At 42.9% G+C, this 72089-nt stretch overlaps 1 long non-coding RNA gene across 1 annotated transcript; it reads left to right on the top strand.

Annotated features, from left to right (window-relative positions):
- The first annotated feature begins 25006 nt into the window (after window positions 1–25006).
- LOC122938504 lies at window positions 25007–25504 on the top strand. The gene is made up of 3 exons (XR_006390028.1): window positions 25007–25138; window positions 25218–25293; window positions 25374–25504. It is a non-coding gene; the product is annotated as an uncharacterized LOC122938504 (long non-coding RNA).
- The last annotated feature ends 46585 nt before the right edge of the window (window positions 25505–72089 follow it).

Raw genomic sequence — 72089 nt, 5'->3', positions numbered from 1 at the left:
GCTCACATTAAGCCCTTTACTGTGCAGAAATGTATCCCTACAGTGCCCTAGATCTCCAGGGATGATGTCAATAACTTCTTTATTATCATAGACCACTAAGGATGTAAAAATATAGGACTGGAGACACTCTTAAGAGTGCATCTTTTGCAGCATCATTTATGGCAAAAACGCTCTATCAGCTGAAGGTCAGTGTGGGAATAAGAAACTCAGGACACATCGTTTGTTTGTTTTTTGCTTTTTTTTTTTGCTCCTGACATTTTTGTTCATTAGGAGCAGTGTTTTCTATTTTTTTGCTTCTTTTCATCAATAAAGTATGCTGTAGATTTTGGTGCTTTGTCAGGCAGCATCTTCTGTATAGGAGAATGCCAAGAAGAAAAACCTATTGACACACTGGCGAAGATTTACCATACTAATCCTAAATATGGCATAAGCTCAGACACGCTGTCTAAACCTGCACCAGATTTATCACTCTAGTCCAAGCTGGATGCAGGGATAGACACTTTTCTCTGACTCTATACCAACAATTGCTTGGCTTATTTTGAGACAATTGTGGCACAGTTCTGGTGTATCTTAAGTCCTATGCCCTATTCATTAAGCCCTGCCTCCTTGATGCACCAGATTTTTGGTGCAGACACATTAGTAAATCTGGCCACTGTGTGCAAACCATAACATAAAAAGGCCACAAAAACCACAGCAAAGCATGTACTGTATTGTAGGTTGCAGTAAACACTAAAAAAGTGGTTATTTTGAAAAAAAAAACAATAAAAAATGCCTGAGTCAAATTCATGTGTGAAAGGACCCTTAACTAATTTGTTGTCTAAAAGCCCTTCTACCAAAAAAAAAAGATTGTCCAAAGCAAATAATTATTGTAAGTAATTATTGAAATAAAGCAAATCTCCAAAAAGTATAAAGATATACATTGTAATTTAAATTAAATCAATTGTGTCAATGATATCTGCCTGTCTTAGCTCTTTTCATGAATCACTTTAAGCAGAGAAGTACTGTACTTTTTATATTCATAGATCCCAAATACAGGAGCAAATAGTGGGCAGGGGGATTATGTGCCATTGGTGCTGGGTGTCAAAGTTTGGCACCAAAAGGCTATCCTGTCTTGGTTGCAGAATTTAAATACAATTTGCTGGAGGAGCAAACTAAATCCAGCCTTGTTATGATCACTAGTATGACCTCTACAAAGATGATGGCCTGAATGGACACGAAAAACTAACATTTTATGCCCATTTCTCATCATTGAAGAACACATCCATAGTCATAAAAGAAAACGCACCATGAAGTTATAGCTGTGCACAATTGCAAATCTTCTCATGTGTCAATGATAGCTTTGCATCATTGTATACCTTTCTTAGTAGTAAGTAATAGTAAGATTTTAATTAATTTATTAAGTTATTGCACGAAGTCTCGCGAAACTTCGAGAAGCAATAACTTCGACTCATCAGAGCCAATACATTCTAATACTCCTGCTCCGTACAGTATTAGAACAACGTTTTTTGTGAATCGACTTCGGAAGTTTCATCCGAAGTGGATTCGCTCATCCCTAAAAAATACAAATTACCAGGTTTAAATGAGCTATACTGTATGTTTCCGATCCTTTTGTTATCTTGCAGGCTTAAGAGACTTATTGGTGCATATAGAGCACTTAGCAATAAGATCCAATTTTGCTACAGAATCAGTAACGTGTCATTAACATACAAGTGGCTACCTCTTGGGAAAACATCAGTTATCGTGTGAGCATAAGATTTTTTATAAACACTTGGATGGATTATGACTAAGGAGCGAGTTTACGTAAATTTAAAGTGTTTGAGAAATAACAAAAATCTGTATGTTTAGTTTGCTCATCCACACAGTATGAAAAGAATTGAACAGTGGCTACAGGATTCCCATAAAGTACAGCAGAACAATAGTGTGGTGCCAGCAGCGGGACAACCACTTGCAGAAGGACCCTATTAACACAATGGAATTTTAGAAAGTGTGAACCTCCTTTAAGAAATGTAGATTCAAACGTATTTGTCATACAATTTTTTTTAATCTATATTGGGCATTTGAAACTGTTTTTTTTCTGGTGGGCCCTATTTTTCTGTTATGAAGCAGTATATTGTGGAAACTATGGACTGTGCATATATTCTTCTATCTGTTACAGTATGTGTGCTGCAAAAACTATTGCGGGATATAAACAGAAGTTTTTAACTTTCTTATTAATTAGAAATCTTTACTGCAAAGATATTTGGAAACAGATTGCTCATACACATTTCCTTTGATTGATGCCCAGCTATTGTCACACATCCAAAATATTAGCACAAATATAATCTGTTTTGCATGCCAGTCATTTAAGTGGGGGTTAGCTGCATTAGCAGAGTCATAAGGTGAAAAAATGAATCATAATTAATCCTACAGTGTGGGAAGAAGTATCATATTTTAATTAAAAATGTTAGTTGGAAAACCATTCCACAATATAACTTTCATCTAACAAAAGTATTTTCTATAGAATAAATACTTAGAATGAATTTAACAGGTCTGTAAGGAGACATTATGAGAAATTGATAAAATATTTAGTACACTTATCATTTTCTTTTTCTCTGCAGGCTATTTTATATTATGAAAAACTGAAAATTATTTCTCACTGCAAGTCAATTACTTAATCGATATCCACACAAAGCATATCCATCATATCATGTTCTGCTGACAGTGTGCTCCTCAGAAGGCAGCTCCGCCAGGCTGGACTTCCTGGTTCAGGAAGAGCTAGCCAATCAGAGGTGTTCTGATGTCAGTCATGTGATGATAAATGGGTCACATGACCAGAAAGGGCTTCCTATTTAAACAGGCAGCCTGATGGCCATAGGTTGGCCGTGATTGGTTTCATCTGATGGATTGCCACACTAGCATTTGTTCCTGTGAAGTTGCTATTTGATTCCTGACCCTGGCTCGTACCCTGACTGTGACCCATTGGATCGGACATGATCTCCTGGTTTTGACCTCTGGCTATCCCTGGTTCGTGTTACTGGTTCTGATCTTAATTTGGTTTCGACTCTCTTTATCCGCTGTGCCATTCTGTCACTAATCTTCTGTTATTTTGTTCTCCTTCCTGATTCGGGCCCAGCACATATATAGGAAAGGACTGTCATCTAGTTGAGGGCTGCCAGCAAGCAATAAGGTGTAGACAGTGCTAGGCAGGAGTACAGGGCTCACTGTTCCCAACCGTGACACATCATGGTAGCTCCCTAAGCTTTACAATTATATACTATAAAAACAGACTAAATATTCCATTAGAATCTGTATTAAGGCATCTGTTTATAACACGCGCAACAATGATTTTGCTACTGAGAGAAAAACATGTTTTTTATACTAAAATGAGCGCGCTGATTCCAAATATGAACTCAGAATTTGCCTGACAAGTCTAGATTTTAACCCCTTAAGAACATTTTCGTTTTTCACTCCCCGCCTTCTCATTATCCAAATTTTTTTATTTTTCCATTCACATAGCCTTATGAGGACTTATTTTTTACGGGTACGGTACTTTCTAATGGCCCCATTTATGGTTGCATACCATGTCGTAGGAAGCGGTAAAAAAATGCCAAATGAGTAGAATTGGGAGAAAAACACAATTCTGATAAAGACTGTACACTATGCAGTAAAATTTACCTGTTATCTTCATTCTCCAGGTCAGTACTGTTACAACGATACCACACTTATAAAAAATTTCTTGCGTTTTAATACTAGAAAAAAATAAATTAAAACCTTTGACGCAAAGCCTCATTCAGTTATAATATTAATGCATTATATTGGAGATATTCCAATGGACATGTCCAGACCTGTTCGGACGCACTCAGGCTGATGTCACCAGTAAGTAAATAAGGCAAGCTGGACATATTTTGATAAAGTGATCTGTTATAGTGCTATCAGTTTTGAAACTTAAGATGGATAAACGCAAATGTGTTAACGATCCAGACAATTTCTGCTACATATGTGGCAAATACACTACTTAGGCCTCATTCACACGACCGTTGCTGTGGTCCGCATCCGAGACACATTTTTTGCGGCTCGGGTGCGGACCCATTTACTTCAATAGGGCTGCAAAAGATGCGGACAGCACTCCGTGTGATGTCCGCTTCCATTGCTCCGTTCCGTGGCCCCGCCAAAAAAATATAGGATGTCCTATTCTTGTCCGTTTGGTGGACAAGAATAGGCATTTCTACAATGGGCCGCCCGTTCCGTTCCGCAAATTGCAGAAGGCACACGGGTGGCTTCCGTTTTTTGCAGATCCGCGGTTTGCAGACCGCAAAAAAACGGAACGGTCGTATGCATGAGGCCTTATGATCAACGCAAGAATCTGACAAAGCAAGTGCGTCTTGCAGCTTGGGATGCATTTGTGCTAGTAGTGCAGAACTTTCTTGGGAACAGACGAGCTGCAAACTATGCTGAATTAGTAGACAACATGCTTACAGCTTATGAACAACTTGGCTGCCGAATGTCATTGAAAGTGCATTTCTTACATTCCCATCTTGAATTTTTCCCACCCAATTTGGGACTTGTAAGTGACAAACATGGAGAGCGGTTCCTTAAAGATATTTCTACAATGGAGTATCAAGGCCGCTGGAATCCCAACATGATGGGGGACTACTGCTGGTTTTTGCAACGGGAAAATATGACCGTTCACAAATGCAAAAGCAGATGACTGAAGCAATTTTAACAGTACTGGGCCTTGCTCAAGTAAGACTTTTAAACTGAAAAACAAGACTGTTTGAAATGTTGTTATTCCATTACATTTTCCTACACTGTTTACTACGCAAACTTTGATGAAGATCAGGTAATTGTTGGAGTAAAACTCGTTCTGTTCAAAATTATTCAATGCTTTCCAAGGCAGATACCTGAAATGAGTAGCCAGACTCCTTACATATAGGTCAAAATTGTCCTCATGGCGTGCTCGCGAAAGATACTCCAGGAGTATTTACTGCGGTCTTTATAACTGGAGCAGGTCTCTTCCACGTCGTCTGGAGAGGCAAAGCTGGGTCCAATTCCACTGAAGGAGGAACACTGTCATGGCACACACTGAAAGCTCTCCCTTCAACACTGTCTGGAGGAGGTTGGGATGTTGGACCTTCATCCTTGCATGCACTGGAGTGCTGCTCCAATGTCTCCTCAACTTCCTCCTCAAGGTTGTCCTCCATTCTTCACAAAAAACAAGACAACATGTTAAATATGATGTATCTAACTTTAAACATTACAAAACACAGTCATATCCTAATTTTTTATGGAATACTTTTACAAACAATATGCTCCCAGCATCAAGTTGTAACATAACGATATGTAGGGGCCATTCAATAGTACACATACTGATGTTTAAAGGGGTTGTCCAGGTTCAGCTATGAACCCGGACAACCACTTTAAATATACTTGTGTCATAGGTCCATGATTCCTATGCTATAGTACAGGGGGGGCCATTTATATGGATACACCTTAATAAAATGGGAGTGGTTGGTGATATTAATTTCCTGCTTGTGGCACATTAGTATATGTAAGGGGGGAAACTTTTCAAGATGGGTGGTGACAATGGCGGCCATTTTGAATTCTGCCATTTTGAATCCAACTTTTGTTTTTTCAATAGGAAGAGGGTCATGTGACACATGAAACTTATTGGGAATTTCACAAGAAAAACAATGGTGCTTGGTTTTAACGTTACTTTATTATTTCATGAGTTATTTACAAGTTTCTGACCACTTATAAAATGTGTTCAATGTGCTGCCCATTGTGTTGGATTGTCAATGCAACCCTCTTCTCCCACTTTTCACACACTGATAGCAACACCGCAGGAGAAATGCTAGCACAGGCTTCCAGTATCCGTAGTTTCAGGTGCTACACATCTCGTATCTTCACAGCATGTATTATAGCATTACATTAACACTGAGAAAATGTCCAAAATGGCTGCCTATACATGGGAATGCATGTCTGGCATCTAAAAGTTTGAACAACTTCCTGAGTGCTGATTAGAACTAGCTGGACAGCTCTGCATAACAATATATCTCTGAAACAAAGGTACATGTCTTACCAGATATACTTGCAAAAGGATGGTGGAGTTTAAGAAGAAGATATGCAGGAGACAGCACTGTCCTGTAACATGGAGAATGGGCTTCTCTTTCCCAGAATGCACTACACTCCCTCAATGCTTTGAACCTCCCAACAATACAATAACTTTGTTTGTAATAATCTAGATGGTGCTATAACCTAACTAATAACTACAGAAATACAACAGATGTGATATGTAATGATACTGAAATTGATCTCCCTGTGCTGGGACAGAACACTTCCCGTCTCTCTTAGCAACCCATTTAGGCCAATAGTGGGATCAAGCTTTTCCAAAGTGCTATCCTTGAAGACTGTTTGACTTTTGCTTAGGTAGTCTATTTCCTTAGTTTAACATTCACGTTATATAGTGCAAATTATTATGTTCTTGGACCTTTCCAGATTGGGAGTGGTAAAGGCATGTTTGCAGTGATGCCAACCTTTGCAGGGCTTCTGGCTCACAGGTAATGTCTGAGCTGTATGAACTACACAGGCTATAGCACAAAAGAGAAACATCCAGGTGGAGAATCTGTTGGAACAATGGTATTTGTGTTGGTTCGAAGTCACTGTGCGTAGAGCAGATACTTCAGGTCGGATTTCTTTATCGGCATGTGGGTCTACCAATTCGAATGTGTGGGATCCGATGTTGCAAGACGTCGGACGGTACAGGAATGCAGGACCCATAAACCATGTTTTGTCCTTAAGGTGTCTTTGTTGCGACGGATCTAGTCACGCGGTCTGCAGGATTATGCTGTGTGGGCGCGTAGTGCGACTGTTTAGGACAAATGGATCTCCTGATACTTAGCACTCGATTGCAGACCTAGATGTAAAAGCGTCTGGTTTTATTGCAAATATATCCTAGGTAGTATAGATAGAGCAGTAAAGTGCTCGGGTGTTCGGGTGCTTGGGTCGAACAACTCAGGATGCTCGGGTGATCTACCGAGCACCTGAGCACAATGGAAGTCAGCGGGAGAACCCGAGCATTAAACCAGGCACCCCCAGCTCTGAAGACGGGAGGGTTTCTGGTTCATAGGAAAATGTCAGAAATTGATGGAAACACCACCGAAATAGTTCGGGAACTGCATGGGAAGGATGTCTAGAGGCATCTTGGACTCCCAGGTCGCTGCTGGGAACGATGTTGTCCGAGTAGTACGCCACTTTTACAGACTGACACTAATACGGACAAAACCGAAGATAAAATCAATTTTAAAGAAAAGATTGTTAGGAAACATTCTTTCCTGTATATTTACTTGTATATAAAGTGCAAGTGCTGCCAAAAATTACAACGAACAGGCACTCCGATACAACCTGTAGATCACATAACGAAGAGCCTCATTCACATTGTGGTACAATTATTCAGGTAGTGGGACTCCTACACTCATAAAGCCTATGTACTAAGTGAAAGGGCTTCCAAAAATTACAAGGAACCAGCACTCCAAAACACCCTTTATTACACATAAGGGAGGGCATCATATACCCTCAAAAATATTAGGAGCAAGGACCTGCTGGTGACCCTCTAAAACATTATGGGCAAGTGTTTGCTGCTGAGCTAACCATCTAAAATATTAGGGGTGAGGGTCTGCTGCAGAGCTGACTCTCTAAAACATTAGGGGCGAGGTCCTGCTGCTGATCTGAGCATCGAAAACATTATAGGCAAGTGCATGCTGCTGAGCTGACCATTGAAAAAATTATGGGCGAGGGCCTGCTGGTGAGCTGACCCTCTAAAACATTACATGTGAGTACATACAGGTAAGCTGACCCTTTAAAACATTATATGCGAGGGCCTGTAAGTGACCTGGTCCTCTAAAAGACTGTAGGTGAGGGCCTGCTGGTGAGCTGACCCTCTAAAACATTATATGCGAGGGCCTGCTGGTGAGCTGACCCACAAAAACATTATATGCGAGGGCCTGCTGGTGAGCTGACCCACTAAAACATTATATGCGAGAGCCTGCTGGTGAGCTGGTCCTCTAAATGACTGTAGAAAATAACCTGCTGGTGAGCTCACCCTCTAAAACATTATATGCAAGGGCCTGCAGGCAAGCTGACCCGCTACAACATTAGGAGCGAGGCCAGACTAATAAGCATGTAGATATGATAGAAGAGGAGGAGGATGAGAAAAGGAAGATTGAACCATATACCCTTTTTTGTGGTGGAAGAAGTGCATGGGAATACAGTGTATTCAGTAAATTACACACATTTAAAGTGCCTTTATGTTTATCCGCTTTCCTCTGGTGGAATAAAGAAGTCAGGGGCAATCCAGGCCTTGTTTATTTTTATAAGAGTCAACCTGTCAGCATTTTCAGTTGACAGGCGTATGCGCTTATCAGTTATTATGCCCCCAGCAGCACTAAATACCCGCTCTTAGAAAATGCTGGTGGTAGATTGGACACTCAGTTGTTGTAAGGCACAGAGGGATTATTGAGGATGCTGACACAATTTGCTACATACTCCTTCACCATCTTCCAAAACGTTTCTCTCCTTGTGACACTAGGCCGTGCATCAGTGTGAGGGTGCTGGCGGGGTGTCATGAAACTGTCCCAGGCCTTGGAGAGTGTTGCCTTGCCTCTGTTGGAACTGCTGTGTGTTCCCCTCATCTCCCCTCCTCGGTTGCCCAAGGAACTACGTACTCTGCCACCAGTGTTGTCAGCTGGAAATTTTTGGAGACATTTTTCCACAAGGACATTCTGGTATTGCACCATTTTGATCGTCCGCTCCACCATAGGAATGTGAGATGAGAAGTTCTCTTTGTAGCGGGGGTCAAAAAGGGTGAACAACCAGTAATAGGTGTTGTCCAAAATGCATAAAACGCGTGGGTATGGGAAAGGCAGCCTACCATAAAGTCAGCCATGTGTGCCAGAGTCCCAACAGGCAAGAATTCGCTGTCGTCATCAAGAGGATGACTCTCAATCTCCTCATCCTCTTCCTCCTCTTCTGCCCATCCACACTGAGTATATGGAATTAAACTTTCATGTGTACTACCCTCTGTACCAGAGGCAACCGTCTCCTGCTCCTCCCCCTCATCATCCAATTTGCACTGAGAAGACGAACTTAGGGTGGTCTGGCTATCACCATGTGTAATGTCTTCCCCTATTTCCACCTCTTCCACATGCAAAGCGTCAGCCTTAATTGTGAGCAGCGAGCGTTTGAGTAGACACAGAAGTGAGATGGGGACACTAATAATAGGTTATCGCCGCTCACCATCATTATTGATTCCTCAAAGTTTCTAAAAACTTCACAGAGGTCAGACATCCATGCCCACTCCTCGCTTGTGAAGAGCGGAGGCTGACTGGAAAGGTGACGATCCTGTTGCAGCTGGTATTCCACTACTTCCCTCTGCTGCTCACAAAACCTGGCCAACATGTGGAATATCGAGTTCCAGCGTGTGCTCACGTCGCACAACAGTTGGTGAGCTGGCAATTGTAAGCGCTGCTGCAGCGTTGACAGACTGGCGGAAGCTGTCGATGACTTGCGGAAAAGTGCACACACGTGGCGCACCTTGCCCAGTAGCTCAGGCAAATTGGGGTAGGTTTTTAAGAAACCGCTGAACCACTAAGTTTAAGACGTGGGCTAGGCATGGGATGTGTGTGAGCTTCCTGAGCTCCAAAGCCGCCACCAATCTATGGCCATTATCAGACACAACCATGCCTGGTTCTAGGTTGAGTAGCGAGAGCCACAGCTCAGTCTTGTCCCTTATCCCCTGCCACAGCTCTGCGGCGGTGTGCTGTTTGTCACCTAAGCAGATCAGCTTAAGCACGGCCTGTTGACGCTTCCTCACTGCAGTGCTACACTGCTTCCAGCTACCAACTGATGGCTGACTGGTGTTGCAAGAGGATAATTCTGAGATAGAAGTGGAGGACGAGGCGGAGGAGGAGAAGTGAGGGTTGGAGCCACTAACGTAGGTGGTTGTGGAAACCCTGATGGAATTAGGGCCCTCTATCCTTTGCGTCGGTATCGCCTGTGCCATCCCAGGTACGACTTTTTCCCAGCCTCAACAACATTCACCCAGTGTGCCGTCATGGAAATGTAGCGTCCCAGGGCAGGAGGCATCTGGGCCTGCGTCTTCAACAGGAGATTGGCCAGCATGTTGACTTATTGGCAACTGTGTTTCATCATAATCATCATCCACCTCGTGAAACATTAATTGCCGCTCCCTACCACCATCTTCTTGTGACTGTAGATGCTCAAGCGTTTGGGAATCAGGGCACAAGATCTCATGTCTCTCTTCAAGCGGGATTGTCGAGAGGTCCAAATGAAGGAATGGTGCTGAAAAGTGCTCCTATGAATATCCGAGTGTGGGATCACTTGTTTGGCAAGACTCTCCATGGTGGGAGGAAGAAAGATCTGGGTGCGGATTGTGTTGACCAGACTCTTGGCTACTGAGACTGGACTTTGTGGAAGACAGGCTTGTGCTTAACCGACTGGAAGCATTATCTGCTGGTCGCACTGGTCCGACTTCGAGAGCATTGTCCTGCGCCACCCTGTAAATTGGGACAAAAAGCTAGGCATCATAGATGATTGTTTTTCTTATGCTCTGGCAGCAGGCACAGTTTCAACGCGCTCAGGGCCGAGGCCTCTGCGGGCACCATCAGCATTACAGCCACTTCCCTGTCCCTTACTGCTCACCTTCTTCATATTAAATGTTATATATGCTTGAAAGTATGTCACACGTATAGTAGCGTAGGATTTATAAGTGTATGCGCAAAAAAAAAAATAAAGGTTTTTGGGATGCACACACATTCCACAGGACAGGAGAAATACCTCAGATAATATCGCTGATGTCAGCAGTGGCTAATATAAAATTACAGGGAATGTCACAGGTATTTGGGATGTGGAAACGTTACACAGGAGATATACCCCTGGTAATGTCACTGTCCGCAGCAGACACTGTCTACCGAAAAAGTACACTGGATGTCATTGATATTTTTTAGATGTGCACACTTTACACAAGAGATGTAGAGCAGCTAATTTCACTGTCCGCAGCGGACACAGTCTATGGAAAAAGTACACTGCATGTCACTGATATTTTTGGGATGCGCACACATTACACAGGAGATGTAGCACAGATAATGTCGCTGTATGTAGTGGCCTAACTATTGCACGCTATTTAGCGCAGAATGCGCTAAACATAGATATTGCTGCTGCCACACACAATAGTCCTTAAAATAACTGTTGGGTCTGTAAAGTTTTAGCAATTTAGCGCAGGTTGTGCTAAAAATATATATTGCTGCTGCCACACACAACAATAGTCCTTAACAGGACATTTGGGTCCCTGACAAGTTTTTCTACTGAAAAAAAAAAATACAATTCACTCCCTACACTAACTATCCCTTCCTCAGCACAGCTCTCCCTGACTAACACTGAGCCGAACATGTGTCATCGAATGCTATATAGCATCCTATGACGCATTCCAGCCAGCCAATCACTGTAATGCCAGTAACCAACATGGCTACTGCATTACAGTGAAGGGCAGTAGTTACCTGCATGTTTATTGGCTGCTAGAGATGTCGCGAACATAACATTTTCCGTTCGTGAACAGCGAACGCGAATTTTCGCAAATGTTCGCGAACCGGGCGAACCCCCATTGACTTCAATGGGCACGCGAATTTTAAAACTCACAGGGACTATTTCTGGCCACAATAGTGATGGAAAAGTTGTTTCAAGGGGACTAACACCTGGACTGTGGCATGCCGGAGGGGGATCCATGGCAAAACTCCCATGGAAAATTACATAGTTGACGCAGAGTTGGATTTTAATCCATAAAGGGCATAAATCACCTAACAATCCAATTTTTTTTTTTTAACAACGTGGTTTAAAACATCCAGTGTGTGTATACGATCAGGTATGATGTTGTATCGATCAGGTAGTGTAAGGGTTACGCCTGCTTCACAGACATTGACAGACCAAACTCCCCTTTTAATGCACCGCAAACCACCGCAAACAGTCTATTTGCCCAACCGCAAACTTCCCATTTGCACAAGGTTGGATACCAAGCTAGCCATGTCCCGTTGATGTCATTGAAGGTTTCTTCCTCCACCCAGCCACGTACAACACCAAGGGTCCCGGAAAGGTGAATTGAATTGATTTTTCGAATGGGGAGATGGTTAAAAAAACGCTGGCTCCCTCCCCTTTGTTTGAATCCACGGTCACTGTGCACTGTGCCGTGCAATTTACTGTCCCACCCGATATGAGTGCAATTTTCTATAGTTCTCTCTTCTGATCAGTTTAATCCCTGTTACGTCCCCAATCTGGGGTCCATTTATTAAATAGATTTTTCGAACGGGGAGATGGCTAAAAAATTGCTGGCTCCCTCCCCTTTGAATCCACGCCACGGTCACTGCGTCTGCGCCGTGCAATTTACTGTCCCACCCGATATGAGTGGTATTTCCTGTAGTTCTCTCTTCTCATCAGTTTAATCCCTGTTACGTCCCATATCAGGGTGGGATTGCCTTTTGTGAAAAAAAATTTAGGCCGGGTATCTTTGACTTTAGGAACCGGGAGATGGAAAAAGAAGCTTGGTCGGTCCTCTTACTCTCAAGTTGGGGCACTGCGCGTGCACGGAGCAATGTGCTGTGACACCCTATATGAGTGGTGTCTTAACTAGTCCTATTCCTATCAGTTTAATCCCTGTTACGTCCCCTATCCGGGGACGTGTGTCGAATTGATTAACCATTGTCGAATTAACGAACCATTACGACATCCTGGAATAATTTTGTTCTGAGCTCTGTACTTGATTTGTATTGGAATTGTTGGGGATTTTTTAAATTGTCTGCATTATTTCTAATAAACTATTAAGAGACTTTATTATGATTTTTTATTTTATGTATTAAAAACCCACCCATACAACTCAAAAAAAGATAAATAAAAAAATTTAAGTTCTTTCTATGAAAAAACATCCAGCCATCCCAATCGCTTTGGTCTGATCATAATGAAGCAATGGCCTTATCATCTGGGGTGTGGCAACATTGCCAACGCACTTATAGAGGTGATGATCGCTTCATTGTGATACGCAAGCCCCTTCACCACAACAAGGTAACGATCACGAAAGGGGAATTGACACTTGTATGTGCCTTTTTTTTGTTTTGTTTTTGCAGCCACAGTGCAGCACCAGAGGCCAGCAAAATTAGGCATGTACACATGCCTGAAAAACAACGTTTTTGTTGCAGCCGCTGTTGTAGCAGTGGCCGGAAAAATTGATGTTTTCAAGGCAGAAAGGTGACTAAAACATTGCGGCTTGAACCGTAGTTGGTGGCGGAGAATTCACGAAAGTCATCCGGTATGCAGACATTAAATACAGCAGCGTGGGGACCATTTTGAGGCCAAGGCATGTCAGGCCTTTTGTTAGTTAAACGTATCCCCTACTGTCAGTCCCTTCGGGATCCATGCCTCATTCATCTTAATGAAGGTGAGGTAATCAACACTTTTTTGACCGAGGCGACTTCTTTTGTCAATGACAATGCCTCCTGCTGCACTGAAGGTCCTTTCTGACAGGACACTTGAAGCGGGGCAGGCCAGAAGTTGTATCGCAAACTGGGATAGCTCAGGCCACAGGTCAAGCCTGCACACCCAGTAGTCAAGGGGTTCATCGCTCCTCAGAGTGTCGATATCTGCAGTTAAGGCGAGGTAGTCTGCCACCTGTCGGTCGAGTCGTTCTCTAAGGCTGGATCCCGAAGGGCTGTGGCGATGTGTAGGACTGAAAAAGCTACGCATGTTCTCTATCAACAACACATCTGTAAAGCGTCCTGTCCTTGCCGCCGTGGTTGTGGTAGGAGGAGGATTACTTTGACCTCTTCCCCAGTTAGATTCCCGTTGTGCTGTGACATCCCCCTTATAAGCTGTGTAAAGAATATTTTTTAGTTTGGTTTTGAACTGCTGCATCTTTTCTGACTTCCGGTAATTTGGTAACATTTCCGCCACTTTCTGCTTATACCGGGGGTCTAGTAGCGTGGCCACCCAGTACAGGTCGTTCTCCTTCATCCTTTTTATACGAGGGTCCCTCAACAGACATGACCCCATTTGCACAAGGTTGGATGCCGAGCTATTCATTTCCCGTTCCTCCTCCTCACTGATGTCATTGACGGTCTGTTCTTCCCCCCAGCCACGTACAAGACCACGGGTCCCAGATAGGTGACAACAAGGAGCACCCTGGGATGCCTGCTGTGGTTGGTTTTCCTCCTCCTCAAAGCCACATTCCTCCTCTGACTCCTCTTCCTCATACTCCTCTTGCAGCGTTGCCGCAGGTCCGGCAAGCGATGATGACAAGGCTGTTTCTGGTGGTGATGGTGACCACAACTCTTCCTCTTCATGCTCATCTACAGCCTGATCCAGCACTCTTCGCAGGGCACGCTCCAGGAAGAAAACAAATGGGATGAGGTCGCTGATGGTGCCTTCGGTGCGACTGACTAGGTTTGTCACCTCCTCAAAAGGACGCATGAGCTGACAGGCATTGCGCATGAGCGTCCAGTAACATGGCAAAAAAATTCCCAGCTCCGCAGAGGCTGTCCTAGCACCCCGGTCATACAAATACTCGTTGATGGCTTTTTCTTGTTGGAGCAGGCGGTCGAACATTAGGAGTGTTGAATTCCAACGTGTTGGGCTGTCGCAAATCAAGCGCCTCATTGGCATGTTGTTTCGGCGCTGAATGTCTGCAAAGTGCGTCATGGCCGTGTAGGAACGCCTGAAATGGCCACACACCTTCCTGGCCTGCTTGAGGACATCCTGTAAGCCTGGGTACTTAGACACAAAGCATTGTACGATGAGATTCAACACATGTGCCATGCACGGCACATGTGACAGCTTGCCCAAATTCAATGCCGCCAACAAATTGCTTCCATTGTCACACACCACTTTGCCAATCTCCAGTTGGTGCGGGGTCAGCCACTGATCCACCTGTGCGTTCAGGGCGGACAGGAGTGCTGGTCCGGTGTGGCTCTCTGCTTTTAGGCAAGTCAACCCCAAGACAGCGTGACACTGTCGCATCCGGGATGTGGAATAGCCCCTGGGGAGCTGGGGTGGTTCAGTTGATGTGCAGCCAGACGCCGCAGAAGAAGAGGACTCAGCCAAGGAGGATATGGAAGAGGATGGAGTAGGAGGAGTAGAGGAGGTGGCAGTAGGCCGGCCTGCAAGTCGTGGCGGTGTCTCCAACTCCGCTGCAGAGCCACGCATTCCATGCTTGGCAGCCGTCAGCAGGTTGACCCAATGCGCAGTGTAGGTGATATTCCTGACCGTGCTTTGCAGACCAGGTATCAGTGGTCAGATGGACCCTTGCCCCAACACTGTATGCCAGATATGCCATGACTTCCTTTTCAATCACCGAGTAGAGGTTTGGGATTGCCTTATTAGAAAAAAAAATTCGTCCGGGTGCCTTCCACTGTGGTGTCCCAATAGCGACAAATTTTTTAAAGGCCTCAGACTCCACCAGCTGGTATGGTAAAAGCTGGCGGGCTAAGAGTTCCGTCAAGCCAGCTGTCAGACGCCGGGCAAGGGGGTGACTCTGTGACATTGGCTTCTTACGCTCAAACATTTCCTTAACAGACACCTGGCTGTCGGCAGATGAGATGGAACTGCTCAAGGTGAGAGGCGGAGTGGCGGGTGGTTGAGAGGGGGCAAGGAGGACAGCAGTGGTTGACGTGGCTGAAGATGCTGGACCAGGAGAAGGATGGTGGCTTTGAGCTTGTGTGCTGCTTCTACTCGTCATCATATGTTGATCCCATAGGCGTTTGTGATGTGCGATCATGTGCCTTTGCAAAGCAGTTGTACCTAGGTGGGTGTTGGATTTCCCACGACTCAGTTTCTTTTGGCACAGGTTGCAAATGGCATCGCTGTTGTCAGAGGCAGACACACAAAAAAAATGCCACACTGCTGAGCTTTGTAATGACGGCATTCTGGTGGTGGCAACAGCATGCGTTGATTGGCGTGCTGTCTGGCTGACCCCGGGTGCCGATACATGCTGTCTGACTGTGCCACTAGCTCCTTGCAACGACCTCCCCCTGCTTCCAACTCGTCTCCTCCTTCTCTCTGTCTCCCCTTCTGAACTTTCCCCCTCTTCTTCTTCTCTTCGAGCAGGCACCCACGTGGCATCCACGGACACATCGTCATCATCAACCGCTTCACTTGTATCTGACACCTCAGCAAAGGAAGCAGCAGCGGGTACAACATCATCATCATCATCATCACGCTGTACGTCCATGTGTGTAATGCTGACTGACTGAGACATATCCCTGTTATCTACATCCCCTGGCAATAATGGTTGCGCATCACTAATTTCATCCAACTGATGTGTAAATAACTCCTCTGAGGGATCAAGTGAAGTGGCTGTGGTGACTGTGGTGGTAGTGGTGGTGGCGACCAAAGCTGAGCTGGAGGAGGATGGTGCGTCAAGGTTCTTAGCAGAAGCTGTTGAAGATTGGGTGTCCTGTGTAAACCAGTCAACTATTTTCTCAGAATTTTTTGGGTTCAGGGTACGTGGCCTCTGAACACTGGGCATTATTCCAGGGCCAGTGGAAATCACAGCACCACGAACACGACGGCCCCTGCGGCGTGGCCTGCCTCTGCCTGTCATTTTTTATTAGATAAGTGTTACTATGCGTGCAAGGTACTGTGCCACTCTATACAAGTGGTGGGCAGTGGGCACAGTACAGTCTATGTGAAAGGTATTTGGGCGAATGACACCCTGTAACGGTATGAGTGCAGGCCTAATGTCACGGCCTATGTTTTATTTTTTTTAAATAAAAAAATTAAAAAAACATAGGCCGTGACACCTAACCAGCCACTAGCCAGTGGACACAATACAGTATGTGTGGGGGCCTGACACACACGGGCTTGCAAATGTGATTAGATCACAGTTAAATTTTAAATATAATTTTTTTTTCTGAAAGGTATTTGGGTGAATGACACCCTGTAACAGTATGAGTGCAGGCCTAACCAGCCACTAGCCAGTGGACACAATACAGTATGTGTGGGGACCTGACACACACGGGCTTGCAAATGTGATTAGATCACAGTTAAATTTTAAATATATTTTTTTTTTCTGAAAGGTATTTGGGTGAATGACACCCTGTAACAGTATGAGTGCAGGCCTAACCAGCCACTAGCCAGTGGACACAATACAGTATGTGTGGGCGCCTGACACACACGGGCTTGCAAATGTGATTAGATCACAGTTAAATTTAAAATAGATTATTTTTTTCCTGAAAGGTATTTGGGCGAATGACACCCTGTAACGGTATGAGTGCAGGCCTAGCCACTAGCCAGTGGACACAATACAGTATGTGTGGGGGCCTGACACACACGGGCTTGCAAATGTGATTAGATCACAGTTACATTTTTAATAGATTTTTTTTTTTCTGAAAGGTATTTGGGTGAATGACACCCTGTAACAGTATGAGTGCAGGCCTAACCAGCCACTAGCCAGTGGACACAATACAGTATGTGTGGGCGCCAGACACACACGGGCTTGCAAATGTGATTAGATCACAGTTAAATTTAAAATAGATTTTTTTTTTTATCTGCAAGGTATTTTCTGTCACACCCTGTATGAATGGTGTCCACTGTGCACACAGTGCTGTCTATGACTGAGCCTGCAGCCTCTCACACACGGGCAGCCAGGCAACTGCAATATATATATATATGAAAAAAAAAGCAGACTGATGTACCAGCCCTGAAAAGGGCTTTTTGGGGTGCTGTCTGGATGCTGTCCTTACAGCAGAGGAGTCTGTGGACACTGAACAATGCCCTAGCTAACGCTTTCCCTATTGAATCAGCAGCAGCTACACTCTCCCTCCTCTCTCTGTGAATGCAGATTCCAAATTAATCTAAAATGGATTCTGTCCTGGAGGTGGGAGGGTCTGGGAGGGAGGGTCTGCTGCCGATTGGCTGGAATGTGTCTGCTGACTGTGAGGTAGAGGGTCAAAGTTTACTCAATGATGATGTATAGGGGGCAGACCGAACATCGCATATGTTCGCCCGCAGTGGCAAACGTGAACAAGCTATGTTCGCCGGGAACTATTTGCCGGCGAATAGTTCGGGACATCACTATTGGCTGCATAGTGGCCAACAAACGTGCGGGGAGGAGACTCGAGCATTGCGCTCAAGCACATGAAGTATTTGGCCGAATACCGCTATGTGCAGAGCATCGAGATGCTCAAGCCGAACTAGTGTTTGGCCATGCATGCTCGATCAACACTAATCCTAGGACTTCCTTGCTGTCATCTAGTTGCACTGATTGCATCCCTTTATATCCTCTCCCATACTGCATCACTTTGCGGTTTATACAACTTCCTGGATTGTGCTCACTGCTAGATGCTGAAACTGCTGTTTTCTCAGTTAAGTCTTTTCCTTTATTTGTGTTTTCCTGTTGGCTTGATTTTAGGTGACCCTGACTCCCTCCGTATTAAGTGCAGGGAGCCGGTGGTTGTGTCCCCTCACTATTGTAGGGTTTTCAGGTGTCACTCAGTCTAGGTACGAGGGCATGCAATTTTCTATCATTAAGATCTTTGCATGGGCTGAGCAGTCAGGGAGAGCTATAGGGCTTTTATAGGGCTCACCCATATGTTCCTTAGTTTGGGATAAAGTCGTTTGGATCTTTATTTGTGACTTCTAGTTTCCTGCAACACCATTCGTGACAGACTGTTTCTGAAGTTGTGCACTCTACAATTTCTTCATTGGGGTAGTTGTTGCAGTACCAGAAGAACCTCAAGTAGTTTTGCAGCACGCCAGACCCGCAGGGTATTGCGATTTGTGAGGTCACGGTTTATGGGCAAGCGAGGGTTACTCACAGTTCCGTAGGAAAACCCTGGGCAGGCATGCGGCAGTGAAGGAGAGGCTGGCCCAGGAGTCCTCTGGGGCACACTCTGTATTTAGGGACCAGGCCTGATGGTGGATGAGGTGCCCTGGATGTTGCAGGTGTTTTATGTGCCTGGGGCAAGGTCCCTTTAAGAATCATGACGCCAGTGCCTGTAACGGTGGCACACAGATTTGTAGTTGCAATAATTGAGGAACATGGTTGTATGGTAAACCAAACTTTGCTTTACTGGAACAACAGTTCAACTTTGTACAGTTGGATGTTAATACAGTCCCTCAAATCAAATTCCCTTCACAAGCAGGCTTATATCAACAATGGCAGGTATATTCCTTGCAAGATACTCGGAGGTTAATAATCACACGCACTCAGATCAGGTGGTACCTTCTCCTCAGATATAGAGTACACTGTTCCTATAACTCCTGTCTGGTTTCTATCCCAAGGCCCAAATGCTGGCTTTTATCCTTGGCAAATAATCTTCCTCCCGTATTTATCCTTGCTCTATAATTATGACTTTTCTGCCCTTCAGCTTACTTGAGTTTAGCTGGAACTCTGGATCTGCTTGGCATGTGGGAACTGCAGGTTTCACCCAGGAGGCACATCTCTTCTACTGGGGTGAATCTTCTGAGCTGACATAAACTCAGGGAAACTTCAGGCAGGCTAGGATCCCTCCACTAGCCTCCTGGTAGCAACTAGTAGCCTGGGCTGTCTAGCTGCGTGTCAGCAGGAGGCCCTCAGCTTGTCTCTGGCTGGTGCCTTCTCGCTTCTGTCTCCACAGACTCCTGACTACAGACTAACTCCTCCCTGTCTGGGCCTGAACATTTATACTAGGGGCTCCCTATCTCCCTCTAGTGTCTAGGATGCTACACTACACCCCAATAGGCCAGCTGTACATGTCACAGGGGAACAATACATATAAAAACCTATAGAAAATACATTAAAATGCATAGTTAAATATAATGCCACTGTCCCTCAGGAGTAAGAGTACCACGTGGCCCAATTAACCCTTGTGTAGTGCCCACCCCTACCTAGTGGGACACTACAGTTTCTGTGTTCTTCCTTAACAAGGAAGCAGTGGAACATCTGTTGTATGTTGGCCATAACTGCTACGGAATCTCTGCGGAAGCGTAGAAGTACCTCTAAAAGTCTGTTGTTGAGGTCTGGACCAGACAGTAAGACATTATTTAGCGAAATCATTTAGACATTGCACCTGGCGCTCAAGTCAAATACTACTCGTATCTGCCCTGGCTTTTTAAGATAATACATGCTGAATATGGGCAAGTACCAACACTCCTCGGAGTCTTAGAGAGCAGGTGCCATTTCTGCATGGTTGTTCTGGAATATTCTTTCCATGAAAGTAAAGAAATGTTCTTTCGTCTCTGAAGTTTGTGTTTGAGGGAGATAAATCAACTGTAGTTCTTTGTTGTTAGGTAAGCATTGTCTTAGGGGTTTAAACGGAAAAGGTGCGACCCAGATTTTTGACTGGTCTTTTACTAGTCCTTGATCCATGATTTCCAAGAATAGCCTATCTTCTATGTACATTGCAACCCTGTTGTCTTCTCTTGTCCTGTGGAAAACTGTGTACCCTAGGTGATCTTGCTCACCATCGCAGGCGTGGTCTTCAAAGGAGGTATCACAGGAGGTGTTTGTGAGCATACTGTTGACTGAGGTCGGCTTGCATGCTCCTCCTAAACAGATGTCTTGGCTGTGTTTCTCAGATTCTGGGAACTCCAAGGCTTCTAGGAACTCTGCTTTGGCCACTGAGGCTGCTGCCTCTTTCTCTGTGGCGAGTTTTTCCAGTGACGCTTGCAGGCATGCTGTCTCTTCTTCCAGTGATGCTTGCAGGCATGCTGTCTCTTCTTCCATTGACGCTTGCAGGCATGCTGTCTCTTCTTCCAGTGATGCTTGCAAACATGCTCTCTCTTTTTCCCTTGATGCTCCCTCTTTCTTTAGTTGCATCTTATGTGCAGCAAAGGAAGACCTTATTTTTTCAGCTTCTGCACAGGCGAGAGCAGCCTTTTATTTTATTGAGGACTTGCTAGAGCAGCTTGCTTGTAACCTGGTCTTTTATGATGATGCCTGGCTAGCGGATATTGTGTGCCTTTTGCTGGCTGCTTAATGCCTCTGTGCAGACTCAGTCTATGTACAAAATGGACTTCAGTGTGGTCTGGATCGTGCTGCCCTTGCTGGGGGCTGCACAATTGCTTCTATGTATTGCAGCCGCTGCAATATTCTATGCAGGACCGCATGTGTGATGGGGCCTTAGTATAGTCAGATCCGCTATTGCTGATGACTAGCATCTGTTTTACTGTTCTGTCTTCATACACGTTCACACAGTGTGCAGTCTGACATTCAGCATAAACCATTCCTGTCTTCCAAATAAGAGGACTGTGTTCTGTAGTCTAACTTGTTTATTGGTCAACAGGATTGTGAATTGGTAAAACTACAAGATATAAGTATAAGGCATAACATATATCAGCAGAAAGCATAGAACAGCATGTATTATAACATTACATTAACACTGAGCCAATGTCCAAAATGGCTGCCTATACATGGGAATGTATGTCTAGCATCTAACAGTTAGAAAAAATTCCTGAGTGCTGGAGATATACTTTCAAAAGGATGGCTGGAGTTTAAGAAGAAGATATGCAGGAAACAGCACTGCTGATGTCCTGTAACATGGAGACTGGGCTTCTCTTTCCCAGAATGCACTACACTCCCACAATGCTTTGCACATCCTAACAATACAATAATCTTTATTAATGGACAAACAAAGTGTAGCACATTTTTAAGACCGCTAGATGGTGCTATAACCTAACTAATAACTACAGAAATACAGCAGATGTGATCTGTAATGATACTGAAATGAATCTCCCTGTGCTGGGACTGAACATCTTACTTACGGTTGCAAATCCATTATGTCACATAGGAACATTAGCTGCCCCTTAAACAAATAGGGGCGTTTTTTCGGGAGCCCAGAACTTCGGCTTTGCATCATTCTGGTCCCGGCAGCTCTGCCATCTGTTTTTAACCTCTTCAACTAAAATGTACAAAGAAATAAAATAAATAAAAAACAGGATAATGTTAAAATTAACTGTACTGTTTGACATGTGCTAGGCTACATACTACAGTGTATGACAATGACATGTGCTAGGCTACATACTACATTGTATGACGTGTTAGGCTGCATACTACAGTGTATGACATGTGCTAGGCTAGTTAATATATGCTAATGCTCAATAAAATTTTTCCAAATTGAACTTACCCAGACCGAGCCTATTTTTCTCAGCAGTCTTTGGCCAAACATTGGCAAAAAGCTCCTGGGTTATCTCCATCCAGGCTGCTTCCTTCTTGTACCAATCATGGTACCCCCCCCAGACCGTGTGTCCCAAAAGCAGGGCCTCTCCTGCACAAGAACTATCATTTTCTCCACGTCTAGTCGTCGAGGAATTTTTGGCATCTTTTCAGATGCACTGCGAGGGCTGGCTGAAAAGTAGGAAGCTGCTCCTCAGACTCCAAATGCTCTGCAGATGCTTGCAAACACCAAACTTCCTGTGTCATGTGACTTCACTGTTGCTAACTAACATCTATTAATATCGCAACGCAACGCATTACATTCGGATACATTGCCTTTTTCACGCAGCCCCATTCACTTTTATGGGGCTAGAACTTATGCGTGAAAAAAACGCTCATGTACACAGACCCATTGAAATGAATGGGTCAGGATTCAGTGCGGGTGCTATGCGTTCACGTCACGCGTTGCACCCGAGCGGAAAATTTGCTCATATGAAAGCGGCCTTATTGTCAGTTAATCAGCTTCTGCTATAAATCTTGGACTGTGCTCTCACTCATTGCCTGAGTTTAGGTTCCTAGTTTACTAGTTTAACCAGTAAAGGTGTGTTTTTTCGATTGTCCATTTATCAAACGTCTGCTTGTTTAAGGACTCTAATACTCTGCAGTCCCTTAGCCAGTCTACCATATTGCCACTTTTCTGTCCTCACGGAACTGCATGAACTCTGCCTGCTTCCTGTTTACCTTCAATAACTATTGCCTGACCTCTTGGTGCTTTGCACCAGTGTCTCTGACCCATGTGGGTCAGCTGCCAACTACATTAGGATTATTCCAAGAGGTAGCGGTCTGGTGAATCCCCTGCAGTGAAGCCAGATCCCTGTATACAAGTTGAAGGGTGAAAATCAGTGTATCCTCATGATAGCACCCTTTTTTTTAGCTTTTACCACCTGTGTCCAAAACAAGACTCCAAACCAAAGACCTGCAGGATTTCTTCTTCCTCTATTGGTGCCTGAGGTTCCATGGCAACACAGTGCCATGAACATCATTACTCATTACAGATTTGCCTTTATCCACTCATCTTTCTGATACCGCTCCTTCTTCCACGTTCACATCATGTTGGCCTAGGATGTCCTGCACAATGAGGAATGAAGCCCAGCAGCACCAGGAGCTAAAAAAAAAGAAAAAACTTGCAGGAGGAAGATGGAGGATGATTGCAGAAGTTAGGTCGGGAGCCTCTATGTGCTGCATCCACTTACATGCCCAGCCAGGCCACTCCCCCCCATTCTGTGGTACTCCTGCTTGCTTTGCCAAGAGTCAGTTCCAACACATTGCCTGGGCCAGAGCCCAAATATAAAAAATCTAGGTGAAGGTGCGGAAGTGCACTACATTCCCAGAAAGAAATTATTTAGGCCAAGGTGTGGAAGTACTCCACATTTGCGGATCAACATATCAAATTTTGCATACAGCAGAAAAACTTTTGCTTGCTTGTCCAAGAGTCATTCCCACCCACTGACCAGGGCAGAGCCCAGAAAAATTAAATTTAGGCAAAGGTGCGGAAGTGAGCCAAGTTTGCGGACCAATGAGTCAAATATTGCAATATTGCTGTATTGCTGTCCCAGCACACCACCCAGGACCCGGGAAGGATTCAATTTAGGGGAAGGCGCAGTAGTGCACCATATTTGTGGATTGGTTCATCAAATTTTGAATATATCATTGGTACTCTTGTTTGCCTGGCCAAGTATTAATCCCAGCACACCACCCGGACCACACCCAGAAAAAGTAAATTTAGGCGACAGCACAGAATTGTGCACATTTACCAACATGTCAACGATGTCAACAAGAACGAGCCAACACCGGTGGCCTCCCATGTCAATAGTTGTCACGGGGGAGACCCCTCAGTTCTCCGCTTTACTGTCCTTGAGCTGGTGTCCCCCTCTCCACGAGGGGGCAACTGGGATAGGCATATTTTACAAAAGGAGAGCGAATGGATACATAGGTTCCGTTCACAATCTCCCCGGGGACTCAACGAGCGTCTCACGTTTTCATGTTTTCTTTGAAAGCGGTTCTTTTTCGCCGCCCCATTCATCTTCGCTACTCCATTTATCCCTCATCACTGAATTACTCTGTCTTGATGCTGTCTTGGCTTAGTACAGGGGTTGCCCGGTTAAGGGGGGTTCTCTCTTTAGCAATTGTGGCCATCAGTGACAATATTATGTATTCCCTGTCACCTAGCCTGGGTACGTGAAGTACCCGAATGTATTATTGATTGTGGTGTGGCCCTTTATCCTTACACATCGACATTTTGGCACCTTGTTATCAGGAAGGCGACCAGTTTTCATATCTGAGAATATATATATACTTTCATTACTTTATACATATTTTGCACATTTCCCTCCTCCCCCCCCCCCCATATGATTGTCTCCCTCCTCAGCCTTTACCTTTTTCATCATCTTGCCCGTTGTCTCTAATTATGTTTTATTTATCATCATGTCCCATTTCCACACTGGGTCATTGTCAGTTTCACTACATATAGATATTCCCTCATAGTCAGTTTCCACCACCTAACTGCACCTAATCAGTTTGTCCGGCTGCTGAAGGGGTTAACACCAGGGACGCAGTGTGCGCTTGGTATTTGCGCTCCATTCGCCGGACATCCTGTTTTGCAGGTCCCTGGAAACGTCTATTCTGGCGTGCGTTCCACGTTGGAACGCACGCCTTACGCTAGCCTATGCAGCACTTGGTTGGCTGCGTGTCATATGCCGGATATCCGGCCGGCTGGCTGCCTGTGTGGATGCGGCTCGGCGTGCGTTCCACTGTGGAACGCACGCGAAACAGTGCTGGGGAGCTGGCAGCTCGGTGGATGCCTCTCCACCTGGGGCTTGCTGCCCCCCACTAATTGGCGGGCTGGGTATTTAAATAGGGGGGGAGATCTCATTATGTTGCCTCAGACCCTTTGCCCCACATCGACGGTGTTACCATGTGAGTACACATGATTGTTACTTTTATCCTCTTGACAGTTAATCCACAGGTTGTGATATACAGCCTCATTATATTCCAGGCACTAGATATTGGGTAACTCCTGACTGTAGGAGCCATACTCTGGGGGACCGCTCTGCATTTGCAGTTATTCTCAGGTATTTGAGCTCTTTCTATTTCTTTTATCTGAGCGGATATAACCAATATGAGTATGGTGACCATCCCCTTTTTCTTACAGCTGTATTTATGAACGGGCTATTCAGGGCTACTACCCCTGATGCCCTCCCATGAGCACTATAACAAATTATCACTTTTTGGCTTGGTGCCCTCTGTGACTTCAGGTATTTATTAAGTACTGGTTGTGCACTCACATGGCTAGTGTTCATCTTTACTTGTGTCCATATCTTTGTTTTTGTTTTTATTCCTCGCAGAGTTCTGCACTTTACGTGCACTGGTCATACTCCATCGTCAATTCCTTTGTCAAGCGACCGTACATACTCTGCCTGTAGGCATACAATTATCTATTCTCTGGCATACAATATAAGGGTCTGTTGTCTTTACGTAATTTCTAAACGCAAATTTAAATTACGCATCATTATTGGACAAGGCCTATCTCTTTTATCATGATTGGCTCCTTGTCTGTAGTATACCTACCTCGTATTACCCCCTGATGATCCCATTCGTTGGGTGAAACGCGTCGGGGTTGTAGTGTATCACATTTATATCATAATACTATCTTATCAGTGTTTTCTGTGTGCGTGTGTTTGTGTATTTTACCCACTAGGTTGATCCTGTACCTCCTGGCGATCCGTCACGAGGGCTGTATACAGTGGTCACCTTCTTTTTTTTCTTTTTATCTGTGCCGGTCATTTATTGGAGGACCACTCTGACACTAGTTTCTCTCCACCTGTCACCTCATCAGGGTTAGACAGGAGGTGAGGCTAGGCACGAGGACAGGGAGTCCCCACCACTAGGGGACGTCCCTGGGCAGAGGACCAGAGTAGGGCAGCAGTGGCAGGGATAATCTCCCCACCACTCACGTAGTATGTCTTACTGTGTCACGGCCCACCCTAATGACCATGTATAAGTTTGTGTATTCTGATTAAATTGAGTTATCTAATCATTGAACAGGGTATCACTGCTGGACTTTTTGATTTCTTCACCATTACCCTTATTCTGTATAAATTGGTATCCTTACTGCTGGACTTTCAAAGGTGCGGAAGTGAGCCAAGTTTGCGGACCAATGAGTCAAATATTGCAATATTGCTGTATTGCTGTCCCAGCACACCACCCAGGACCCGGGAAGGATTCAATTTAGGGGAAGGCGCAGTAGTGCACCATATTTGTGGATTGGTTCATCAAATTTTGAATATATCATTGGTACTCTTGTTTGCCTGGCCAAGTATTAATCCCAGCACACCACCCGGACCACACCCAGAAAAAGTAAATTTAGGTGACAGCACAGAATTGTGCGCATTTGCCACAACTAAGTGGTACAGCAGCAACTGAATAGCCAGCAACTTGGCTAGGTGGGAGTTCAGTTTGCAGTTTGTTGAGAACAGTGAGACATTCTGTTATGGATGTCTCACAATGGAGCGAGACACAAGGAGGAGGAGGATTCTAAGCAGAAAAAGCAGCTGATGATGACAAGGACACTGTACTCCTTGGGGATGTGGGCTGGCTCCCACAAAAGACCAGAAGGAGAACAGACTTGTTCTGATTGAGAATGCTGGGCAGTTCTATTTTCCCATAGGATCTGGAGATGCCACCTCATGTGCTGCAATAGAGCCTAGGTACCTACAGTATGTTTGTGTTTGAATCACAACAGGTTATTTATCACAAGGCTTTGGTTTTGTATGCAGACCTTGTGGAGAAAAAAATGCCATACTTGAAGGAAAAACAGCCAACGGGAGTTTATCGCACAGAGCTAGAGGCAGCCAAGCTTGGCTTAGGTCTGGCACATTTTGAGCCTGCCCATACAGTATCAGCAGCATCACCAGTTTGTGAGCTGACCACCATAGAAGTAGATATGGCACTGCCAGGCCTTTTGCAGTGTTTGGCCATACATTGTCGTAGCTCTTTATTGATGCTGCGACCACCACACTTAACATAGTAACATACATAGTATGATAGTTTATAAGGCTGAAAAAAATACATCTGTCTATCTAGTTCAGCCATGATGCTGCAAGTTGATCCAGAGAAAGGCAAAAAAAAAACTGTGAGGTACAAGCAAAATTTTCCCCACTTTAGGGAAAAACAGAAATACATTCAGGCTCCTCTTAAACTCTTTTAGTGAACTCACCATCACCACTAGTGATGAGCAGCAGGGGCAATATTCAAATTCCCAATATTTTGCGAATATTTGGAAGAATATTAGTTATATAATCGCGAATGGGAAATAAAAGCTATCCCTGGGTACAATGACGTGGTAATGACAAAATGACAGGGAAAAGGAGGACATGTACATCCAAATCAGGTGAACGGTGTAGGAATTACAACAGTTTGCATATGTGCCTCCCACTTGTTAAGGGACAAAAAGTAATGGGACAATTGGCTTCTCAGCTGTTTCATAGCCAGGTGTGTGTTATTCCCTTATTATCACAATTACAATGAGCAGATAAAAGGTCCAGAGTTCATTTCAAGTGCGCTATTTGCATTTGGAATCTGTTGCTGTCAACTCTCAAGATGAGATCCAAAGAGCTGTCACTATCAGCAAAGCAAGCCATCATTAGGCTGAAAAAACAAAGCAAACCCATCAGAGAGATAGCAAAAACATTAGGCATTGCCAAAACAACTGTTTGGGACATTCTTAAAAAGAAGGAACGCACTGGTGAGCTCAGCAACACCAAAAGACCCGGAAGACCACGGAAAACAACTGTGGTGGATGACCAAATATTTATTTCCCTGGTGAAGAAAACACCCTTCACAACAGTTGGCCAGATCAAGAACACTCTCCAGGAGGTAGGTGTATGTGTGTCAAAGTCAACACTCAAGAGAAGACTTCAACAGAGTGAATACAGAGGGTTCACCACAAGATGTAAACCATTGGTGAGCCTCAAAAACAGGAAGGCCAGAGTTTGACAAATGACATCTAAAAAAGCCTTCACAGTTCTGGAACAACATCTTATGGACAGATGAGACCAAGATCAACTTGTACCAGAGTGATGGGAAGAGAAGAGTATGGAGAAGGAAAGGAACTGATCATGATTCTAAGCATACCACCTCATCAGTGAAGCATGGTGGTGGTAGTGTCATGGCGTGGGCTTGTCTGTCTGCCAATGGAACTGGTTCTCTTGTATTTATTGATGATGTGACTGCTGACAAAAGCAGCAGGATGAATTCTGAAGTGTTTCGGGCAATATTATCTGCTCATACTCAGCCAAATGTTTCAGAACTCATTGGACGGCGCTTCACAGTGCAGATAGACAATGACCCAAAACATACTGCAAAAGCAACCAAAGAGTTTTTTAAGGGAAAGAAGTGGAATGTTATGCAATGGCCTAGTCAATCACCTGACCTGAATCCGATTGAGCATGCATTTCACTTGCTAAAAACAAAACTGAATGGAAAATGCCTCAAGAACAAGCAGGAACTGAAGGCAGTTGCAGTAGAGGCCTGGCAGAGCATCACTAGGGATGAAACCCAGAGTCTGGTGATGTCTATGCGTTCCAGACTTCAGGCTGTAATTGATTGCAAAGAATTTGCAACCAAGTATTAAAAAGTTTAAGTTTGATTTATGATTATTATTCCGTCCTATTACTTTTGGTCTCTTAACAAGTGGGAGGCACATATGCAAACTGTTGTAATTCCTACACTGTTCACCTGATTTAAATGTAAATACCCTCAAATTAAAGCTGACAGTCTGCAGTTAAAGCACATCTTGTTCGTTTCATTTCAAATCCATTGTGGTGGTGTATAGGGCCAAATATTTTAGAATTGTGTCAGTCCCAATATTTATGGACCTGACTGTATATACCGTGCTTGGTTTTTGTGCTGTGTTTTTGTAATGAGCTTGGTATGGCACTACTACTACTGTGCATGCATTGTGTCCTCTCCATTTACTGCTCTGTGACTTCAGAAAATAGCCAAGCCAGTGCTCAGCTATTTTCAGAGGTCACATAACCTTCTTGAGATAGGAGATGGAACCCTTACCTGTCGGACATTTATAGCATATCTTATTGATATCTTATTGATATGTCATACAGTAAGTATCATAGATGAGATTCCCCTTTAAGCATTAGCATTCTTTTCTCCATAAAATTAAGTACTAATTCTGTGTATTTTATAGTGGCTTTGTGGCTGTGGAGGTGTGTGTGTGTGTGTGTTTGTGTGGGTGCCAAAAGGACTTCCCACACAGGGTGCCACGTAACCTAGGGCTGGCCCTGTTGCCAATAGCCACATATTAGAGAAAAAAATTCCTTCCTGACTCCAATCTGACTTGGCGGCCTCCAGGGGTGTGAGCATCGAAATCCAGAGGGACATTCCTTTTTTCTTATATTTCCCACACTCAAGATACAGAGGGTAGATATATTCTTCTCAAGGGCAACATTGCAAACCAGATACTGTATATACTTTTGTAAACCTGTACGCTCCCAATGTTAATCAGATAACATGGATTTTGACAACTTTTTCGAACCAACATTGGAGGGTGTGGTGGTGCTTGGAGGTGATCTTAATCTGACATTAGAACCATTATTAGATTTCACATCAAAGAAATTCGCAATCTCCACCAAAGCCCTTAATTGCCTCAAGAAAAGGCTACATTCCCTTTCCCTACATGATGGATGGAGACTGACTAATTCCTCCACGCGCGACTTCACCTTTTACTCTAATGTTCATGGATCCTATCAGAGACTTGATTATTTTTTCCTCTCTAAGGAACATCTACAATTTTGTTCCAAGACCTCCATAGGCAACATTCACTTATCAGACCATTCTCCTGTGTTTATTACCAAACCTCAATACTACTACCTCCCCCCCCCCCCCCCCCCGTTCATATAGAGATTAAATGAACAACTTATCTCCCTGTAAGAAAATAAGAAAATCTCCAATGAGTGCAAAATCTCCTATAGGAATTTTTTGTGCACAACTCTCTCACAGAGACATCCATCCCCCTATGCTGTCTGGGATACACATAAGGCCTACATGCGAGGACAGTTTATCAGCATGGGAGCGAAAATTAAAAAAGAAAGAACAGCCCGCATTGATGCTCTGCTCAACCAGATCAAAAGACTAGAAACATTATATAAACAATCCTTGCTAGACGAACACCTTACAGAACTCACAGACCTAAGAACTCAAATGAAAAACATATTGAACTTGATTTCAGCTAAATACTATCTCCACTTCCAATTTAAATATTATGCTCATGGAGCGAAGGCATCCAAATTCATTATGCAATACATCAAACAGAGGAAATCACACAACTATATCCATAAGGTAAAGGTTGTTGGTGGGGGACTGGTCTTTACCACCTCGGCTATTGCTTCTCAATTCCAACATTTTTTATCATGAGTTATATAACCTACGTGACAACAAATTGAGAGATAAAGCCCCCCCCCCCCCACACCGCAGACAGTAAGTAACTTTTTACACTCCTTTTCATTACCCTCCATATCGTATTCACAAGCATGTACCCTACAAGCTCCCTTCACTTTAAATAAACTGGAACGGCCATTAAACAACTTCCTACTGGGAAATGCCCTGGCCTGGATGGCCTCCCTGCCTTATACTACCGTACCTTCCAAAAGATCCTAAACCCTCACCTCCTTGTGATTTATAACCGTGCCCATTTTCTGAAGATATGAAAAGAGCACATATCTCCTTGATCCTTAAAGAGGGGAAAGATAGATCTAATTGTGCGAATTACCGCCCGATTTCCCTACTAAATCTTGATCTTAAATTATTTGCAAACATACTAGCATCGTGCCTATCTCTGCTCCTGCCTGGCCTAATTCATGGGGACTAGGTGGGCTTTATCCAAGGCAGAGAGGGTAAGCATAATACCTCTGGAGTTATTAATGCTATACATGATTAAAAAAAATCAAAACAACTCACATATTGAACTACATTTATTAATTTGTTGAATTTTTTGAAAGGTGCACTATGAAAAATGTGATTTCTGCTCAGTTTAAAGTTACAATAACATTATTGAGAAGAATATCATATAACTCTTAGCATTTATTATAAATCTGCAGATAGGCATTACCAATGGATTATCAGAACATTTTTCTGAACTCTAGCTCTGAATGTGAATTATCTTTCTCAGCAAACTTTGTTCCCATGGACTTTCTTCTAGTATCTAAACTGGAATAATTTGTATTTTTAAGATACCTCTTCTCCCCAGAAGAGAAAATGAAATTTGCATTTACTCTAATTTACATCCCAATGTAGAATTTCTGAAACTAAAAGGAGACCAACAGTAGGTTTACCTGTCTATCAAGTCTCATTCTTCACATTCTAAACTTTTTTTTCCAGCTCACGGGACTTATTTTTTTAACATGTGAACATATTTTGATAATTAGCATAATACTTATTATATCTACGGATAGAAATTATGATAATTGCAAAATGATTGATTTAAAAAAAAAATTAAGCTAAGTACAGTAGCTAGTTTAGAGGGCATCTGTCACTCACAAGCAATACCACTCTTACACCATGCTCAACACCTGGTAGGGCTGGCTCAGCTTAATGTAATAATACCTTTTTTGGGTGATCCATTGCTGCTGTGCGAATAAATAAGTAATTTTATTCATATTCAAATGAGCAGTTAAATGCACAGAGAGTGAGACCAAGCCTCTTGGTGGATTCAAGCTCTCATGTCCTCTGGCAGCATCTCCATCTTGATTGACAGGACGAGGGAACGTGATGCAGTCAGCAACCCCACACCAATGAGTGCAAGGAAACTACTAATTGAACACCAGGAAGAACAGCATTATCTTAAGATGGCACAAAAATTAGATGAATGTCAGTTGAATCTGCCAGTCTTGGTGGCAAAAGGCAACTAATTAATGTGTATGGTGGTGTCCCGAATCTCGTCCAGCAGTAGATGTTGGGGGGCAAAGAAGGATCAGGCAGCTTGTATTTCAACATACCCAATTCTATCTTCTCAAGACAGATAATGCGTTTCTCATTCGGCTGACATCTGTCTAAAGTATATGGCCAGCTTTAGACACAGTGGAAGATATTTATTAAACCTGGAGTTTAATTTGTCAATCTTAGTCCACCAAAGATATAAGTTTTCCAAGCTCCAGACATAGAGGACCTATCCTCATCAATATCTGATAAGATAGGTCAGGATTGGTCATCAATATCATATCAGTGGGCCAACACCTGCCACTCGAAACAATCAGTTGTTCCCTGCAGCCACTTATGCTAGAACTAGCACTTTGAGCAGATCCTGAATCACATCTCTATTCAAAGTGTGGTGGCCATGTCGGGTTACTGCAGCTCAGATTCCATTCATTTGTTCTCTTTTGTATATAAATGGAAAATAGACTATACAGTGGAGCCTTTAAATGCAACAGAATTATCACAGTGGATCAGGTTGTATGTTAAAGCTAGCACATCTATGGACTGCCTGCCTAAAACTTTCAGATTTTTAGGCCAGAAATTTTGGACCAAAACAGCTGCAAGTCACACCTCTTTTCAACTAAGTCAGGACCCTTGTCAAGTGAGTCTAAGAAAGAGTAGATGTGTCTTACGGCACCAAAATGTAGTGCCAAGTCCAACCACACAGTAAATCTAGCCCACTGTTCAGCAACACTTTTAGCAATAATATATAATTTCCTTTATTTCATGTTATAATTATCTAACTTAAAATGATTATAACTTTCCTGTGATATAGTTGTATGTATCCTGTAGGAAATTGCATTATCAGTCAAAGGAAAGAGCAATCTCCACCTTTATCTCCTTTTAATTCCTCCAACTATTGACAAATGATGCAAATTATATTGCGTTAATCTAATAAAATCAAGCTTCTGGAAAGAAAAAGAAATGCCTGTTCTTTAAGATCTTGCTAATCAAACAGCAAATTCTCTTCTAGCTCTCTACAAACCTCTGCCTGACATTTAGTAAGACTTGAAGCCTGTTCTCCAACAATTGTTGACCCCAGTTATAGGTTACTGTGACATCATCTGTAGACTGGCTGCTTCTCTGGAAAGCACATAACTTAATTGTTCATTTAATAGACTATATTATTCTGAATTGCTCTATGGCAGATCATTGTGTTATGCGCAGGAAATTCAAGTGAGTGTCTGAAATACTTTTATTGATCACCCACACATTACTTAAACATGCAAGGCCAGCACACGGAAGCAAATTGTTATCGGTTGAGTCAATACCAGCTGTATTATTAATAGCAATTAAATAGTAATTTCACTCCAATATAATACAAAGTTGTGGGCTAGTAATGTATGTTTTAGACAGCAATGACTAACATCCTATAAAAGCCCAAATGATTGATGAGTCTATATTAAGACTCCAATCTTCATTTAAAAAAAATATTAAAATAAAAAGGGTTGTCCAAATGTTTTATACTGATGACCTATCTTCAGAATAGGTCATTAGTATCTGATCGGTGGTGGTCCGGCTCCTGGCACCCCGGTGATAGGCTGTGTAAGAGGCTGTGGCGCTCCATTGAGCCCCACAGCCTTTTCTTAGGCCAGTGATGTCACTTTCATTGGTCACATGGCCAGTGCAGCTGTGCCCTATTCAAGTGAATGGGTCTGAGCTATAATACCAAACACAACCAATATCCAATGGATATATAAAGCAATGCAGTACCAAGCACAACCACTAACCAATGCTCACCGGAGTGCCGTGGCCTCTCTAAACTGCTGATCACATACTGCTATTCTGTAGATAAGTCATGAGTATAAAACACTTGAGAAACCCGTTTAATATATATTTAGTGTAACATTTTTATTGATCACTATAGAAACTGCATAATTTTCAGAAAAGCTCAGTGATAAATAGAGATGGCCTTGTGGTTCGCCCGGCGGTCGTTTTGCGGCAAACTTTGCGTGTTCGCGATTCGCCGAACATGCAAACATATAGTAAAATTCGCGCCCGTCATATTCTTTTACATTGTGAAGAACTTTGACCCATGAAACATCCATCAGGTGGTGCAGGACAGCCAATTGAGACATTTCAGCACATGGACGTACCCCCTACCTTATAAATAAACCTTATCTGGCCGCCATTTTACATTCAGTGTTTTGCCAGTGTAGGGAGAGGTTGCTGTGTGGAGCAGGGACAGGCTGTTAGGGACACCAAACACTAGCTTATAGGGCCACAAAAGTCATTTTAAGCACTAGTATAAGTGTGCTATTGATATGTGTGATACACAGAGGGGTGCGATATACTTATAATATACTTTTATAATGAGTCAAACACACATAGATCTATATAGTGATCACCTGGAAGTCAGGGGCCTAGGGGTTAGGGGCTTACTAGGGCGATTTTTATATAGGGTAAGGTTCCAGACGAGGTCACTCTTATCAGGGCGGGTGGTCTGTGGTTAGGATATGAGGGCCAGAATAGCACCCCCCTGTAGGGCAATATCAGGGACAGTTTGTTTTGGACTTTGCAGAGTAATGTACAAATGCAGAGCAGGGCACAAATGTATTTTTTAGCAAAATAATAATAATTTGTCCTCACAGAAACTAACAGATGGATTTACTTGGATTGTACTTTACAGAAAATAATTTGAATATGTCACCCCCTGGGTCCCTGAACTCACAGACGGATTCCCTATATTATTTTGCCTTCCCCTGGCACATATGCAGGTGCCCTTAAAAAATGGGTACAGTATATGTTGCCCACTCTACTAAAAGAACTAGGTTAAATTATTGTCCTTGGCACATATGCAGTGCTGGTGCACTGAACTTGCACAAAATAGCCGCCGACGCACACCTTACTAACAGACGGATTAAACTTATTTTTCTGTGTCACTGGGCTGAGGGCAGGGCAAAAAAATGTTGCACTGCACCCAGAAAGCAAAATTGCGTAGATTGCAGAGTTAACAACAAGCACTTCTGATAACACATAGATTCTTTCCTATTCTTTCCCTCACAGCAGCAGCATCCTCTCCCTACACTAGTAAAAGCAGAGTGACATTCAGCGCTACGTGACTCTAGCTTATATAGAGGCTATATAGAGGTTATGTATGCACTGGCCAATGACAGCCATGGTGTCACAACCAGACAGCTGAGAAGCTCTGGCAGAGGCCTTTCAGAACCTCCTCCTTGAATTTCTGTGTTGTGGTATTCAGCTCCTCCTCTCGTCAGCCTCTCTCAGCTGTCATGTGTTAATTGCTTCCCTTTAAATTCTTCCCCAGAAGGCTTTTCTGAGCGGCTTATATTACTTCCTGGAGTGTGCGTGCACGCTGATCTGTCCTCCTGTTTGCTTCAAAGCTAAGTGTACCTTTATCTGTTAATATCTGTTTGCTGGATCCCAGGTGACCCTGACTCCCTCCGTATCTTGTGTAGGGAGCCGGTGGTCGTGTCCCCTCACTATTGTAGGGTGCTCAGGGCTTTATAGTCAAGGTTCGTGGATATGCAAACCTCCACCATTCGGATCTTTGCATAGGCTGAGCAGCCAGGGAAAGTGCCAGGTCTTCTGCAGGGGTCTCCCTTGGTTCCTTAGTTTTTGGATCCAGCGAGTCGTTTATACATGTTGCTTTGCCTTATTTCCTGTACACCGTCCATGACATTATAAGCCGCCATAACCGTCTCAAGCATGGATCCGGTTTCACTTTTGGCTGAACGCCTTCAGGGTCTTTCATTGGAGGTAGCTGATCTCCGCAGGACTTTTTCTCAGCTTCAAGTGACCGGTTCAGCTGGCGTTCATGGAGTTTGCTCTGAGCCTAAGATCTCGCTCCCGGATACGTTCTCCGGGGGTAGTGAGAATTTTGTGCGTTTTAGAGAGGCTTGCAAACTCCATTTTCGCCTTCTTCCCCATTCTTCTGGTGATGAGGAACGGAGGGTGGGGATCATTATATCGCTGCTCAGGGGTAACGCTCAGTCCTGGGCCTTTTCGCTGCCGGAGGGGGCACGGCCCCTCCGTTCAGTGGATGAATTCTTTTTAGCCCTGGGTCAGATATATGATGATCCGGATCGTATTGCTCTGGCGGAGTCTAGATTACGTCTCCTATGCCAGGGTAAACAATCCGCAGAAATATACTGCTCAGAATTTCGGAGATGGGCAGCTGATACTGGTTGGAATGATGCTGCACTCCGAAGTCAATTTTGCCATGGTCTTTCAGAGGGATTGAAAGATGCATTCGCCTTTCATGAAAGGCCTATTTCTTTGGACTCTGCTATGTCTCAGGCCGTTCGTATTGACAGGCGTCTTAGAGAGAGAGGAGAGATCTCTCCTTCCTGTCATACTCGGTCCCAGGACTGTGCAGCGGTCCCATTCTCTGCGCAGGGGTCTCAGTCGCTGTCAGCCCCTTCTGAGCAGGAGCCCATGCAGCTGGGGTTGATTGCTTCTGACAATAGAAGATTCAGCCCGCATGGGAGGGTTTGTTTTTGTTGTGGAGGTATTAATCATTTGGCAAATATTTGTCCCTCTAGGAGATTCAGGCAGTTCTCTGGGTATAATAAAGAAACAAAGAGGAAAAAATCTTTGAAAAATGTTCCGTCTGTTACTATTGGCAGGGTTGAGGCGGAGATTGAAGGTTTTCCGTTTGCTTGTAGTTCCCGTTTTGTCCTGCCGGCTAGGGTGGCGCTAGAGAGCAAGAACATTTTTTGTGAGATTTTTGTGGATAGTGGAGCAGCGGTCAATCTCATTGATAATCACTTTGCGATAACTCATGGTTTCCAGGTGTGCGCTTTGAGAAAGGATATTCCTGTGTTTGCTATCGATTCCGCTCCACTTTCTCAGAAGTCATTAAAGGGCATAGTTCACAATATCCGTTTAATTGTGAGTGATGCTCATGTTGAGGATGTGTCATGTTTCGTCCTTAGCGGTTTGCCCACCCCTCTAGGTGTTGGGGCTACCCTGGCTCACTAAACATAACCCCACCATTGATTGGCAAGCGAGGCAAATAAATGGTTGGAGTGACTTTTGCAGAGAGAATTGCCTCATGACATCTGTTTCTGAGGTTGCTACTAAGACTGTACCATCTTTTCTCTCTGAATTTTCGGATGTCTTCTCTGAGAGTGGAGTTCAGGATTTGCCCCCGCACAGGGAGTACGATTGCCCTATTAATCTCATCCCAGACGCCAAGCTGCCTAAATCTCGTTTATACAATCTTTCCCAACCTGAGAGGATCGCTATGCGTGCTTATATCTCTGAGAGTCTGAGAAAGGGACACATACGACCCTCAAAGTCACCTGTTGCCGCTGGTTTTTTCTTTGTTAAGAAAAAAGATGGTTCTTTAAGACCTTGTCTGGATTTCAGGGAGCTGAACAATATCACAATTCGTGACCCTTATCCGCTTCCTCTGATCCCGGACCTATTTAACCAGGTTGTTGGGGCTAAAGTCTTTTCCAAATTAGATTTAAGAGGGGCATACAACCTGGTCAGGGTCAGAGAAGGGGACGAATGGAAGACGGCCTTCAATACCCCTGAGGGCCATTTTGAGAATTTGGTTATGCCTTTTGGTTTGATGAATGCCCCAGCCGTTTTTCAGCATTTCGTGAACAGCATTTTTTATCATTTGATGGGAAAATTTGTATTGGTGTATTTGGATGACATTTTGATTTTTTCTCCCGATTTCAAAACTCATAAGGAACATTTACGTCAGGTCTTGCTCATCCTGCGGGAGAATAAATTATATGCGAAACTGGAAAAATGTGTGTTTGCGGTTCCAGAAATTCAATTTCTGGGGTTTCTTCTCTCCGCTTCTGGTTTTCGCATGGACCCCGAGAAGGTCCGCGCTGTGCTTGAGTGGGAGCTTCCTGAGAATCAAAAGGCGCTGATGCGTTTTTTGGGCTTTGCCAATTATTACAGGAAGTTCATTTTGAATTATTCTTCTATTGTTAAACCACTCACTGATATGACCAGAAAGGGGGTAGATTTTTCTTCTTGGTCAGTAGAGGCGCGTAAGGCTTTTTCTGATATCAAGGAGAGTTTTGCTTCCGCTCCCATCTTGGTGCAACCTGATGTTTCGTTACCCTTCATAGTTGAGGTTGATGCTTCTGAGGTGGGTGTGGGGGCGGTCTTGTCTCAGGGTTCCTCTCCTGCCAATTGGCGACCGTGTGCCTTTTTCTCAAGAAAACTCTCCTCCGCAGAGAGAAATTACGATGTGGGAGATAGGGAATTGTTGGCCATCAAGTTGGCTTTTGAGGAATGGCGCCATTGGCTAGAGGGAGCCAGACACCCTATTACCGTATTTACTGACCATAAAAATCTGGCCTACTTGGAGTCAGCCAAGCGTCTGAACCCGAGACAGGCCAGATGGTCGTTGTTCTTTTCTAGGTTTAATTTTGTTGTCACGTTCCGCCCTGGAGTTAAGAATGTGAAGGCAGATGCCCTGTCACGTTGTTTTCCGGGAGGCGGGAATTTTGAAGACCCGGGTCCCATTTTGGCTGAAGGTGTGGTGGTCTCTGCTCTTTTTCCTGAATTGGAGGCAGAGGTGCAGGCAGCCCAGTCAGAGGCTCCTGATCTTTGTCCTCCTGGGAGGTTGTTTGTGCCTCTCGCTTTAAGACACAAGATTTTTAAAGAACACCACGATACGGTCCTTGCTGGGCACCCGGGGGTAAGAGCCACACTGGATCTCATCACTCGGAGATTCTGGTGGCCTGCGCTTCGTAAGTCGGTTGAGGGTTTTGTGGCAGCCTGCGAGACTTGCGCTCGTGCCAAAGTCCCTCATTCACGGCCATCAGGTCCTCTCCTTCCCTTACCCATTCCTTCCCGTCCTTGGACACATCTGTCCATGGACTTTATCACGGACCTGCCTCGTTCCTCGGGGAAGACTGTGATTCTGGTGGTGGTGGACCGTTTTAGCAAAATGGTGCATTTCATCCCTTTTCCTGGTTTGCCCAATGCTAAGACGCTGGCGCAGGCATTTGTTGATCACATTGTCAAATTGCACGGTATTCCTTCAGACATAGTCTCTGATAGGGGCACGCAGTTTGTTTCCAGATTCTGGAAGGCTTTCTGTTCTCGCTTGGGGGTTCGGTTGTCATTCTCTTCTGCTTTCCACCCGCAGTCGAATGGCCAGACAGAGCGCGTCAATCAGAATCTGGAGACATATCTGCGTTGTTTTGTGGCGGAGAATCAAGAGGATTGGTGTTCTTTTTTGTCCCTTGCTGAGTTTGCTTTAAATAACCGTCGTCAGGAGTCCTCTGATAAGTCACCATTTTTTGGTGCATATGGGTTTCATCCACAGTTTGGGACTTTCTCGGGAGAGGGGTCTTCTGGTTTACCTGATGAGGACAGATTCTCCTCGTCTTTGTCATCTATTTGGCAAAAGATTCAAGATAATCTAAAGAGCATGAGTGAGAGATATAAGCGTGTGGCTGATAAGAGACGTGTGCTTGGTCCGGACCTGAATGTTGGTGATCTGGTGTGGTTGTCTACCAAGAATATCAAATTGAAGGTTCCCTCCTGGAAGTTGGGTCCTAGGTTTATTGGGCCTTACAAAATCCTGTCTGTCATCAATCCTGTTGCATACCGTCTTGATCTTCCTCAGACTTGGAAGATCCATAATGTTTTTCATAAGTCCTTATTGAAACCTTATGTTCAACCCATTGTACCCTCGCCTTTGCCTCCTCCTCCGATTATGGTTGATGGGAATCTTGAATTTCAGGTATCTAGGATTGTGGATTCTCGTCTTGTCCGCGGTTCTCTTCAGTACCTTGTTCAGTGGGAGGGGTATGGTCCTGAGGAGAGGATGTGGGTCCCAGTGACGGACATTAAGGCCTCTCGTCTCATCAGGGCTTTCCATAGGTCCCATCCTGAGAAGGTGGGTTCTGAGTGTCCGGAGTCCACTCGTAGAGGGAGGGGTACTGTCACAACCAGACAGCTGAGAAGCTCTGACAGAGGCCTTTCAGAACCTCCTCCTTGAATTTCTGTGTTGTGGTATTCAGCTCCTCCTCTCGTCAGCCTCTCTCAGCTGTCATGTGTTAATTGCTTCCCTTTAAATTCTTCCCCAGAAGGCTTTTCTGAGCGGCTTATATTACTTCCTGGAGTGTGTGTGCACGCTGATCTGTCCTCCTGTTTGCTTCAAAGCTAAGTGTACCTTTATCTGTTAATATCTGTTTGCTGGATCCCAGGTGACCCTGACTCCCTCCGTGTCTGGTGTAGGGAGCCGGTGGTCGTGTCCCCTCACTATTGTAGGGTGCTCAGGGCTTTATAGTCAAGGTTCGTGGATATGCAAACCTCCATCATTCGGATCTTTGCATAGGCTGAGCAGCCAGGGAAAGTGCCAGGTCTTCTGCAGGGGTCTCCCTTGGTTCCTTAGTTTTTGGATTCAGCGAGTCGTTTATACATGTTGCTTTGCCTTATTTCCTGTACACCGTCCATGACACATGGCTGGAGCTGTGCATATGACAATACCCATGTACTGCCAGATATAAACAGTGCGGAAACCAGAAACCAGAAGATGAAGACAGCAGAGTCAGCAAGGAGGAAAAGAGCGGCATAAAGCACATACATTTGAATCTTCTATTTTAGGGGGAAGATTGTGGGCACTTGCTTAAAAATCAATATTACCAGAAAACCCCTTTAAGGAGTTAAAAATAAAACCTTATTCTAGAGATGTTACTGCAGATGTTACTCTACCCCTACTAGAATGATAATGTGCCATTTTTGCAGTATATGTATATTTAATAAATTTGATGTACATGTTACTGCAGTGTCTCTGGGCCGCCTGCCAGCATTAGCAAAAATACCTACATTTATAAAAGAAAAAAAAAATCACTGAAAATAATGCACAATAGATGCAAATATTATATATGATATGATAAAATCTGAGACTCTCAGTGAATATATTTTGATCAAAACACCTTTGTGCCCATTTACCAGTGACAAGACCTACTCTAAACCTCCCTATGCCATTGGGAATCTACATTCAGGAGAGTAGACCCTGCACATACAGTATATGCAGGATGTCTTCCTGCATGCCTCTCTTTCTGCTACTATAGGCCACCTGCCCTCCCTCCAGCTGTTAAAGGGCCTGCCCTCCCTCCTGCTATTATTTTGAGTCAGTTTCTTCATTTTTGCATTGGATAGTGGAAAGAGAGACAAGTACGGGGTATTGTACATTATTTAGACAGTTTCCTTGTTGTGGGACCTACTGACTATAATATTTGTTTTGATTTGTCAAAATTTATGAATATAGCAATCCATCAGCAGCAAGTGCAAACTGCAGCAAAGTTTTCCCTTCATGCTGACACCTGGTGAAGAATTTCCTCCTCAGAAAAGGAGCAGAAAGGGCAGATGAGGGGTCTCCATATAAGCAGTCTGAATAATACACCACATCACTCAAGCTTTTCTTGATTTCTTCAGGAGCCGGCAGCACAGCTCTCTGGGCTTCTTCTTCCAGGAGCAATATGGCCAGATCCACATCATTAACATGTGGATTCCCATATCAGTGAGCTTCATATTTTAGTATCTCTGTCCATTCTTTCAGTGGCATTCTTTCCTGTACTTGCCATCATAGGAAGTAACATTAAAGGTATGTGTGGGGGTGCTACCATATTCACATGAAATTACTGTATATCCTGTTCGTGACGCCAGTGTAGTATATGAGCATAGAAGCCAGGCAGGTGGCAGATTTTATACAATTTTACTTCAATAATGACATATATATATATATACCTCTGGGTTGTACAGTGACACAGTATCAGTCTGTGCAAATCTCCACAAACTGCCCTCAGCTTCCAACCACCACCTCTCAGTGGTAACAGTCCCAGCTGCTCTTAGCTTCTCTCCTGTAGCTCTTGTCTCTAACTCTGGTCCTAGTCTTCTCATCTCTCTCTTTTGAAGCTGCTCTCCTTGACTACTCTACTCTCACTAATCTCCCCACAATATTTCTAGATTCTCCTCTCATAACTCTCCATAACAGTTCTTCACAGCCCTACTCCCTCTGAGCACCGAGCTCTGCCCTCTTCTTTCTAGCCCTTTCTACAATGACTGACACACAAGTTGTCTAAGCATGCTCATGTCACTGCCAGTTCTGTGAGAAGGTCTGGCAGACGTTCTTCTCTACCTCTTGTATGACGTTCTTTGTTTTGGTTTCACTTTGTCATCTCCTTTCCTTCTGCCAGGTGTCACTTATTTAGACTAATCGTCTTCCTTTATATTCCCTCCTATACTGCCTCACTTTGCGGTTTATACTACTTCCTGGATGAAGTGTTCACTGCTGGAGGCTGCTGCTGCTGTTTGCTCAGATAAGTCTTTTCCTTTATTGTGTCTCCTTGCTGGCTTGATTCTAGGTGACCTTGACTCTGTCCGTATTAAGTGCAGGGAGCCGGTGGTCGTGTCCCCTCACTATTATAGGGTTTTCAGGTGTCACACAGTCTTAGGTATGTGGGCATGCAATCGTCTACCATTGAGACCCTTGCATGTGCATAGCAGTCAGGGAAAGCTCTTAGGGTTTTAAAGGGCTCGCCTATATGCTGCTTAGTTTGGCATCAAGCCAGTCAGTCATTTAATTATATGTTCCAGCTATCTACAACTTCATCCATGACATTATAAACCGCCTTAACCGTCTTATGCATGAATCCAGTTTCAGCCTTGATTGACCGCATGCAAGGTCTTTCGCTGGAGGTAGCAGATCTCTGTAAAACTGTCTCAGTTTCAGGTGACCCGTTCTGCTGGCGTTCATGGAGTTTGTTCCGAGCCTAAGATCTCGCTTCCGGATACGTTCTCCGGGGGTAGTGAGAATTTTGTTTGCTTTAGAGAGGCTTGCAAACTCCATTTTCGCCTACTTCCCCATTCCTCTGGTGATCAGGAGCAGAGGGTGGGGAATCATCATCTCGCTGCTCAGGGATAACGTTCAGTCTTGGGCCTTTTCGCTGCCGGTGGGGGCACATCCCCTCCGATCGGTGGATTAATTTTTTGTAGCCCTGGGGCAGATATATGATGACCCGGATCGTATTGCTCTGGCTGAATCTAAACTGCGTCTTTTATGCCAGGGTAAACAATCCGCAGAGATATATTGTTCTGGATTTTGGAGATGGGCAGCTGATACTGGTTGAAATGATGCTGCACTCCGAAGTCAATTTTGCCATGGTCTTTCGGAAAGATTGAAAGATGCATTTGCTTTTCATGATAGACCAGTGTCATTAGAGTCTGCCATGTCTCTAGCTGTTTGTATTGACAGGCGTCCTAGAGAGAGAGAGAGAGGAGACTACTCTTTCCTGTCATATTCAGCCCAATGACAGTGGGGCTGTCTCATTCCGTGCGCAGGGGTCTCAGTCTGTCTCAATCCCCTCTGAGGAGGAGGCCATGCATCTGAGTTTTCTTGCCTCTTCTCAGAGGAGGGTTTGTTTCTGTTGTGGGGGTATAAATCATTTGGCTAATGTTTGCCCCTCTAGAAGATTCATGGAGTTTTCTGAGGGTAATAAAAAAAAAAAAGAGAAACCCTCTAAAAACTTTCCATTTGCTACTATTGGCAAGGTTGATGCAGAAATTGGAGCTTTGCCGTTTGCTTGTAGTTACCGTTTTCTTCTACCTGCCAGGGTGGCGCTTGACAGCAAGAACATTGTTTGTGATAATCAATTTGCAACAACGCATGGTTTCCAGGTGTGCACTTTGGAAAAGGATATACCTGTTTTTGCTATCGATTCAGCTCCACTTTCTCAAAGATCGTTAAAGGGCATAGTTCACAATATCCATTTGACTGTGGGTGACGCTCATGTTGAGGATATGTCATGTTTCAACTTAAGCGGATTTCCTACTCCTCTAGTGTTGGGGCTACCCTGGCTCATTAAACATAACCCCACCATTGATTGGCAAGCAAGACAAATTAATGGTTGGAGTGAGTTTTGCAGAGAGAATTGCCTCACGGCGTCTCTTTCAGAGGTTTCTACCAAGACTGTGCCATCTTTTCTCTCTGAATTTTCTGATGTGTTTTCCAAGAGTGGTGTCCAGGAGTTTCCCCCTCACCGGGAGTATGACTGCCCTATTAATCTCATCCCAGGCGCCAAGCTGCCAAAATCACGATTATACAATCTCTCCCAACCTGAAAGAGTCGCTATGCGGACTTATATCTCTGAGAGCCTGAGAAAGGGACACATCCGACCCTCGAAGTCACCTGTTGCCGCTGTTTTTTTTTTTTTTGTTAAGAAAAAAGATGCTTCTTTAAGACCTTGTCTGGATTTCAGGGAGCTGAACCGTATCACGATTCGTGACCCATATCTGCTTCCTCTGATCCCGGACCTGTTTAACCAGATTGTTGGGGCTAAAGTTTTTTCTAAGTTGGATTTAAGAGGGGCATACAACCTAAACCTAGTCAGGGAAGGGGAAAGGTACGAATGTAAGATGGCCCTCAATACCCCTGAGGGTCATTTCGAGAATTTGGTTATGTCCTTTGGTTTGATGAATGCTCCGGCCATCTTCCAACATTTTGTGAACATCATTTTTTATCATTTAATGAGGAAATTTGTACTGGTGCATCTAGATGAAATTTTGATTTTTTTCTCCTGATTTCAAGTCTCATCAGGACCACCTATGTCAGATCTTGCTGATTCTGCGGGAGAATAAATTGTACGCTAAACTGGAAAAATGTGTTTGCGGTTCCGGAGATTCAATTTCTTGGTTATCTTCTCTCCGCTTCTGGTTTTCAGATGGACCCTGAAAAGGTCCTCGCTGTGCTTGATTGGGAGCTTTCTGAGAATCAGAGGGCGCTGATGCGTTTTTTGGGTTTTGCCAATTATTACAGAAAGTTAATTTTGAATTATTCCTCTGTTGTTAAGCCACTCACTGATATGACTAAAAAGGGAGTGGATTTTTCCTCATGGTCGGTAGATGCGCTTAAAGCCTTTACTAGTATTAAAGACAGTTTTGCTTCCACTCCCATTTTGGTACAACCTGATGTCTCTCTACCTTTTAATGTTGAGGTGGACGCTTCTGAGGTGGGTGTGGGTGCGGTCTTATCTCAGGGTCCCTTTTCTGCCAAATGGCGACAGTGTTCCTTTTTCTCAAGGAAACTCTCCTCTGCAGAGAGAAATTACGATGTGGGAGATAGTTGTTGGACATCAAATTAGCTTTTGGCGCCATTGGTTAGAGGAAGCCAGACACCCTATTACCGGGTTTACCGACAATAAGAATCTGGCCTACTACGAATCGTCCAAGCGTCTGAACCCGAGACAGGCCAGATGGTCTTTGTTCTTTTCTAGGTTTAATTTTGTTGTTACGTTCCCAGGCAGAGGCTCCTGATCTTTGTCCTCCTGGGAGGTTGTTTGTGCCTCTCACTTTACGACACAAGGTTTTTAAGGAGCACCACGATACTGTCCTTGCTGGGCACCCAGGTTGTAGAGCCATAGTGGATCTCATTGCTCGGAGATGCTGGTGGATGGCTCTTTGTAAGACGGTTGAGGATTTTGTGGCAGCCTGCGAGACCTGCGCTCGTGCCAAGGTCCCTCATTCACGGCCATCGGGTTCTCTCCTCCAGTTACCCATTCCTTCCCATCCTTGGACGCATCTGTCCATGGACTTTATTACGGACCTGCCTCGTTCCTCGGGGAAGACTGTGCTTCTGGTGGTAGTGGACCGTTTTAGCAAAATAGCACATTTCATTCCCTTTCCTGGGTTACCCAATGCTAAGACGCTGGCGCAAGCGTTTGTTGATCACATTGTTAAATTGCATGGCGTTCCTTCAGCCATTGTTTCTGATAGGGGCACGCAATTTGTTTCCAGATTCTGTAAAGCCTTCTGTTCTCTCTTGGGGGTTCGGTTGTTGTTCTCTTTTGCTTTTCCCCCGCAGTCGAATGGTCAGACCGAACACGTCAATCAGAATCTGGAGACATATCTGCGCTGTTTTGGGGTGGAGAATCAGGAGGATTGGTATTATTTTTTGTCTCTTGCTGAGTTTGCTTTAAATAACCGTCGTCCGTATCGACCGGCTCTATAAAAATATCACATGAACTAACCCCTCAGGTGATCACCATAAAAAAAAAAAAAAAAACGGTGTAAAAAAAGCCATTTTTTGTCATCTTACGTCACAAAAAGTGTAATAGCAAGCAATCAAAAAGTCATATGCACCCCAAAATAGTGTCAATCAAACCGTCATCTCATCCCGCAAAAAATGAGACCCTACTGAAGATAATATCCCAAAAACTGAAAAAAATATGGCTATGGAGACACAAAAACATTTTTTTGGTTTTAAAAATGAAGTTATTGTATAAAACTTACATAAATAAAAAAAATTGTATACATATTAGGTATCGCTGCGTCCGTGACAACTTGCTCTATAAAATTACCACATGATCTAACTTGTCAGATGAATGTTGTAAATAACAAAAAAACTTGCCAAAAAAGCTATTTCTTGTTACCTTGCCGCACAAAAAGTGTAATATAGAGCAACCAAAAATCATATGTACCCTAAAATAGTACCAACAAAGCTTCCACCCTATTCTGTACTTTCTAAAATGGGGTCACTTTTTTGGAGTTTCTACTCTAGGGGTGCAAGGGGGCTTCAAATGGGACATGGTGTCAAAAAATCCAGTCCAGCAAAATCTGCCTTACAAAAACCGTATGGCATTCCTTTCCTTCTGCGCCCTGCCGTGTGCCCGTACAGCAGTACCACATATGGGGTGTTTCTGTAAACTACAGAATCAGGGCCATAAATACTGAGTTTTGTTTGGCTGCTTTGTAACTGGAAAAAAAATGGTAAAATGGAAAATCTGCCCAAAAAGTTAAATTTTGAAATTGTATCTCTATTTTCCATTAAATCTTGTGCAACATCTAAAGGGTTAACAAAGTTTGTAAAATTTGAAATTAGCTTGTGTGTAGCTGGTGTGACGTGATGACGTAGACAGAGTACGTCACGCCCTCTTCCTCCCCCCGGGACTCGGCGGTCCTGCTACCTCGCTACCTTGAACCTCCTGGCGTCCTCGTGCCGATTTTCATGCTGATCTTCGGCCGCGTCCTCCTCACGATTGCGGGGCATGTTCCGATGTCCTGACCGTTAAGCCTGAACGTGGTGCTTGTCCCTGGTTCCTGCTGATCCTCCCTCCTCCTCCCCGTGCCGTTGTGATCAGTCCGGTCAGTCCCGTTGTGGAGCTCGTCTTCAGCCCTTCTCGATCCTCTCCTCCCTGTGGCATTGTGAACAGCACTTGTTGTCTTTCCTCTGCCCGCTGGACTGTTGTTGAAATTTACTCTGGAATCATTGCCGATCCTCTCCTCTCCCCTCTGCGCCACTGTTGTTGGAGACTGTGGATTCTTCGTTTCTGCCGCCGGTGCCCCTCAAGATCTTCAATCCTTGGATGCTAGGAGGAGGTGGAATACCGGTGAGATTGTTCCATTTACTTTTTTTCTCTGTCCTCCAGATCCTCTCTCCCTTAGGATGATATCCACTAACTAAAAAAAATATACTTTTTCCATCCAAAAAGCACATTTGAAAAATACTGAGGTGGCCAAAAAAAAAAAAAAAAAAAAAAAAAAGGAGGAAACTATAAAGTATAAAGTGGAAAGTGGAAGAAAAGAGGAGGAAAAGAAAATAAGAAAAAATCAAAAATAAGCTTTAAAAAAAATAAAATAAAAAAATAACAAAAAAAATACCAAGGTGAAGGGGGGGGGGAGAAAATAAAAAGAAAAGGGGAAAAAAAAGAAAAGGAGAACAAAGAAGAAGAGAGAGGAAAGGGAAAGAAAAAAAAAAAAGGAAAAAAAGAAGATATATATATAAATATAAAAGGAGAGAAGAGGTGGAAACAAAAAAAAAAAGGGGGGAAAAAAAAAAGAAAAAAAAGGAGGAGAAGAAAAAAAAAAAAAGGAGGATCAAGGTATGGCTCCAAAAGCTAGTAGGCGCTCGGCTGACCTCTCAAATCAGAAACTGGGGTTCAAAACTGCTGAAACAACAAAAATAGACCAGTTTCTGAGGTCTCCGAGGGTTAATACGAGGGGTGGACAAAAGGAACACGCCACAAAAAAAAATGATGACCCAGAGTTGATGGAGTTAGACCCACAAAAAGCCTTTAGATACTCAGAAGTGGAAGATGGTATAATGGGGGAGGTTATCCCTAATGACAACTCCTCTCCGCTAGAAGAAATATTGCTAGCGGTCAAACAAAATGGGGATTTAATACAGGCTGTTACAACCCAACTTGGGTTTATCCAAGTTGATGTGGGACTAATAAAAGATGATTTGTCAAAAATGAGAGACAGAGTTAACAACCTAGAGAGCTCTGTTACCCTGATACAGAATGAATCCCAAAAAGTAAAAACTGAAGTCTCCACACTTAAATTAGAGTATAACCTTCTGAAGAAAAAGGTGGCGGACCTTGAGGATAGGTCACGAAGATACAACGTGAGAATAATAGGGATTCCAGAGGGTGCGGAAGAGAAGAATTCAACCCAATTTATACAGAAGTTAATCTTTGAAAATTTTGGGAAAGATTCGTTTTCCCCCTTCTTCATGATAGAAAGAGCTCATCGGGTCCCAGGGGGTAAACCAATTTCAGGGAGACAACCGCGGACATTTCTTGTTAAGTTATTGGCCACAGGGGATAAAGATATCCTTTTGAGAAGGGCGAGGGAATGCTCACCGGTTGTATACAATGGGAACAGATTGGCTTTCTTTCCAGATTTTTCAAAAGACATACAAGAAAAGAGACGCACATTTATGACTGCCAAAAAGAGGCTAAGAGAAAGGGATATTAAATATTCTCTTATATTCCCAGCAAAATTACGGATTATTTTCAACGATAAAACTCTATTTTTCGATACTTCGGAAGAAGCCACGGATTGGCTTGATCGAAATAATCTTTAATTTAATTCCTCTTAGGATGTGTTGGGAGTGTAATTGCTATAAGGGGTTTATACCCCTAAATTTCCTTTTCTTTACCTCTGAATGGGGGCGACCGAGTGGGGGGAGTGTGGGAGGGATGGTCACAGGAGAGAAATCTACTACAATATGTGGTGGATTACCTGCACGGGGGGTTGGGGGGGGGGTTGGGGTTGGGTAGTGGTGCGTCAAGATATATCCCTTTTTTTTTTTTTTTTTTTTTTTTCCTTCCTTTCTTTTTCCTCTTTTTCCCACCTAACCACTGTTGATAATGCTGACTAGAATTATTGCCTGGAATGTACGTGGTTTGGGGGATAGAGGAAAAAGACAAGCAGTTTTTGATTTTACTCGGGTCCACCTACCTGCAATAGTATGTTTCTTGGAGACTCACCTCACCGAGGAGACCTCTAGGGTGGTCAACAGGGGATGGGCTGCGCATACGTATCATTCTACTTTCTCCAATTACTCGAGAGGTGTTACTGTCTTGATACATAGACTTATTGATTTTGTTTGTATGGCATCCTCTGTTGATCAACAGGGGAGATTTATTTTTTTATATTGTAGGTTAAGGGGGGAAATATGCATTCTGGCCTTTGTCTACATTCCACCGCCATTTTCTTTTTCGGTTCTTAATTCCTTGGTATTGTTTATGGATAAAGGCCTGAATGCCCAACACTGATTGTTGGCGATTTCAACTGTGTCATTGATCCTCTACGTGATAGGGTTTCGACGAGCATCAGGAGTGATAGTCCGGTTCAGGGGTCTCCCCTGGCACGGTTTTGCCTGGAGGCTGGTTTTGAAGATGTTTGGGAATATTTAGGACAGGGGAAAAGGGTTTTTTCATGTTTTAGTAAAGCAGGTAAATCAATGTCTAGAATAGATCTTGCATTGATAAGTAGTAAACATCTGAAATTGGTAAATCGAATGAAATACGAAACGAGGTCAATATCGGATCATTCTCCGCTACTACTTGAACTCTGCTTAACTCAGGAAAGATACACACAAAAACCTCCCTTTAGACTAAATCCTTATTGGTTATCAGTTATAAAGACACATGAAGTAATCCAAAATGAAATTGGCCGTTTTTGGGATAATAATTATGGCTCAGCAAAAATTCAAGTTGTATGGGATACCTTTAAGGCGTACATGAGGGGATTGCTGGTTAGTAACATCGCGAATCTTAGAAAGGAGTACGGGAAAAAACAGAAAAACCTAGAAGAACGTGCAGCACTGGCGACAGAATCCTTTTATATGAATAAGACGGAGGAGAATAGGGAAAATATGCAAAGAGCCACGCAAATATACTCTAATTTTTTATTAGACAAGGCCCAACAGAGTCTTTTTTTTAAGGGGCAAAAATACTTTACGGAGTCAGGGCGACCTGGTAAATTTTTGTCCAGAGTAATATCAAGCCAACAATCTAAAAAATTCATAGATAAGGTTCGATTGAGTGATGGTAAGATGGTCACTGGACAGGGTCCGGTAGAGAAGGCCTTTGTTGACTATTTCCTGGATTTGTATAAGGCTGAAACTAAGATCACAGACGATAAGATAGATTTATATCTTGACAGGATTACCTTCCCTTCTATTACTGAGACGCAAAAGAAAGCACTCGAATTGGAGGTCTCAATTCAGGAACTCGAGGGAGCTATTAAATTATGCTCAGCCAACTCTACTCCTGGTTCAGATGGGCTTCTATACGAATTCTATAGTAAATATAGGGAGTGTATTCTCCCCAGACTGCTGGAGGTCTTTTCTGAATCAATGGAGTATGGGAAGTTGCCAGATTCAATGATGGAAGCTGTAATAATATTAATTCCAAAAAAAGGCAAGGACCCCCTAGATCTAGAATCTTATAGACCAATCTCACTTCTTAATGCAGATGTAAAGCTTCTTGCGAGGGTCTTGGCTACAAGGCTTTCTAGGGTCATTTCCTCTATTGTCCACCCGGATCAGAGTGGCTTTATTCAGAACAAGGGTACACATCATAATCTACATCGGCTCTTTTCTAATATTCAGGCCCCTGGGGGGACCGCTCGCTCCATCCTGTCATTGGACGCCTCTAAGGCCTTTGACAGGGTGGAGTGGCGCTTCCTCTGGAAGGTTCTGGCAAGGATGGGCTTTGGAGAAAGGTTCATAGGTACTCTTAAGTTATTATATGGATCTCCAAGGGCAAAATTGAGTCTTAATGGAATCCTGAGTAGCAGTATTGATTTAAATAGGGGCACACGGCAGGGCTGTCCATTATCCCCATTGCTATTTGATATCTATGTCGAACCCCTTGCTATGGCCATTAGACAGGACGATCAGCTTAAAGGATTCGGTACGCTAGGAACACATGACCGTATCTCATTATATGCGGATGATGTTCTTTTTTTTATAGACCACACGGAAATTACTCTCCCTAGGATTATTCAAATGGTTAAAGCATTTGGTGAGGTGTCTGGTTTTCTTATAAACTGGGCTAAGACCAGTTTGATGCCAGTGGACCCCCTGCCACAGAAAGAGGTCTCTGTGACACAGTTGAATATCGTTGACACTTTTCAATACTTGGGTTTGATTATATCACCTCGGGTTGAAAATTTTATACAACTTAATTTGATCCCCATAATGGTAAGCAGTAGAGCTAAAATAGGGATCTGGCTGAGACTTCCTCTATCTAGAGCCGACCGAGTCTCATTAGTTAAAATGGTGATACTACCACAATTTTTATATGTGCTCAGGAATACACCTATTTGGATACAAGATAAGTATTTTAAACTTATGGAAAGAATAATTAATGATTTAATATGGGGAAGAAAGCGAGTTCGAATAAAGCTGGAATATTTGTATAAATCAGTGGAGTGCGGGGGTTTAAACCTCCCTTACTTTAAAGGGTATTTTATTGCAGCCCAGCTATTGAGGTGCTATGAATCAGAGAACAGTGCACTGTTGGGGAAGATGGTAATTAGCCACGCCCATAATAATATTTTTACCTTGTTGGAATCCGGGCTATTGAAGAGCTATGAGCGAGGCTACAGAGAGACCACAAAACTACTCCTGAAAGTGTGGGCTACAACTAGGACATGGTTGAAGATTAAGGGTTCATTTACATTTACGCCTCTATGGCATAATGTGCACTTACAAAGGCTGGATGATATTGCAGCTGACACATTTTGGCAGAAGAATAAAATTTTATACATTTCACAGGTAGTTAAGGATAGAGATATTAAACCATTTATAGAGATGACACATAATATAGAAAATTTTCCATGGTTTAGGTATCTTCAATTGCGTTCAGTACTATCCAGTTTGGATGACAAACAGGTGTTGGATATAGATAATTCATCTTTTTTGAATGAATGGGTAGGGGATACACTGTCTAGAATAAAAATTTCAAATATATATAAGTTATTACTTAAGGCACGGTTTAATGATACACACTCACCAGGACAAAGAGCGTGGGAGCTGGATTGCCCGAACTTACAAATAGAAGGCTGGGAGACTATTTTTGGGAACTTAGGTTCACTGTCACAGAACTTCAACCACGTTCTAGTACAATTCTATATTTGCCATAGATTATACATTACTCCATTGTGGATGAATAAATGTGGATTAAGAGACACGTCAAACTGCCCTAAATGCGACACTGTAGGAGCGGACTTTCTTCATATGATATGGACTTGTCCAGAACCTATAAACTACTGGAATACTATTAATAATTGTATTATGTATAAACTAAAAGTTCGAATCCCTTTTGAACCACAAGTATTTGTGCTTAATGATCTTTCTAAATTAGATAATCACAAGTATCAAAAGATTTTCCTGAGCAGAATATTGATGTTGGCTAGAGTCTTGGTCAGTCGGACCTGGTTTGCTCGATTCACTCCAGATATAAATACATGGATAAATTTAATTGTTAAGGTAAAAAATTATGAGAAAATTATGTACAAACAGAGGGAAGCTGAGGACAAGTGGATTAAGATATGGGGTGGTTGGAGGATTGATTAGTTGAGGTCAAATGGTTTTATTTATAGGGGTTTTATTTTGACGCACCACAGGTAGGGGGGGAGAGGGGGGGGTTGGGGGGGAACTGTATCCTTTTTTCTATTCTGTAATGTTTTGATATATTAATAATAATAGGGTGCATCAGGGGGCTTCAAATGGGACATGGTGTCAAAAAAAACTGTCCAGCAAAATCTGGCTTCCAAAAACCATACGGCGCACCTTTCACTCTACGCCCCGCTGTGTGACCGTACAGTAGTTTATGGCCACATATGGGGTGTTTCTGTAAACGGCAGAGTCAGGGCAATAAAGATACAGTCTTGTTTGGCTGTTAACACTTGCTTTGTTAGTGGAAAAATGGGTTAAAATGGAAAATTAGGCAAAAAAATTTAATTCTCAAATTTCATCCCCATTTGCCAATAACTCTTGTGCAACACCTAAAGGGTTAACGAAGTTTGTAAAATCAGTTTTGAATACCTTGAGGGTGTAGTTTATAGAATGGGGTCATTTTTGGGCGGTTTCTATTATGTAAGCCTCGCAAAGTGACTTCAGACCTGTAGTGGTCCCTAAAAATTGAGTTTTTGAAAATTTCTGAAAAATTTCAAGATTTGCTTCGAAACTTCTACGCCTTGTAACATCCCCAAAAAATAAAATATCATTCCCAAAATAATTCAAACATGAAGTAGACATATGGGGAATGTTAAGTCATCACAATTTTGGGGGGTATTACTATGTATTACAGAAGTAGAGAAACTGAAACTTTGAAATTTGCAAATTAGGTATTAGGTATTAGGTATCCAATTAGGTATTTTATTATGCAAAATTTTTTATTTTTTTTACTTCATTTTACCAGTGTCATGAAGTACAATATGTGACGAAAAAACAATCTCAGAATGGCCTGGATAAGTCAATGTGTTTTAAAGTTATCAGCACTTAAAGTGACACTGGTCAGATTTGCAAAAAATGGCCAAGTCCTTAAGGTGAAATAGGGCTGAGCCCTTAAGGGGTTAATGTCTCCATATTCAGAGCCATATTTTTTTTATTTTTTGGGTGATTGTCTCAGGTAGGGGCTAATTTTTTGTGGGATAAGGTGACGGTTCGATTGGTACTAATTTGGTGGCCATACACCTTTTTAATCGCTTGCTGTTTTACTTTTTGTGATGTAAGGTGGCAAAAAAAATGCACAGTTTTTATTTTTTATTTTTTACGTATGAGGGGTTAGATCATGTGTTATGTTTATAGAGCCGGTGGATACGGACGCGGCAATACCTAATATGTCTCCCCCCCCCCTTATTTTTTACCAATTTTTTTTACTTTATTTGGGGAAAATTACGTTTTTGTTTATTTTTACTTGAAACTTTATTTTTTTGGGGGGGAAACTTTATTTTTTCAACTTTTTTATCACTTAATTTTTTCTCCCACTTTGGGACTTCAACTTTTGGGGGTCTAATCCTTTAAAATGCATTCCAATACTTTTGTCATGTGTCCTGAAGAGGTTAATACCTATCTCTTACTAGGATATGCCGTCAATGTTAAATAGGTGTGCGTCCCACCTCTTGGACATGCTCCTATCCCCAGAACTGGACCCGTGAAGTGAAGGCAGAGCAGCTATACATGCCTGGCCACCCTCCATTTAACAATTTGCATGTTCGGAAAATAGCTGAGCACTGGCTTGGCTATTTCCTGCAGTCCCATAGCGGTGAGTACAGAGTTGGCCATGCATGAGTGGTGTGCTCTCCTTTCACCGCTATGGGATTTAAAAAAATAGCCGGGCACGCTTATTTAGCTGCTTTCAGTAATCCCATAACAGTGAATAGAGTGAATGCCACACATGTGTGTCCTGTTTTTAAATTCGAGGGCCCTGTTCTGGTGAGATGAGCGTGTTCCAGAGGTGAGGTCAACACATTACATCAGTGAAGGAGTATAAATGGAGATGTGGTGGGGTGACCCAAACAGTGGCAGCCGACAACAATTAAAGAATTCTTAAATAAACTCTCTGGTCAGAAACTGAAATAAATGATGCAAGTTAGTACCTATAAGGACTACCATTACCTGCTATTTATGTTTCTCAGTGTCTGCTCCATGACTGCTGTTTAGCTCAGTTCAGTGACTACAGTTTAGTTACAGTTCCTGGTCTGAAGCACACTGCTTGTCTGCTTGTTCAGGCTGCTGCAAAGATGCTGGACCAATGATCGAACAGGGGAGTGTCTCAGACTACCTCAGACTCCTTGTAGAAAATGTAGCTAAATTGTAGACACAGATCATAACTTTGCCCCAAATGGAACCGAGTTAAAAAGCAGTCAAGGAGCATTTTTGTAAAATAAATAGCAGGATATCATCCTTTGTAGGTACTGCCTTACATATCACTTTTGAGATGCTAACTGCAGTATTTTAATTTCTTGGACCTTTTTTAATTTTGGGCAAAAACTTTTAAACCTTGGTTTTGGTTGTTATTAATTGAGGACCATGGTTAGTTTAGGTCAGGTGATACCAAGTCAACAATTCATACAATAATCAGTATTATTTTAGGCACTTGAAAACATATTACAAGAAGAAATTGCCCAGATTTAGCAAACGTTTGGAACCAAACATTTGCCATTTAATGTTCATTAACTACTAAGATGTAATTACATTGTCATTATGCCTTTAGTCTTTAAAATATCCATTAGCTTCTCTGCCACTAATAATATGCCCTTGACTTTTCTAAAGGCAATAGTTCTGCTCCAGTTCTACATGTCCATACTAACTGTATAGTTTAATTTACTTAGTCATTTCCTGACGTTTCTTTTTATTATTTAAGTGTTCTTCTTGGCCCTATCTATTGCGTATCTTGAATGTTTTAAATACATATTTCTAATACATGCATATATCTCTGAGAGCCAATTTTCTTAAATAGACTCTAAAGACACAATTAAATTATAATAAGGTCAAGAAATTGATTATCCGTGACTAACTTTCAACCTTTTTTTGAAATTACATGCCATTGGAACTGCAATTTCACATGTATTGAATCAAATTTACTCTCGTGATTTGAAAGAAATGGCAGCTTCTTATTCGCTTTGCTTCAGATTACCTGCAAAGATTAAGGGGAATTTTAAAGCAGGACTGAAACAAGTTGACTGCAAGTGATACATTTAATTATGGGTAGATGTAATAACAGCTCATGGGCTTTTCTTTTATGTGTCTTTGCTTCTCTTAAATGGGCATGCATAGCACACTAACATAAAATACTACATCCGAAATTACGTGTCTCTCAAAATAGATATTTGTGTGAGTTTTATCAGCTTAATGATCATTTAATTGTACGTATTGACCACCGTTATAAAGTTTAATATAAATATATATATATATATATATATATATATGTATATATATATATATATATATATATATATATATATATATATAAATAAAACAAGTCATTCATTAAGGAAATTCAGAAAAATAAATTAAAAAATAAATGTCTCACATCAATTTGGTGTTTGGAGCTAGAACAGGATTTAAAGGAATATGTCACGTATCATTTTTATGCTATTAAAAACTAGATAGTGACACATATTCTTTTTTCTCATCTGTTTTTATTTTCTACCTATAGATGTTTCCTGAACATGATTATGGAGGCTGCCATCTTGCCTGAGCTGTTAACAGCCTTTAGAGACATGCTATACATCAGCTACCATGGGCCATAAACGTAAATAGTCTGAACGGGACTCATTGACTTCTATGGTAGCGTTTTTAGACATTCTCTATGACTTGTGCAGAGGTCAGTGTACAAGAAAAGAGTAGATAACCTATTGTCAATGGTAGACATGGTATCTCTCATTGTAATCATTCCTGTGATGATATTGAGACGACTGCTTTAAAGTGATCTGTACAAACTAAGAAGTTGCACCTATTATTAGGTCAGTGTGAAAATTTCAGGATTTTAGCATTTTTAAAGCAAAGATAGAACAAGGAAAATTAAAAATACCATCACCAAAATTTGATAAAAATATTGTCAAAATGTGATTTAAACAGTAGTAATTTTCTGTTGACACATTCCCTTTAACCTGTTATCTCTGTCTTGCAAGTAAAACTATAAGCAAAGAGGACCTGCAAGCTTTTCTGACATCTGTTTTTATTAAATACAGTTGCAAGAAAAAGTATGTGAACCCTTTGGAATGATATGGATTTCTGCACAAATTGGTCATAAAATGTGATCTGATCTTCATCTAAGTAACAACAATAGACAATCACAGTCTGCTTAAACTAATAACACACAAATAATTAAATGTTACCATGTTTTTATTGAACACACCATGTAAACATTCACAGTGCAGGTGGAAAAAGTATGTGAACCCCTAGACTAATGACATCTCCAAGAGCTAATTGAAGTGAGGTGTCAGCCAACTGGAGTCCAATCAATGAGATGAGATTGGAGGTGTTGGTTACAGCTGCCCTGACCTATAAAAAACACACACCAGTTCTGGGTTTGCTTTTCACTAGAAGCATTGCCTGATTTGAATGATGCCTCGCACAAAAGAGCTCTCAGAAGACCTACGATTAAGAATTGTTGACTTGCATAAAGCTGGAAAGGGTTATAAAAGTATCTCCAAAAGCCTTGCTGTTCATCAGTCCACAGTAAGACAAATTGTCTATAAATGGAGAAAGTTCAGCACTGCTGCTACTCTCCCTAGGAGTGGCCGTCCTGTAAAGATGACTGCAAGAGCACAGCGCAGACTGCTCAATGAGGTGAAGAAGAATCCCAGAGTGTCAGCTAAAGACTTACAAAAGTCTCTGGCATATGCTAACATCCCTGTTAGCGAATCTACGATACGTCAAACACTAAACAAGAATGGATATCATGGGAGGATACCACAGAGGAAGCAACTGCTGTCCAAAAAAAACATTGCTGCACGTTTACAGTTTGCACAAGAGCACCTGGATGTTCCACAGCAGTACTGGCAAAATATTCTGTGGACAGATGAAACAAAATTTGAGTTGTTTGGAAGAAACACAAACACTATGTATGGAGAAAAAGAGGCACAGTTCACCAACATCTAAACCTCATCCCAACTGTGAAGTATGGTGGTGGGGCATCATGGTTTGGGGCTGCTTTGCTGCATCAGGGCCTGGACGGATTGCTATCATCAAAGGAAAAATGAATTCCCAAGTTTATCAAGACTTTTGCAGGAGAACTTAAGGCCATCTGTCCACCAGCTGAAGCTCAAGAGAAAATGGGTGTTGCAACAGGACAACGACCCAAAGCATAGAAGTAAATCAACAACAGAATGGCTTAAACAGAAGAAAATAAGCCTTCTGGAGTGGCCCAGTCAGAGTCCTGACCTCAACCCGATTGAGATGCTGTGGCATGACCTCAAGAAAGCGATTCACACCAGACATCCCAAGAATATTGCTGAACTGAAACAGTTCTGTAAAGAGAAATGGTCAAGAATTACTCCTGACCGTTGTGCACGTCTGATCTGCAACCACAGGAAACGTTTGGTTGAAGTTATTGCTGCCAAAGGAGGTTCAACCAGTTATTAAATCCAAGGGTTCACATACTTTTTCCACCTGCACTGTGAATGTTTACATGGTGTGTTCAGTAATAACATGGTAACATTTAATTCTTTGTGTGATATTAGTTTAAGCAGACTGTGATTATCTATTGTTGTGACTTAGATGAAGATCAGATCACATTTTATGACCAATTTGTGCAGAAATCCATATAATTCCAAAGGGTTCACATACTTTTTCTTGCAACTGTACTTGTATTTATCATAAAACTATATTTCTGCAACATCTTTGCTTACAATTTATTGTTGTACCAAATTAATATATTGACACCTAGTCGACTTTTTTATTTTTCCATCTATATAGCTGTATCAGGGCTTGTTTTTTTATGGGAAAAGTTGTAGTTTTCAATGGTGTAATTTTGGGGTACACATAACTTTCGGATTACATTTTATTAACTGTTTCTGGGAGGGAGATGGGAAAAAAACAGCAATACTGCCACTGAGTTTTTACATTATAAATGTTATGGCGTTCATGTTTTTATATATATACTACTACTTTTGTGAAATAAAACCCCTTTTTTCAAAAAGTAGAAAATCTTTTTGTATCGCCGCTTCCCAAGACCCATAACTTTTTTCTTTTTTTTCTGTGGAGTTATGTGGGGGCTTGATTTTTGCAGAATAATTAGTAGTTTTCATTGGTATCATTTTGCGGTATATTATGCTTTTTGATCGCTTGTTATTTTTTTCTTATGTCGGGGTAGTTGTGAATGAACTTCTGCACCACCAAATTCAGCACATGCGCCAGGCAAGGGATGTGCGTCAAACTGGCTAGTCCCAGAGCTGCAACGAGATTTCGCCCATTATTGCACACCACCAGGCCGGGCTTGAGGCTCACCGGCAGCAACCACTCGTCGGTCTGTTGTTCTATACCCCGCCACAACTCCTGTGCGGTGTGGGGCCTGTCCCCCAAACATATGAGTTTCAGAATGGCCTGCTGACGTTTACCCCGGGCTGTGCTGAAGTTGGTGGTGAAGGTGTGTGGCTGACTGGATGAGCAGGTGGAAGAAGAGGAGGAGGAAGCCGAGAAGGAGGTGGTGGCAACAGGATGCAAAGAATTTTGCCCTGCGATCCTTGGCGGCGGAAGGACGTGCGCCAAACAGCTCTCCGCCTGGGGCCCAGCTGCCACTACATTTACCCAGTGTGCAGTTAGGGAGATATAGCGTCCCTGGCCGTGCTTACTGGTCCACGTATCTGTGGTTAGGTGGACCTTGCTACAGATGGCGTTGCGCAGTGCACACTTGATTTTATCGGATACTTGGTTGTGCAGGGAAGGCACGGCTCTCTTGGAGAAGTAGTGGCGGCTGGGAACAACATACTGTGGGACAGCAAGCGACATGAGCTGTTTGAAGCTGTCTGTGTCCACCAGCCTAAATGACACCATTTCATAGGCCAGTAGTTTAGAAATGCTGGCATTCAGGGTCAGGGATCGAGGGTGGCTAGGTGGGAATTTACGCTTTCTCTCAAATGTTTGTGAGATGGAGAGCTGAACGCTGCTGTGTGACATGGTTGAGACGCTTGCTGACGGAGGTGGTGGTGGTGTTGGTGGTACATCCCCTGTTTGCTGGGCGGCAGGTGCCAACGTTCCTCCAGAGGCGGAGGAAGAGGCCGAGGCGGCAGCAGCAGAAGACGCCAAGGCGGCAGCAGCAGAAGAGGCCGAGGCGGCAGCAGCAGAAGAGGTAGCAGGGGGAGCCTGAGCGACTTCCTTGTTTTTAAGGTGTTTACTCCACTGCAGTTCATGCTTTGCATGCAGGTGCCTGGTCATGCAGGTTGTGCTAAGGTTCAGAACGTTAATGCCTCGCTTCAGGCTCTGATGGCACAGCGTGCAAACCACTCTGGTCTTGTCGTCAGCACATTGTTTGAAGAAGTGCCATGCCAGGGAACTCCTTGAAGCTGCCTTTGGGGTGCTCGGTCCAAGATGGCGGCGGTCAGTAGCAGGCGGAGTGTCTTGGCGGCGGGTGTTCTGCTTTTGCCCACTGCTCCCTCTTTTGCTACGCTGTTGGCTCGGTCTCACCACTGCCTCTTCCTCCGAACTGTGAAAGTCAGTGGCACGACCTTCATTCCATGTGGGGTCTAGGACCTCATCGTCCCCTGCATCATCTTCGACCCAGTCTTGATCCCTGACCTCCTGTTCAGTCTGCACACTGCAGAAAGACGCAGCAGTTGGCACCTGTGTTTCGTCATCAGAGACCTGCGGAGGTGGTATTCCCATGTCCTCATCATCAGGAAACATAAGTGGTTGTGCGTCAGTGCAGTCTATGTCTTCCACCGCTGGGGAAGGGCTAGGTGGATGCCCTTGGGAAACCCTGCCAGCAGAGTCTTCAAACAGCATAAGAGACTGCTGCATAACTTGAGGCTCAGACAGTTTCCCTGATATGCATGGGGGTGATGTGACAGACTGATGGGGTTGGTTTTCAGGCGCCATCTGTGCACTTTCTGCAGAAGACTGGGTGGGACATAATGTGAACGTGCTGGATCCACTGTCGGCCACCCAATTGACTAATGCCTGTACCTGCTCAGGCCTTACCATCCTTAGAACGGCATTGGGCCCCACCATATATCGCTGTAAGGTCTGGCGGCTACTGGGACCTGAGGTAGTTGGTACACTAGGACGTGTGGATGTGGCAGAACGGCCACGTCCTCTCCCAGCACCAGAGGGTCCACTAACACCACCACGACCATGTCCACGTCCGCGTCCCTTACTAGATGTTTTCCTGATTGTTATCGTTCACCACAACAACAAAAATATTATTTGGCCCAATGTATTGTATTCAAATTCAGCTGAATATAAATTTGAGGCCTAGTATTTAGGCGCTGGGTGACAGGTATAGATTTACTGACAGAATTAGACTTGGAAATGCACAGTAGCGTGTGTGTGAAGTAATTCTGAATGACCCTATGTGCACCTTGAATATTATATACCCTTTTAGGGATGTATTTAAAGTAGGCCTGATACAGCAGAAACCACTAAATTAGGAAATTGCTAAATTGGGAATTCTATTTCAACCCAGAACAAAAAATGTGCTTTGACGGACACTAAATAACTTGCCCAGCCAGAACAGTACAGCAGTAACGACAGATTTAGCGGGATATAAATTTGAGGCCTAGTATTTAGGCGCTGGGTGACAGGTATAAATTTACTGACGGAATTAGACTTGGAAATGCACAGTAGCGTGTGTGTGAAGTTATTCAGAATGACCCTATGTGCACCTTGAATATTATATACCCTTTTAGGGATAGATTTCAAATAGCTCTGATACAGCAGAAACCACTAAATTAGGAAATTGCTAAATTGGGAATTGTATTTCAACCCAGAACAAAAAATGTGCTTTGACGGACACTAAATAACTTGCCCAGCCAGAACAGTACAGCAGTAACGACAGATTTAGCGGGATAAAAATTTGAGGCCTAGTATTTAGGCGCTGGGTGACAGGTATAGATTTACTGACGGAATTAGACTTGGAAATGCACAGTAGCGTGTGTGTGAAGTTATTCAGAATGACCCTATCAGCACCTTGATTCTGATATACCCTTTTAGGGATGTATTTAAAGTAGGCCTTGTACAGCAGAAACCACTAAATTATGAAATTGCTAAATTGGGAATTGTATTTCAACCCAGAACAAAAAATGTGCTTTGACGGACACTAAATAACTTGCCCAGCCAGAACAGTACAGCAGTAACGACAAATTTAGCGGGATATAAATTTGAGGCCTAGTATTTAGGCGCTGGGTGACAGGTATAGATTTACTGACGGAATTAGACTTGGAAATGCACAGTAGCGTGTGTGTGAAGTTATTCTGAATGACCCTATGTGCACCTTGAATATTATATACCCTTTTAGGGATAGATTTCAAATAGCTCTGATACAGCAGAAACCACTAAATTAGGAAATTGCTAAATTGGGAATTGTATTTCAACCCAGAACAAAAAATGTGCTTTGACGGACACTAAATAACTTGCCCAGCCAGAACAGTACAGCGGTAATGACAGATTTAGCGGGATATAAATTTGAGGCCTAGTATTTAGGCACTGGGTGACAGGTATAGATTTACTGACAGAATTAGACTGGGATATGGCCAAAAAATAACCGCACTATTGCTGGTTAAATGCACTTGGTGTGACAGCTTGACCAACCACACTACTGAGGGTTAAATGCACTTGGTGACGGGCGCAGCTTGCCCCTGATGTAGTATATGGCCAAAAAATAAACAGACTATTGCTGGTTAAATGCACTTGGTGTGACAGCTTGACCAACCACACTACTGAGGGTTAAATGCACTTGGTGACGGGCGCAGCTTGCCCCTGATGTAGTATATGGCCAAAAAATAAACAGACTATTGCTGGTTAAATGCACTTGGTGTGACAGCTTCACCCTGATGTAGGCTTTAGCCAAAAAACAACCACACCATTGAGGGTTAAATGCACTCTGTGACAGGCGCAGCTTGCCCCTGATGTAGTATATGGCCAAAAAATAAACAGACTATTGCTGGTTAAATGCACTTGGTGTGACAGCTTCACCCTGATGTAGGCTTTAGCCAAAAAACAACCACACCATTGAGGGTTAAATGCACTTGGTGACAGGAGCAGCTTGCCCCTTATGTAGTATATGGCCAAAAAATAAACAGACTATTGCTGGTTAAATGCACTTGGTGTGACAGCTTCACCCTGATGTAGGCTTTAGCCAAAAAACAACCACACCATTGAGGGTTAAATGCACTTGGTCGCAGCTTGTGCTGACGCACCACAAGACACAAAATGGCCGCCGATCACCCCAGAAAAAAGTGACTGACAAACGGTCTGGGCAGCCTAAAAACAGTGAGCAATTGAGTATCAGCAGCTCAATGACCCACAGCTGCAGATCAATCAATAATCAAGTCCTTTGGAGGAGTTAATCTGCCTAATCTCGCCCTACTGTCGCAGCCGCAACCTCTCCCTACGCTAATCAGAGCAGAGTGACGGGCGGCACTATGTGACTCCAGCTTAAATAGAGGCTGGGTCACATGGTGCTCTGGCCAATCACAGCCATGCCAATAGTATTCATGGCTGTGATGGCCTCTTGGGGCAAGTAGTATGACGCTTGTTGATTGGCTGCTTTGCAGCCTTTCAAAAAGCGCCAAGAAAGCGTCAAAAAGCGCCAAGAAAGCGACGAACACCGAACCCGAACCCGGACTTTTACGAAAATGTCCGGGTTCGGGTCCGTGTCACGGACACCCCAAAATTCGGTACGAACCCGAACTATACAGTTCGAGTTCGCTCATCCCTAGTCACTAACAGCCTGTCCCTGCTCCACAAAGCAACCTCTCCCTACACTGACAAAATACAGAATGTAAAATGGCAGCCAGATCGAGTTCTGTTATTGGGTGGGGGTGTGTCCATGTGCTGAAACATCTCAATTGTCTGTGCTATCCCACCTGATGGATGTGTCATGCGTCAAAGTTTGGCGCAATGCAAAAGAATATGGCGTGGGCGAACATCGCCATATGTTCGCATGTTCGGCAGATCGCGAACACTCAAAATTCGCTGCGAACCGCAAGGCCATCACTATTCATCAGTTTATATTGGAATGTATTCACTATTCACATCCCCAGGGGAGCACTTGCATTTTGTTAATCACTATTTATCCATTTAGAATTATTTTTGCTTGTAATGCTATTTGCCTATAAGATCTGTACAGTATATTATTCTCTGCAGACAGTCATGTATGATATTTGTATTAAGAGCATGTGTAGACATACTAATAACTGCCCTCGGTTTTTTTGAGTTCCAAGGAGCGCAACAGTGCTTGTTCTCCTGGGAAGGGTTTTGGGGGGGCTGGGCACAAACCCAGTGGTGTATCTTGGTTTTGTGCTGCCCTAGGCAAGACTAAACTCGGGCACCCCCTAATATAAATTTAACCCACCCCTTCCTTGTTAAAAAACAATGTGCAGCTAGAGTTAGTACAGTATTAATCCCTCCCTAATTCTCCCCCCTCTAACCACCCAACGGGTCCCAACCCCCTTACCCCATAAAACAACTAAGTAATTGATTTTTTGTGAATTACTGTAATTTAAGTACTTACCGTTTTTGAAGACAGCAGGCTCAAGGTTCAGGGAATTGGTGGCCAGGGCCTCAGTGTTCACGGTGACCGTGTGCAGGAGGAGATAAGGTTCACCCTAGCGTTGCCGGCCCGTGACTCCCCCTCCGTGTGACGTCACAACGGCAACGTGAGGACGCAAAAGGCAGGGGAGGTCGGGAGGAAGTCAGGAGGGGGAGGAAGTAAGTTTTTCAACTCCTTCACTATGCGGCGCCGGCGATGCCGCTCGCATAATGAAGGATCGGACAAGGGGCAAAAAATATATTTAGCATATTGTGTAACTATCACTAAGCAAACAAGGCATTTTGCCGCCCCCTTTTCAAGTGCCGCCCTAGGCAAATGCCTTGTTTGCCTTGTGATAGATACACCCCTGCACATACCTAGTGACAAGACACGCTATATTCAAGTACTGCCCCTGACGTTACTGAGTGGTGGACGCCATTAGACAGCATATTGAGGTAATAGACAATTTACTTGTTTAATCATGGACAGGTGGATGTCTTGACCTTATTGATTTAGGTTCGTTTATAAAGGTGAAATATGCATTAGTAACTGTACAAACCATAACAAGCAAGGTGAAACTTACATTGGGGCTTGCATTGCGCCATCACTCTGATCTATATTACTGAATTATACTGGTATTTGCAAACTAGTTTGCTTGGCCATTCTTCTGCCTCTTAGGCTCATGTAGTTTGACTTTGTTTAGTGATACAGGCAGTATCATATTGTAATAGCGCAATACACAATAGTTTATTCACCGCGCAACAATGATTTTGCTACTGAGAGAAAAACATGTGATTTATACTAAAATAAGAGCGCTGATTCCAAATATGACCTCAGAATTTGCCTGAAACATTTAGATTTTAACCCTTTAAGGACCCTGGGATTTTCCATTTTTGCGTTTTCGTTTTTCACTCCCCGCTTTCCAATAGTCTTCATTTTTCCATTTTCCATTCACATAGCCTTATGATGGCTTATTTTTTGCAGGACAAGTTGTAATTTCTAATGGCACCATTTACTGTTGCATACCATGTAGTAGGAAGCGGGAAAAAATTCTAAATGGGGTAGAATTGGGAAAAACCGCAATTCTGAAATTTTTTATTTTTTACACTGTACACTATGTAGTAAAATTTACCTGTTATCTTTAGTCTCCAGGTCAGTATGGTTACAACGATACCACACTTGTATAATTTTTCTTGCGGAATTAATATTTTTATAACCATATTCTGACCCCTATAACTTTTTTTTTAGTTATGTGTACAGGGCTGTGTGAGGGATCATTTTTTGCGGGACAATCTGTTCTTAACAGTGATACCAATTTTAAGTGTGTGTGACTTTTTGCTCACTTTATAAAAAAAAATTATTGGGTAGTTGAAGTGACAAAAATGGCAAATTGGCTGCTTTTATTTTTTTTCCCCCGTTACGCACTTTGCTGTATGCCATTAATATTGTTATATTTTAATAGTATGGGCATTTTGAACTTTTTTTTTTTTTTTTATACTTTTTTTTATATTTGCAATAACTGGCAATCATTAGATTGAACACTTCATTTGCACTATACCAATACAATAATGCCACCTAGTGGAATGTATTGGTGTGGTCATCTAATGGGCACCGAATTCTGCTGGAGGCTTCAGCGCATTAGATCAATGTAACAGGTTCCCCGATCTCACCCGGGGAACGCTGTTACCGGAGCGGAAGTGCACGACTTCCGCTTCCGGACTGCGCAGATGTCGTGGTCACATTTGACCATGGCATCTGAAAGGAAAAATGTATGCAAACAGCCTTATGGCTGATCACATACATGTGCGACGGGTCTCTGCTATTTAAAATAGCAGAAACCGGGTGGCTATGGCGCCTGCCGCCATGAGGTCCTTAAAGGGTTAACTTATACATGCAAAGCCTATTCAGTTATAATATTAATGTATTATATTGGAGATATTCCAATGGACATGTCCAGACCTGTTCGGACGCACTCAGGCTGATGTGATCTGTTATAGTGCTATCAGTTTTTAAACGCAAATGTGTTAACGGTCCAGACAATTTCTGCTACAAATGTGGCAAATACACTACTTATGATCAGTGCAAGAATCTTTTGTGTGTGGTGGTATTAGTGATAGCACTATGGCGTATATGGTATATTGACCTGCATTAATTGCATGTTTTATGTATTTTTATTAATTTTTCATGATGAATTAATAAAGATGAAATTATTTAACCCCTTAAGGAACCTGCCATTTTTTTTTTACCTTAAGGACCAGGCCATTTTTAGCAAATCTGACATATGTCACTTTATGTGGTGATAACTTTAAAGAATAACTGTCACATTTAGAACCTAATTAAAATTTTCAAATATGTAGTTACTAATACCATGATATTCTAGAATCAGTTACTATTAGACTGACTTACCCCGTATTTAATAAGATTCAGCCCTTAGCACTGCCCTCACCCTGAGGCTAATTCCGCCTGCCCTCACTAGCCAGTAACAATAGCCCCCCAAAAGTGTCAGTAACGAGAACCCCCCTAAAGGGTTAATCTCCTGCAGCACAAAGCGGTCCTCTTACCACATGTTGCTTTCATTTATACACTGAGCAGATGGCAAATCTCCCTTCCCTGTTGTGCGCTGCTTCAACTCTGCATTTTCCAGCTCTGCTGAGTGAGGAAGCGTCTGCCAAGTGCAGGGACAGGGAGAAGTGCACACAGCCCAGGCACTGTTATCAGCTGCTGGGGAGGACCTGGCTTTAATCATTTACACACAGTCCCTGGCTGTCAGTGATCTGACCTTGCACGCTGCATGCTCCGTTTATCTGTTTAGATGGACCATGCCTAGCAACCCTATTTTAAGCACAGGTAAAAGTAGGCAGTACAGGGAACAAAAATGTGGAATTAAGGGGTAATTGAATACACAGTGAAAAGTTGAAATAGAGCCACCAAGGTGATATTAATCACCACAATCCAATACTCCAAAAAAATATATATACGACATTTATCCTTTAAAACGCTTTTGCTTATTCAGGCCATTTTGAGATTGTTTTCTCGTCACATATTGTATTTCATGACAGTGGTAAAGTTGAGTAAAAAAATTATAATTTTTATTTATAAAAAAAATCTAAATTCACAAATAATTGGGAAAAATTTCCAAATTTCTATTTCTCTACTTTTAAAATAAATTGTAATACCTCCAAAAATAGTTATTTGTTTGCATTCCCCATATGTCTACTTCATGTTTGGACAATTTTGTGAATGTCATTTAATTTTTTAGGGGACGTTAGAATGCTTAGAAGTTTAGAAGCAAATCTTGACATTATTAAACCCACTTTTTAAGGACCAGTCCGGTCTGAAGTCACTTTATGAGGCTTACATAATAGAAACCACCCAAAAATGACCCCATTTTACAAACTACACCCCTCAAGGTCTTCAAAACTGATTTTAAAAGCGTTGATAACCCTTTAGGTGTTCCTCAAGAATTAATGAAAAAATTAAAACATTTAACTTTTTTGGCTGATTTTCCATTTGAATCCATTTTTCCAGTTACAAAGCAAGGGTTAACAGCTAAACAAAGTTCAATATTTATGGCCCTGATTCTGTAGTTTGCAGAAACACCCCATATGTGGTCGTAAACTGCTGTACGGGCACACGGCAGGGCACAGAAGGAAAGGAATGCCATCGGTTTTTGGAAGGCAGATTTTGCTGGACTGGTTTTTTGACACCATGTCCCATTTGAAGTCCCCCTGATGCACCTCTAGAGTAGAAACTCCAACAAAGTTACCCCATTTTGGAAACTACGGGATAAGGTGGCAGTTTTGTATTATTTTAGGGTACATATGATTTTTGGTTGCTCTATATTACACTTTTTGTGAGGCAAGGTAACAAGAAATAGCTGTTTTGGTACCGTTTTAATTTTTTGCTATTTAGAACATTCACCTGAGGTTAGATCATGTGGTATTTTTATAGAGTAGGTTGTCACGGACGCTACAATACCAAATATGAAAATTTATTTTGGTTGTTTGTTTCAGTTTAACATAACAAAGCATTTTTGGAAAAAAAAAAGTTTTTAGTGACTCCACATTCTGAAAGCCATTTTTTTTTATATTTTTGGGGCAACTGTCTTGTGTAGGGGCTAATTTTTATGACGGTTAGATTGGTACTATTATAAGGTGCATATGACTTTTTGATCGCTTGCTATTACACTTTTTGTGATGTTTTTATTTTTATTTTTTTACGGTATTCACAGGAGGGGTTAGGTCATGTGATATTTTTATAGAGCAAGTTATTATGGACGCGGCGATACCTAATATGCCTACTTTTTTTAAAAATTATGTATTAGTGTCTCCAGAGTTTGAGAGCCATAGTTTTTTCAGTTTTTGGGCGATTATCTTAGGTAGGGTAAGATTTTTGCGGGATGAAAAGACGGTTTGATTGGCACTATTTTGGGGTGCGTATGACTTTTCGATCTCCTGCTATTATAATTTTTGTGATGTAAGGTGACAAAAAATACCTTTTTTACACAGTTTTCATTTATTTCATTTTTTTACGGTGTTCGCCTGAGGGATTAGATCATGTGATATTTTTATAGAGCAGGTTGTTATGGATGCGGTGATGCCTAATATGTCTACTTTTTCATATTTCTTTTTACATTTAACACAATATAAGCATTTTTGAAACAGAAAAAATCATGTTTTAGTGTCTCCATAGGCTGAGAGCCATAGTTTATTTTTTATTTTTTGGGTTATTGTCTTAGGTAAGGGCTAATTTTTTGCGGGATGAGGTGCTGGTTAGATTGGTACTATTTTGGGGGGCATACGCCTTTTTGATCGCTTGGTGTTGCACTTTTAGTGATGTAAGGTGACAAAAAAAAAGTTTTTTTAGCACAGATTTTATTTTTATTTTTTTACGGTGTTCATCTGAGGGGTTAGGTCATATGATATATTTTTAGAGCCGGTTGATACAGACGTGTCAATACCAAATATGTCTTTTCTTTTTTTCCCTATTTAAAAAGCGGCGATCACGTGCCTAAACCCTGGCTTTCCCTAAAATGAGTAGTGTTGCTCACGAATATTCGAATTGCGAATTTTAATCGCGATTATCGGCACTTGGCAAAACAATATGGCAAAATATATTCGTAATTGCGAATATTCGATTTTTGGGGGAAAAAAACAGTTCATGCAAATTTGTATGCGAAAATTTTAATGCGAATTTTCGCAATCAAGAAAATAATGCATGGAGATCATGAATTCGCGAATTCGCAAATATATGGCAAATATTTGCCCAAATATTCGCGAAATATCGCGAATTCGAATATTGCCCCTGCCGCTCATCACTAAAAATGAGCCCTAGATAGTGAACGGGCCGGTGGGATCGCTAGTCCACACCACTGACACTAAGAGGGAAACACCAGGGAGAGGACAGACAATACAGACAAACACATAAACCCAGGTGGGCGACCACAGCAGATCACACAGGTCCAACAGGGATCCGGAGGGAAACGTTCTGGACCAACAACCAGAGAACGCAGCAACACAGCTCCAGTGGGTCAGTATAGAAGTCCAGGCAGGAAGCTCTATATCTGGCAACCAGAGAAGTGTGAGAGGGGAATATAAGGAGGTTGGGAGTGCTGGACAAGGAACAGCTGAGGAGAAGGAGCTACGGATCCCTGAGTGAGCCAAATAGGGTTGCAAAGCAAACCCAGAAAGCTACCATAAGGAAACAGCCCTATCTTACTACATAGAGCGCGCAGCCAACCGCTGCGACTTCCTGACCCCATGTATAACGGAGTCAGGCGTGGTTCTTGACACCCTCGTGAAAGGGACAGAGTCTGATCCCTGTTTCAATATAGCACAATACATTTGTATTGTGCTGTATTAAACTGTCAATGTCTTACACTTTAAGACGTTAACAGTTGCCTAGGAGACCCAGCCCTGGGGCTGGATCTCCTGGGCTTCCGTAGCTGGCAGTCCCGATGCCTGTTCAAGGCATGGGGGATGCCATAGCAACCCTTGGTTCCCCGTCACCACAGCACGGGGACCCGATGGGGATGTACAAGCTGCCGCAAACCCCCTGCATGCTGCGGTCAGCGTGACGGCGGCATACAGGCGGTTAATCTGCCAGCATCAGTGTTTTCACCGATGCTGCCAGATACAGCAGGGGCCCGGCTGTCAGTATCAGCCAGGCCCCTGCTGCTGATCGCGGCAGCAGTTGTGGGGCAGCGCATTAACCCTAGGACGAGAATGCTCGTCCTAGTGCGTTAAGTACCTGCAAGTTAGGGCGTGTATTCTCATCCAAGGTCCTGAACGTGTTAAGCTTTATGGCAATGTGTGGCTTTGTTCGGGGTTTATAGTAACCACACTTACTGTACATATTTGAATGGTAGTGATAAGCCTTTACTAAGGAAAACATGCCAAAAAATGCTGCTGGAAACTAATCAAAATTCTTTAGGTGTGAAACTACCCTAAGAGTGACGATCGGAAGAGGCGAACCAATCAGTCTCCATGGCAAACTTAACCATGAATGCAGGAAAGCTGATCACTCTATTTTTAAATGTGTTATGGTGCATACAGTTGCAATGAAGGACGGATAAATAAAAGGGGATACCATGGATGTCTACAGGTACATATAGAGAATAGGTGCTCTAACATAATGGCTCACATTTATTAAAGTGATTTCACCTAAACTTTTTTGTAAATTGCGTAAAAATGTGGAGCACATGTAGTATGAAAAATCCATTGTGCTTAGCTCACCAAGGGGATGTGTAGCTTACCTAAACGGTGGTTGGGTTTAGCAGGGAAGAGGCATGGCAGGGAAGACCCAGGATATAACATTTTGCACCAAAATTGTGGTAGAAGTCTGGTTTAAAATACGGTGGCAACGCATGCCTACCAATAGTTGGTATGAAGTTAAATAAAACTGTGTAGCCATGCACCAAATTTATCATCCAGCCTAAGCGACTGTGATATATGTAGTCCCAGTCTAGACAGCTAAGTTTATGCTGGCTACAGGGTTACAAAATTAGCTCAAATAGGTCTGCTGATAAATCTTTTTACTAGTAAACATCATCTAGAGTCATTCCTCTACTGTATAATTTCCTAATAGTTTTCCCTAATTATGATATATTTAATAAGCAAAGATAAATGATTAGCATTATATCCCTGCAATATAAAGACATGCACAGAGGATAATGATCCATTTTGTAGAGGATCACATTCTTCATATCTCATCCTACACACAATATTATATATTTGTTCTCTCAAGCAGTTCTATTGCTGCCTATAATTTATTACCGGTACTTCATCCCTGTCATTTCAAGCCAATACCTGCACCATTGTGCACAGTCTATTTTGCGAGTATCAGGGAAGAATTATAATTGTTTCCCTATGATTTATTTTGTTATAACAACAGCAATGTAGATGAAACACTTAAATCTGAAATAAATAGACAAGAAAAAAATG

Source organism: Bufo gargarizans, chromosome 1 (assembly GCF_014858855.1).
Source record: "Bufo gargarizans isolate SCDJY-AF-19 chromosome 1, ASM1485885v1, whole genome shotgun sequence".
In the NCBI taxonomy this organism is placed as follows: domain Eukaryota; kingdom Metazoa; phylum Chordata; class Amphibia; order Anura; family Bufonidae; genus Bufo; species Bufo gargarizans.
Note: the sequence above shows the minus strand (reverse complement) of the source record. Positions and strands in the feature narration are given on the sequence as shown.